The sequence below is a fragment of the Lygodium microphyllum genome, chromosome 29 (genome assembly GCF_053477565.2).
Source record: "Lygodium microphyllum isolate KBCC chromosome 29, Lygodium_microphyllum_v1.1.10, whole genome shotgun sequence".
Classification (NCBI taxonomy): domain Eukaryota; kingdom Viridiplantae; phylum Streptophyta; class Polypodiopsida; order Schizaeales; family Lygodiaceae; genus Lygodium; species Lygodium microphyllum.
The window spans coordinates 121,339,585-121,411,673 of record NC_141163.1 but is presented as its reverse complement, the minus strand read 5'-3'; the positions used below and the strand labels follow the sequence as shown (position 1 = coordinate 121,411,673).

The following is a 72,089-nucleotide window of genomic DNA, read 5'->3' as shown; positions in this document are numbered from 1 at the left end:
ATAATTATATTATCCTAAGGACCTCACACATAAACATATAAATAAATCCACATAATAATAGCACTCAAAATAATAATAATAATAATCATCATCATCATCATCATCATGTATATTAAATTACATTCCATTAATAATCACATAACTTTGTCTAAGAATCTTCTTACTAAAAATTAAAATACATTGATTCACTATCATTTATCTACCAGATACAATGTGACTAGTGCTACATGTAGCACCAAACATATAATGAATAAAAAATAAAAATCCATATATTAAATAAATTAGTAACATTTGATTTTCATAAACATAAAAAGTACCATAAAATTGTGTATGATTTAAAAAGAATTTTTTCTCAATTAATTTAAAAAAATAGCATAGTGATTAGTCATTCATTAGCACTATCCCACGTAACAAATCTACATTGAATCAACATGGTAATCTAAAATACAATATGTGGTGTCATATATCAAATGTGTACATTCTTTATGAAAATAAGATAACCATGAACATTTCAAACACTGCCTTATATAATGAATCTATACTTGTTTGAACTTAATGTGACTCTGAATGATATGTAGATATCAAGATTGTCATAGATCAAAGTAAGAAATGACTTCTAAACCCACTAAGCTTCTTTAGTAGAATGGTTTTCATACTAAACAAAGTAATTATAATATCTAATACTTGTTCATAAATGGTGATATAAGTTTGAACACTAAGATTGCTATAATATCCTTGCATAATGGAGGATCATCCAGACATCAAATAGATAACATTTGGCTAATATAAATATAAGGTAAATATTATATTTAAATATATGTAGAAAGTTATACTACTTGAAATTTGTGTTGTCTATATGGTAAGGTTGATTTAGGTGACCAATGGGACTGGTGACTTTGAGTTTCTAATTGGAGTGTCCATTAAACAAAATGGGACTGGTAAGGTTGATTTAGGTGACCAATGGGACTGGTGACTTTAAGTTTCTAATTGGAGTGTCCATTAAACAAAATTAAATATCCAAATACAAGTTAATAAAAATACTTAATAAAATTTTGATTAACTTAAAGTTTCTCCCTAAAAACTAAGATATAAGCTTGTTTAGTATATAAAACTAGATCTGTAGTAAGGATCACCTATTGAGATGGCAAGCTCAACATATGCAACCATTAATGATGGACCACTTGGTTAGGTAGGTTTGCATATCTGTACTAAGTGTGTCAATGGTCATTATGATTCTCATATTGCCATTGACTCATCACTCATTATATTTGGTTAACTACATTTATCTATAGTTGATATAGTTATATTCCCAATTGATTACTGTAATCAATTATATATTGTTTAACTTAGTAGGTCACTTTTCTTTATGTTATATCTTATCTATACTTTATATACACTATACATTGCGTAGAAGAAGAAAGAAAAAGCAAACAAAGAAATCTTTTAGCCTCCATCTCTCTTCTTGAGTGAGTTTCTCCTTGTGTGTTTTGTCTATGTTTAGCAAAGTAATTCAAGCAAGCACCCCTACTAGGTCATTCATGACATGGTATCAAAGTTGTACGAGTGATAAATGCCATTTTAGAGGTTGAAGTGAAGGAGAAGTGAGGATTTGAGTAAGCACATAATGTGTAAGAAGCTCTCCTATTCTATCTTTCTATTGGATAGTGCTTATGGAGATGCCAAAAGCTGAGCATAGCAAAAATCTCGTATTATTGTGGGATCAAATTTGTAAGTAGCAGAACTATATATATTTTAAAAAGAACCCTTTAGGACTAGTTACTATTTTTTTATCTCAAGTGCAAAAGTTATAGAATTCAAATCTATAAGTTTTGAGGTGTTTTTCAAGAAGTAAATGTAAGGTTTATTTTTAAAACAAGTTACAGATTGTACGTATTATTGAGCAACCAGTGAAAATTGATGCTTAGTTTATTATTGTGTACTTCTTATGAAAGATTATAGAAGAAATACCATATTAGAGAATTTGAGATTTTCCAAGTCCCAATTTCAAATAAGTGATAAATATTTGACCATGTGACTAAATCTTGATCCATATTTGAAAGTGGATTTGGGAAGATAGCTTATATAGCATTTAGGGTAGACTCTACCTTTAAGTAAGACGACAAAAGATTTGACCATGTGGTCAAATAATAAAGATATTAGGGGTTTCCAAAGTCCATGGAAATTCCCGAATCCCCTAATATAGTGTCGAGACTTGTTAGTTATTTGATATGTTAGGGATAAAGGTTACACTGACAGTATCTGCACCGTGTATTAGCTATCTGCACACTTGTATATTGCAAGTGGAATGCGCCCATCATTGTCACTTTATTATTTATTCTTTCAGTGACATTTGAATAAAGGAAAGGTCGATCACACATTGTGACTGTTAGAATCTCCACATCTTCTCTCTCTCTCTCTCTCTCTCTCTCTCTCTCTCTCTCTCTCTCTCTCTCTCTCTCTCTCTCTCTCTCTCTACCATAGCTCTTGTTTCTACTCCGTGCTTCCACTTCAAGGATCACTCCCTTCAACTCATATCAAAGACATTGCATTGGCATTGAGGAGCTCAACCCAACCTTGCTTCAGCTCTCTTTTGAATACCTATAGTAATTCCTTTCATGGTAGTGATAGCTCAGCTTAAAGAGATATGATTTATGACCCTTCTCTATTGCTCACTTGTTTGGCCATGCTATATGGCTTTAGTAAGCCCTCTTGAGCTTGATCTTGAGCCACATTTTAGCTAGTCATAGCAAATAGTTTGAAAAACAAGGCAGCCATACCTTCATCTTCTCATTAAAGCTTGGCTTGCTTCCCACCTTGCTTGAGCTTGCTTGAAGGCTTCTTGGACACCTCCTAATGTATCCCTTTCCTCTCCAACCAACATTATTATGCCAAACATGGAGAAGCCCTTCATCTTAGACTTGCATTGACTGCACCAATCTGGATAGGTCCTCACAACAATCATTGGCAGCCCCTCTAGCATTTGGATAGTCCTCTTTACCTTGGGAATACCCCTTGGTATTGGCCTTTACTACTTCATAAATCCATTATTGGAGTTTTATCCTTTAGATATTGGCTATGCTCATACAATTTATAGGTTGTAATTACAAGGCAACCCCCTGTCTTTAATGTCTCATGACTAGTGGCATGCTCATTTGATGTCCAAATGGCTGTATATGATGCTACCATATTCGGGGATGATATGCCTATGCTTTGAACTCATTTGGGAATTGAATTGAGAACTTTTCTTTCTTAGTTTGATAGAGATTTGATTTCTATAATAAGCATAGCTGAAAGTTATTTGGTCAGTGAAATACATGTCTATTGCTTCTTGGGTGCTAATTGACTACTTGGGTTGATATACTGATGCTTATGGTCCATGTTACATGCTTTGTCATGAATTTGGAATGCTTTTGAGAAGTATTGAAGCTCATTTTGATTGACATTGTTTGTCATTTGCTACAATAGGCATTAACTTGAGACAATTCATGCCACTTATCATTTGATGATACTTGGGCTATCCACCTAGATGTTAGATGTTTGATATGGATGCTATATGTATTGGCTATGCTTGATAGATGTTGTGGGAGCTTTCACTCAACCACCAAGACCCACGAGCCGCTTATCGCTCAAGTGTTTCAAGATGAATGCTAAAGACTACACCTCACATAGTTGTATGCTCTCTCAAACTACAAGTGTAGTGAGCTTACCTTAATGCCCAATCCAGTACCCTCCTCTCTCAAGCACACCCGTAGCTCCATGATTCGAGATGCAAGCTCAAGCACTCTCAATCCTCCACCTTCAAGCTCCATGATCCATAGCCACGCGTGCAAGAAAGAGAAGAGACGAGAAGATGGAGAGCTTCCACACCACGGTACCTCACCCTCACATACTCACTTCCTCACACTCTCACACTCCCTCTCTCAAGCACAAGCAAAAGCAAGCAAGAAAAATAAGAAGAAAAATAACAAGAAGAAGAAGAAGAAGAAAAAGAGAGCCACTTTTGCCACACACCAAGAATGAGCTTCTCTATTCACTTTTTGGCTTTTATACATGCCTTTATCCCTTCGGGCACCCATCCCCCTTTTCTTTTACATGAACATCCATCTTGCCAAGGTCCTTGCTTCCTATCCCCTTCTATTTATAGTATTCCTTCACCTATGCCCATCTACTCTTTACAACTTGCATAGGAGGGAGCCTTGCACTCTTTTATAAAAATTTGGGGGTGCCTTTACATTTTAAAATGTGCCTTTGCCTTTGTCTCAACTTTTAAGGTTTCCCTCGCTCTTTTGTCCTTTTCTCCTCTTATCCTTTTGTCGAGCCATCTTTTTCCACTTTACTTCGCATTTTTGAATTTTCTTCGCTTCCTTTTTCTCTGTCTTGCATTGTGTGGAGTGCCAATCCCATGGCACTTGTGGGACTTTGTTGATGAGGGCTGGGGTAATTGAAGGGTGGTCATGTGATCGATGATGGGGATTTTGTGGGGATTGGACATGGGAGAGAAGCATGTTGAAATGGTTGAGGTTGTGGAGACAGAGGGTATATTGAGTGGGTGACGTGGGCCTTAGAAGTCAATGGTTAGGCATAGGTTGTCGGATTCACTTGAAAAAGAAAAGAGAGTGCACTACCTGGGGGGTGTGCCTACCTCACCGTGCAGTGCATTATTCTTGCCAGTGAAACTAGGAGTTGGGTCGAACCACAAGCAAGCCGCTCGGGGCGTTGTCCCACACTTGAGGACCCAGTTCGTGCATAGGAAAAGTGCAATGTGTGTAGCTTAGGGAGATAGGTCTAACCATAGGCGTGTGACCTCCCTAGGTGTGTCCTACCCTTGATGTGTCCTAAGTGTGAAGTGGGGAGAAAAAGGGGCTAGGGGGTTAGGGACGGAGCTGGTCGACCAAGGCCACTAGATGTGCCTAACTTGAGGACCCCTAGATGCAGTGATTGTGGCACTCATCATGTGAGGTGTGCTTTCCTGCTTTCTACTTGATTATCTTTTCTTTCCTTGCTCTTGTCTTTTTTTTTCTCATTTTCTTTTTCTTGCTTCCTTTTTCTTTTCTTTTGCATTTGTTTATAAATATACACGAGGAGCTATTCCTCATTGAGAGGAAGAGGCTGAGGGCTTAAGGGACTTACTAAGGAAGTTCCTACTCTGCATATAGTCCTTTAGATTCATACGTACATTCAGATGAATTGTTGACAAAATGGATAAATATACTTGGTAAATTGGTTGTCGTTCATGTTCTCTAATAGGGCCATGCAAAAGGATGGGAGGAGGGTGGCTCTCATCATGAGCCTCACCATCACACATCTATCTATACCAGTGTTCAAGTCAAAAAACAGGGGCGGTAAGTGGTATTCATGAGAGGTAGGTTCTTGCTTAAGTAAAACTCTAAGTAGCCTAAGGTAGTTACACGTTGTAATGAAAGCAAGGTCGGGGCAAGAAGAGAATTCACTAAGGAAATGGGAGATGGAGGGCCCTAGGTTGTTTTCACAGAATGTAAGGGCTTCCTCTAGCTTAGTAGCATTTACATTGTAGATTTTAGGAAAATCGTAAGGACCATGGATGTTGGAGTTAAAGTCCACCCCTACCCTTCTTGGATATGGCATGTATGTTGAGTCGGTTCTCTCATAGGGTAGGGTGATGTAAAATGACATCCATGCATCCATTCTCCTATCCCAAATTCTCTGTCTCCACTTGGTTGTGACTCGTATCCCTTCACAATCTTGGACACCTCCATAACTTTGTCTTCCCAATAGTCATGTGCCTCCATCCCCCACAATGTTGGATTCTTCTCTCTTTTTGTGCTCCACCGATCTCTAAGCCTTCTACCCATGCTTATCATCTCCCCCACCACTTTAAGGGATAATACTAGGCTTAGTGTCGGTGGGTATCCGAAAGTAAATTCAAAGGGCCTACACATATTTTCCCACTGTTCCCACATTGCGAGTTCCATGTTCCAGCATGAAAGCATTCGTCTTTTTGTGGGATGGGAGCTTCCAAGATTGCTAGGGGTCATGCCCTTCGTCTTCTTTTTTCTTGCTCCAACATCTTCTTTCTTCCAAAAATGCAGTCAGCAAACAGGAGAGTATGCTTCCCACAGCACTCTTTTGGTTCTAACAGCCCCTACAACAGGGAAGCATTCAAGCAGCTTGGGACATCCATGAAACTCCCACCCCCTCCCTCTCCCCCTCAGACTGCCACATTGCAAAGTTGCAGTCAGCTATGTTTCCCAAGGCAGTCTGTTATAACAGCCCCTGCAACAGGTAAGAGTTCAAGCAACTCAAATCATCCATGAACTTACAATCCAGCCTATTTCAAGACTTTTCGCATAAAGGATGTCCTGGATACTAATGCCGTCATTTGTTAGCACGTCCTCCTTTCTCATCTTCAACATGGCGTACACATCCCTCTTTTGCTTCTTCTGTATTTTTGGCTCCAGTCCCAACGCCTTCTCCACCAAGGCCGGGGTTAAGCGAACCTGCACCTGTTTGGCGTTTTGTTCCCTTCCTATTGTGACGGTGCCGCACTCATTGTTGGGGTCATAAAACGTGGACTTAGGCTTGTTGCCCGATAACAAAAGCTAAGGCTCAATAACCTAGTTTTCAATGGAGGCCTGAACAGCCGCAACCGCCGCCTAGGAGTCGTCGCACACGACCTCATAAGACCCAAAGCTCTAAATCTAGGACACCAAGGCGCAGTTACAGAAATCAATGCATGATCAGGTGAAGGTGGGTCCCTAAAGCCCTCCTGCACGCGCAAGGCTACTATGAGGAGAATGCCTTGTTATGGATCCCTAAAGCCCACACGGCCAAGACCACCACTTGTATGCTACCCCCAAGCCTGATCACCCCCAACAATAGAAAGCCTAACTAAGTATAGAAGCAATAGGTCACCTTGTTCGAAGTCGCGTTGCTTGACATGCTTGTCAAATGAGCTCTTGTGTCGTGCCTTCTCACATATGAGTGTATGAGTGGCTATAGAAGACAAGTCTCCGAGAGGTGTTTGAGCTCTACTAGGCATTTTGTCCATGCCTCCTTTCCTTTCCATCGCTCTTGAAGTGCAATTCATAGGCTAGGCACGAAGAATTCAATGGGGGGAATTGCTTCAGTTCAGTAGGTCAACCTAAAGGGGGTTTGTCCGACGGCCATTCTGTAAGCTATGCGGTAAGCCCACAAGGCCGCCATCAGCTTGTTATCCCAGTCACTGCGTGAGGCCGAGACTACCTTGGTTAGGACATTGACAAGAATCTTATTTGTGGATTTTTCCTGGCCGTTTGCTTTGAGGATAGTATGGAGAGGATTTCCAATGGATAATTAGGAAGGTGGATAGGAGATGAGTTATCACTTCATTGATGAAATGTGTCCCCTGATCTCACTGACTAGTTCGATGGGGCATCTGAATCGTGAGATCACCTGCTCCCACAAGAACTTGGCAATTGTTCGAGCATCGTTCTTTCGGGTTGCTCTCGCCTCTGCCCACTTTGTTAGGTAGTTTGTGGCCACAATGATGTATTTGGCCTGAGAATACTGTGCAAGAGGGCTGATGGGTCCCATGAAGTTGATTCCCCATTTTTCGAAGGGTTGACATGCAATGATTGGGTCAACTCCATTTGATTCTTGTGAATCGGGACCTTGGTCCATTGACATTCGTCACAATGCTTAACAAATCGTGCGGCATCACGAAACGTTGGCCACCATAGTTGAGACTGCAACACCTTGTGGGCCGTTGTGTCTCCGCTAAAGTGTCCACCAGCAATTCCACTGTGTGTCTTCGAGAGCACGTCGTTCATCTCATGTTCACACACGCATCTGCGCAGCAATCCATCTTGCCCAAAGCGGTATAGCTGGCCTGCTATCAACTAGTAGGGTTGGATTTTGAGAATAAGTTACCTCAGTCTTGCCTTCTGTATTGGTCGCTCAGGTAGTCTGTGCTCAAGCACTTGGACTATGTCATCTGTCCAATATGGCATTAGATCGGCCTTGAATAAATCCCTCATGTTGGAGAGGTTAAGGAGGTGGGCATCTAGCAATTCATCGGTAATGCCTTCTCTAGCAGATTCTCCTATGGGGATGTGTGACATATGATCAGCCATGTAGTGATGTTTTTCCTTCCATACAACCACGGAGAAGTCAAACTCCAAAAGCAAAAGGAGCCACCGAGCTATGCGTCCCTGTAGCGCAAGGTTTGTTCACTAGGTATAGCAAGGCTTGATGGTCTACAAAGAAGATAAAGGGTGTAGCCAATAGATAATGCTAGAACTTCTTCACAACTAACACCATGGCCAAGCCCTCTCTTTCCATCGTCGAGTAATTCATTTCCGTCTCCGTGAGTTGTCTGCTAGCAAAGCTCACTGGATAAACTAGGTTGTGCTCGCCAAGTTGGCACAACACTGCCCCCATAGCAATTTTAGAAGCATCGATATGCACGTGGAAGGTTATTCGGGGCTCGTAGAATTGGTGCTATGGTTAGAGCCCTCTTCAACTCTTCATATGCTCGTTGGCATACTTTAGTCCATTCAAAGACAATCAGCAGCTTGTATAAAGGTCTAGCTATCAATGCGTAATTCAACACAAACCATCAATAGTATCCTGTATGGCCTAAGAAGCATTGAACTCCCTTGTGGGTGGAAGGTCAAAAATAGCCCTGACCTTTGAGAAGTCAGTGGCAATGCCATTCTTTGACACCACGTGGCCGATGATGCATCCATGCTTCACCCAAAACTAGCATTTCAAGGGTTCAAGGAGAGACGATATAGGCAACACCGGTCAAAGACTGCTTGGAGTTTGTTCAAGTGTTCCATCCAAGTCGAGTGAACGCAGAGGTCATCGACAAAGACTTCTAACTTCTTGTAAAGCATGTCTTTAAATATGGTGCACATGAGGCGTTGAAAGGTGGAAGGGGCATTAGTCAAACCGAAAGGCATGACTATGCGTACACTCGGTGGCAAAGGCAGTCTTACGCCTGTCGGCATGATGCACTTGCACCTGATTGTATCCTGAGAAGCCATCCAGAAAACTGTAGGCCTCCTTACCTTGCCACTCTTTCAAGCATGTGCTCGGTGTATGGCAATGGATAATTATCCCTTTTACTAGCAGCGTTCACCTTCTTGTAATTGACGTACACTCTAATTTTTCCGTTTTTCTTCATCACAATGACTATGGGTGATACCCAGTCTCTGTGCTCAATTTCGTAAATGAATCCTACTTTCATAAGCTTATAAATCTCTTCCTTGACAGCATGAGCATGCTTAAGATTCACTGGGTACGGTCGCTGCTTCACTGGTGTTTCGTCTGGTGTCATAGGTATATTATGAGTCGCTACACTCGAATCTACCCCTTTAAGCTCTTCTAAGGATCATGCGAATACGTCTACATACTCTTGCAAGAGAGGGACAATACTCGCTTCCTCTTCCTCAGCCAAGCCATCGGCAATGAAGACTAGTCAAGGTGTCTCCCCTTCCCGGGCTAAGTTCACCTCTTTGACCTTGACTGGTGCCTTGATTGGTTCGCTCATTTGCCCTTGCCGTTTGGCACCCATGAAGATCACTACCCTATCTCCTTTCTTGAATTTCGTAAATCATTTAGGAAGGTCCCATGGTTTTCGTTGTTCTTCTGTTCGGGTGTTCCTGGGTTGGTTCGCCCTTGCTTCAATCGTCTACGCCTCAGGTGGACAGGTAAGTCCCCGGTTGTGCGTCAGGTCTTGATGGGCGGCCTAGGTATTTCTTGGTCACTATCCGAGCTCACCACCGACTCAGAGTCGAACTCGCCGTCTTCGCTAGAAGAGGGGGTCTCCCCTGGTGGTCGCAGTTCAGATGGTGATTCTGCCCTAAGCACTGGTGTCGCTCTTGGTTGAGCTAGACCTACTTGCTCAAGGTCTATGGCTCCTACGTGTCCTAACCATGCGTGATTACAATTTATGTGCATGAGTTCTCGCTCTATCTTGTAGGCACTTCTTTTTTGTGGCTTGGAATCTACTCGTATTTGTTCTATTTCATGTCCCTTCGTGTCGTATTCTACCGAATCTATCTCACCCTCACTTCCATCACTGAAGGGTTGGCAGTCTTCGTACTCGTCGTCAGAGTCCTCTGCGCCAGACTGTTCATCGTCTCATAGGGCTTGGTACATCTCTTGTCGTCGATCCGGGACTAAGGCCCAGTTGTTCATAAGGTTCAAGTCATGCACCCTGGTCCATTGCCACTTGGATTCGCCTAAGAGATCCTGGAGTGGTTTGAAGTTTGCTCTACTGAATTGTCAACCAGCTTGTCCGTTAAGTATTCTAGGGCCTCCTGGAGTTCTGTCTTGTTGCATGGCACTTGGAAGGTGACGCGCTTAGGTCTCCCAAGAAGGGTTCCTTCCATCATGCACACTGGTATAGAGAGCATGCCGTCGGTCGTGCCCATCATCTTGATGGCTTACTCATGCGCCTCTTGATCCAAGAATGGCAGGTCGACTGTAGAAAGGACATGCATCCAATCCCGCTCATCCTTTCTAGGAATGGGATATACTTGGTCAAGGGCCCATAAGACTTCTTGACCTGACTGTCACCCTTGAGCATCGAGGAGATGGCATTCCCGTTGATTGGTGAGGTCTTCCAAGTGTCCATCTCTACCCTCACAGCTTCCGTTCTATTACCTAAGAATATCAAGCTGCTATTCCACTCTTCAATAACTCTGGCATTGTGTATCCAGGGCCGGCCTAACAGGACATCGTAGTCCACCCCCTTCATGACTATAAAGTCGACAGAGAACTGGACACGTGCGATTTTCACTGGCCAGTTTTTAAGTACCTCGAATGGCCTCACCCTCATGTCGTTTGCTTATGTGACATTAAACAGAGTGGTCTCAATAGGTGGGTTTCCCCAGGTTTGCAGTACTGTGTGGCTTAGCACAGTAACCCCGGCTCTCATGTCTACGATCCCCTTTCCTGTTGTGTCTCCTAAGGCTAGGACTGGTAACACTGCATGCATCTCGGTGCCTTCCTAGAAAGCATTAACGTGCAAGGATTTTGGCACAAAGTGTAGCATTAGACTCGATATTTGTGTTTCTGCGTTCTCAACCTGCAGATCCACCGCCTGTTCTCGTGATTCCTCTACACACTGCTTGAGGTTTTGCCATAGGGTGGGGTACTGCTTAAGCATGTCTCCTAGGCTTAACATTACTGGGGTAGTCACTAGTGTGGTAAGGAGGCTGTCGGCTGCTCATCCCTCTCCTACGTTGGATTGACTGATTTGTGGGCCTGCAGCATCAAGGCTTGCCCTAAGGGATACTGTCTGCAGTGCAGTTGCATCTCCTGACTTTGGTCGAGGGGGTGAGATTGCCGTGCTCATGCTGATGAGATCCTCGCTCTCGTCCTCTAGGATGGGCTCAGCATCCCTTAAGTGCTCTTGGGCCTCTTTTACCTAGTCCTTCACTTTCTCTATGGCCTGGAGTTGGCGCTTCAGATGCGGGTACTCCCCTGCCTTGGCACTTTCCTTTTCAGTCGTATTCGGGGCTGAAGTTTTCATCTCTGCGTCCTCCACTTTCTTTCCAACAGGCATAGTTGTAGCACTCTCAGCTCTTTTTTCCCGTCGAGGTTGCATCAAGGTTGCTGGGTCCCGGTAGTGATATGCCGGCCTGCTTTGTTTGGGCATGAGTCATGACCCACAACGGGATGGGTGTGGCCTCCCCATCAAGATTCTTGACACCAAACAACCCTAATGGGACAGATGGTACTTTGGTTGAATTTGCAGAAGGTTTTCGCTTTGGGCAATCGACGAAGAGATGGGTGATTCCACACTCAACACACCTTAGGTCAGCTTTGTCTCTGTTCTGCTGCTCCTTCTCGGGGCAACGTGATGAGACATGGCCCAGGTGACCACAAGTCCAACAGATAATTGGATTCTGTGTCTGCCCTTCTAGGCCTCTACCTCGTCCTCTCCCTAATGCCATCCGAATATCAAATTTGGCCAGTCCGAGTCTGGTTGTTCGAGGGCCGAGTGGCCGAGGACCGAGTCGAGAGGGCCGAGTCAAGTGGTCCGAGTGGTAGTGGGCCGAGTCGGCATGGCCGAGGGTCAACACACCTTAGGTCAGCTTTGTCTCTGTTCTGCTGCTCCTTCTCGGGGCAACGTGATGAGACATGGCCCAGGTGACCACAAGTCCAACAGATAATTGGATTCTGTGTCTGCCCTTCTAGGCCTCTACCTCGTCCTCTCCCTAATGCCATCCGAATATCAAATTTGGCCAGTCCGAGTCTGGTTGTTCGAGGGCCGAGTGGCCGAGGACCGAGTCGAGAGGGCCGAGTCAAGTGGTCCGAGTGGTAGTGGGCCGAGTCGGCATGGCCGAGGGTCAAATTTTTGAGCGGTCCAAGGGCCGATTCTGGGACTCGGCCCAAAATCGCCGTTACTCAAACATGCCAAGCGTGGCACGTTTTTTCATCGAACTTCACAAAATTCACCGCGCCAAGCATTGGAGGCCTTCCCACTGGTCGAGCAGCTCCAAATCCAATCTACTCATGTAGGGGAAGGTGTAGAATTACTTGGGATGGGCAAATAACTCTCAGATGGCTAGATCGAAGCGGATCCACTCAACAAAGCTTTCTTCCTCTCTCCTGCTCTTCTGAAACCCTGCAATGCACAATGTGGCCTTTCTTGCCACTCTTGGACCCTTATCACCTTGTCCAGGCCTGCACTCCCCTTAATCTTGCTTCCCTTACTAACATTTAACCCAAAATTTCATTTCTTACCATTCTTTTCTTTGTTTCAGCCTGTTAAATAGCAACAGAAAACCCTACTGTTTGCTTCAACGTTTTTCTCCTATCCTTTCCAAATGCAAGAAAAAACTATAAGTAAAATACCTACACTACTTCATCATGCTTTCCCAAGTCCAAAACAAAAAAAACCTACTTGCTAAGGAGATCGAATACCTCTTTAAACTCCTTCTCTTCCTACCTATCTACCTCAAGAACCGGTTTGGGAAAAACCCTACTTCAATGCTCGATTTGAAGCGCGCAAGCGCTCAAGGCTTGAATCCATTGGTCCCAACAACGGAACCAAAATGTGGGGGCTTTCGTTCAACCACCAAGACCCACGGATCGCTTATTGTTTCAAACATTTCAAGCAAGCTCTAATGGCTACTTCTCACATAGTCGACGCGCCATTGATCCTACGAGTGTAGTGAGCTTACCTTGATGCCAATATGAGTTGCATTCTCTCTCGTGCACTCCGGTAGCTCCATGATCCTAGATGCTAGCTCAAGCATCCTCAAGCCTCCTCCATCTCCACCATAGCCGTGTGTGCAAGAGAAGAAAAGAGGAGAGGAGAAGAGAAGAGAAGAGGAGATTGACAGCAACCCTCCCATGGCAGGAAATAAACATGAAACCAAGGTAGAAACATGCAAAATCTATGCACATGGCTGAGCCATTAATCTCAAAACTGAAAAAGAAACCATAAATCTTCCACTTAATAATGGATTGATTCGTTATCTTCATCATCTTCATCCATAGCTTCAACCATTATACAAGAACAAAAGGGAAAAGAAGAATTTCTGCACAAAAGACAGAGGAGAGAGAAGAGAGAACAACTTTTTGCATCACCAAAAATGAGAATATGCAATCGGACAAGAGAGGGAAGGGAAAGAGGAACATAACCACTCGTGCACTCCACCCCACCTCTTCCCCAAAAAGCACACCCCTTCGTATTTTTATTATTTCTTTGAAACTTTGATACATTTGATATTATAAGACCTTTGGCCTTTAATTTTGAGTATTTCTACCCTTTACAAATACATGCACGTAACACTTTTGTGTATATCATTTATTTATCATGGATGTGGATGTGGATGTGGCCCCCTCATGTAAGTGTGTATTTTAGTGATTTTGAAACAATGTAAATGTTATTCTTTTGACAAAAAAAGAAAATATGATGCATGCTTGGATTCTTTTGTGCCTTGTTTTTATGCTTCTTTGGGTGTCATCATTCTCCCACACTGAAATGTGAAGCATCCTTGCGAACCTTGTCAAAGAAGAACCACTGTCTAACACAAACAACTTCCAAAATTGTTAGTAAAACAACTTCAATCATAAGGATGAGGCCTAGCCATGGTAGGGTATGGGACTCCAAATCATGACCACTAGAGTAAGGGAACTCCTACCTCAAATACTCCCACACTGAAAATATTTACTAGTCTTCAAAGGATAGGGTTTTGTCTTCAACAAGGGATCACAAGCACAACTTTTCCATCCCAATAGGGGAAATAAGGATGACTCCCTATTTATGTAGCTCAAAGAGTGAGGGAAGGAAGAGACTATTGTTGATAAATGAGTCTTCTTAGGTCCTCTCAAATTAGACCTTTGTCTCATATTTTGAAGGCTAAGGGAAGCCATCAATAAGATAAGCAAGGGCATGGGAATATGTAGTGATGAAAATGATGTATTTTTAAAGGACAAATTTTTATTATTATGTGTCTTTCTTTAAAGGCTCACCTATGTTTTATTTTTGTGTGTGTTGGGATGCTTGGAGGACTATGAGTATGTCCAATTGAGGAGGAGGTAAGGAGTTAGGTAGATGTACATAGGAGAGCAAGGGACATGCTTTTTAATTTCATAATATAACTACTTCGTTTAACCTAGACTATTTTAAGGGTTTAAGTGTGTCCATTGCTTTGTGGAGAATGAGAGAAATCGAGGGGATGTAAAGGGATAATGAAAAATGAGATTGGAAGAGGAAGGGAGGGAACGTTGAAAGGTAGGTAAGGGTGGATGACAAAAGGGGAGAGGAAGACCAGGGAGGAAACGAAGTTAAGAGAAGAAGAAGGCCATTGTTGATGAAGGACGAAGAGGGAGGGCTATCTCAACGAGGAAGAAGAGGCCGCCTTGATGTCGTTGGGGTTGTACAGCACCCCTGTCTACATCTTCTTTTCTTGTCCTTTAAAATATCCCTCCTCCTTGGAATTCTCCTCTTCATCTTCCTCATTATGGTAACTGAAGGTCTTGAAGGGAGCTTCAAGCTTGATGAATTGATCTCTGCTGTTGCTCTACCTCAAAATGCAGCTATTGGCTACTGTCACACTGCTCATCCATCTTTTCTACAGCCATATGTTAGCTTTGTGCATTTCATAGGTTTCCATGTTGTATCTATGGAGTACCCTATTAAGAAGCTAGGTGGCCATGTTGGCCAGCATGGGCAGCACATGTCTCTCAGTGGGCAGACTGTTTTAGACTGGCTGACCTGCCACTTTTAGGCACTTTTATCTCTCTTTTGCCTGCATATAGAGTCCTCATTCTCCTCCTCTATTTTATCATCTTCTGTATGCCAGCAACCTGTTGGAGAGAGGGAGACTGGGAGCACTCTGGTGGTCATCCACTGTCCATGTGCTTTGTGTTAGCATTTCATGTGATTTATGCTGGTCATCTCCTAGTTGTGAGGTCCATCAAAGTCAGCCCTTGCATTTCATTTTCCAGCCTGTAACTTTTTTTTCAAGTATATTCACACTGTATAGCTAGCTATCTTCACTGCATTTTAGTTTTTTAGCCTGCTGGGGTGGCAATTTCACCAAGTCAGCCAGTTTTGGGGCTGTTCTACTATTTATAGCAACCCCTATTGTTGTTGTCTGCAATTCAGTCATTGTTGCTAGCACTCTCCCTCCTCAGCCTGCTTCATTCTCTTCCATCGCCCTGATCTGGTGCCCTCACTAATGCATATCAGCTACATGTAGGGACTGATCGGTCCAGCCTTGTATTCAACATCCATTTTCAGATCAATTCAATATATTCCTTCTATTCTCTGCGTTCATTTCAATATCTCTCCCTGTGTTCATGTATCTCTTCCATTGCATAGTCTCATACGGTATCATCACCAAGAAAGAGGACCCGGAGCTTCTTCAAAGAGGAGACCACACCCTGTTTGTTGTGTTATTTACCAGAAACTTGTGTTTGTAGCCCTTGAAGGCTGTATGACTATTCAGATGGCCAGGAGACTGCTACCACCAGCAGCTGGGCGAAATCAAAACACACTCTCGTAACAAATCCATTGCTCTTGGCTGAGACAAGCCATCTACAGGTTGTATACTACAAAGCACAGCCTTTGTAGCTGCGAAGCGCATTCAATAGCATCCTGCTGCATGTCCTCGGTCATGTCCGCATTCTTGATGATAGCCTTTGTTTCAAGAGCACCTGTCCATTCCACCACTTTCTCTACCATGTTTTCTGATTTTGAGAGAGAGAGAGAGAGAGAAAGGGAGAGGGAGAGGGAGAGGGAGAGAGAGAGAGCAACAGCCTGTTGCTCGGATGCTTGGCTTTTCATTTGCGAGGCATGAACATAAGGACGCAGACGCTGACAATGGAGATGGTGGCACCGATCCAATCCCAGAGGTCGAGCCGGTCGCCGTCGAGGGCCCAGCTCCAAAAGAGGAAGAGTAGGATGAAGAAGCTGTCGTAGGCTGTGTAGGTGCACCCGAAGTTCTACTTCTGGAAGGTGGGGATGATGCCGTAGGCGACCAACACCAGCACCCCCAGCACGAAGAACACCCAGATGCCGTTCTCCCTCCACCATTTCCAAATCATCCAACCCCTCGCGATCTCGTAGACGCGGAGTCTCTGTAGGAAGGCCGAATACGACTGCCTGAGAAAAGTCTCTTGCTTGAGGTCGATGCCATCCTTCCGAGAGGGGAAGCGATGGCCAATGAACTTTGTGAGAAGTACTAATTGGAGCAATAATCAGTGATGGATTATGGGGCAATGCCTTCTACTGCATCAGCACACCTGGTGTGTTGAGCCTCAACCAATGGCGGCAAGGAAGAGAGAGGGACGGCCATTTCCCACGAATGCGAAGCACCATCGCCAGGGTCAATAAAATCGAGCCATGGGGCAGGCTCAGCAGCATCGGCGGCTGCTACCAAGTAGGGCTCCAGGAACTCGGAGCCCGTGGTTGCTGTGCTAAAGGATGGGGTGTTAGGTAAGGGGAGGGGGAAGGGGAAGGGGAAGGGGATGGTAGACTGCCAAGGGGAGGGACAAGGAGCAGTAGGCCATGGCTAGGGTTGGGGAGGGAAACACACAGAGAAACAGAGGAAGGGCGATGGAGCAGAGCTTGACGAATGTGCAGCACGAGGGCCTAGATCCTTCGACTTTTTCTTTCTCTCTCTCACTCCCTCTCTCTCTCATTTGAACAATCTTCCTCCTCCTCCTCCTCTTCCTCTGGACGTTTGCATTTTCTTACCGCAGAAATTCATCATTCATTAAAATCAATATTGGTCATGTTTCCCTTTGCATCTGTCTGCTGGTGCCGCTGTGGACGAGGATGATGATGATGTTCTTGCTCTGAGTCTATTTTGAGTGTTCGCTTATTATTTGAATGGGAACTTCGTAGAGAAGCAAGGTTTAAGCTTCTGCCTTACTGAGATTTTATGACAGTGCGAGCATAGCGTCATCATATTCACGTTCTTCTTCTTCTTCTTCTTCTTCAGAAAAACTGTGCCTCCTCCTGCTCCAAAAAGCTCGAATTTTGTTTTCTTCTTCTTCTGCTTTCTCTTCCTGTTTGTTGTCTCTGATCGCCCTACTCTGAAACCCCTTGCTTGATATCACCATCTTTGTCTATTTTCCTTATTCTTTCTAATGTTGCTTCTTCTTGTTCTTCGTGCTACTATCCATAGAATCTCTCGGCAATTGTAGTTGTTGAGATCAGCTTCTTCCCCGGCGGCTGAGCACCAAAAAATGACAGCAACCCTCCCACGGCAGGAAATAAACATGAAACCAAGGTAGAAGCATGAAAAATCTATGCACATGGCTGAGCCATTAATCTCAAAACTGAAAAGAAACCATAAATCTTCCACTTAATAATGAACTGATTCGTTATCTTCATCATCTTCATCCATAGCTTCAACCATTATACAAGAACAAAAGGGAAAAGAAGAATTTCTGCACAAAAGACAGAGGAGAGAGAAGAGAGAACAACTTTTTGCATCACCAAAAATGAGAATATGCAATCGGACAAGAGAGGGAAGGGAAAGAGGCACATAACCACTCGTACACTCCACCCCACCTCTTCCCCAAAAAGCACACCCCTTCGTATTTTTATTATTTCTTTGAAACTTTGATACATTTGATATTATAAAACCTTTGGCCTTTAATTTTGAGTATTTCTACCCTTTACAAATACATGCACGTAACACTTTTGTGTATATCATTTATTTATGATGGATGTGGATGTGGATGTGGCCCCCTCATGTAAGTGTGTATTTTAGTGATTTTGAAACAAGTAAATGTTATTCTTTTGACAAAAAATGAAAATATGATGCATGCTTGGATTCTTTTGTGCCTTGTTTTTATGCTTCTTTGGGTGTCATCAGAGATGGTGAAGAGCTTCACCCTCTTGATCTCTCACTCTCACTCACTCACTCCCTCACACTCTCACACTCCCTCTCTCAAGAGCACACACAAGCAAGAAGAGGAAAAGAAGAGAAGAAGAGAATAGCTCTTATTGGGCACACACCAAAGAATGAGCTTCCATTCACTTTTTAAACTTTATATATACAAACCCTAAAATCCCATGGGCACCCATTCTTTTTTACATGATCGGCCATTGTGGCAAGGTCCCTTTTTCTAGTTCCCTCTTTTTGCTTTATGCCCTAGGCCTATATTCGACTATTCTTTTACAAGTGGCACAGGAGGGAGCTTGGCACTCTTTTATAAGAGTTTTTGAAGTTTTTGAGGCACCTTTTATTTAAAACTACGCTTTTGGTCTCGGCTTAGCTTTAGAGGCCGCCTGCATGTCTTTGCTCCTTTTCCGTCTTCTTTCCGCTTTTTCATTCATCCTTTTGCCTTCTCGGCTTGGGGTTAACACTCATCATCTAAAGATGATGCTTCATCCTCCTTAAGGATAGGGACAGCTCTCGGGACAGGTTCATAGTGGACTACTTCGCTTGATGATAAAGTGGAAGAACTTGCCTTCTCCTCCTGCACTGCACCATATCATGGCTCGTGATGATCTTCTTTGCCTCTTGGTCATATAATTTGTAAGCCTTCTGCTCATCACTATAACCTAAGAAGATACATTTTCTGCTTTTTGGTTGTAACTTGTTTCTCTTCTCATCTGGAATATGTGCATAACATTCATATCCAAAAATTCTGAAGTGTGAGACGGATGGTTTCTTACTAGTGTAAGCCTCATGAGGTGTTTTTCCCTTGAGAGCCTTTGTGTAGCTCCGATTTAAAATGTAGACTGTAGTATTAATAGCTTCGGCCCAAAAATGGTTAGGTAATCCCTTGCCCTTTAGCATGCATCTTGCCATCTCCACAATGGTGTGATTCGTACGTTCCACAACACTATTCTACTAAGGTGTGTGAGGCATCGTCAATTGACGCTTGATTCCTTTGCTCTTGCAAAAGTCCTCAAACTCCTTTGAGTTGGACTCACAATCACCATCTGTTCTAAATTTCTTTACACTTTTCCCTGTTTCATTCTCAACAAGTTTTAGCCATTCTTTAAACTTACCAAAAGCTTGAGCCTTATCACGAAGGAAGTACACCCACATCTTACTGTAGTCATCGACAATCAACATAAAATAAAAAGATCCCCCTAAGGCTTGTGTAGGCATCTTTCCACACAAGTCAGCATGCACAAACTCTAGAGAAGCATGTGCTCTATTATTGCTTTCTTGTGGAAATTCCTTTCTCTGTTGCTTGCCCATCATACAAGCTTCACACGGTTTCTTCAATTCAGTCATTTCAGGTAGGTGAGCAACCATACCTTGCTTGTGCATCTCCTTCAACACTGCAAATCCGATGTGTCCAAACCTTTCATGCCAAAGCTTACTTATTTCCACTCCAACGGTGTGTGTAAGAGCATGTAGCTCATATAGGTTGTTTCTTCTTTCTCATTTGCCAAAAACTTTGCCATCACTGTCAATAATTTTTGCACATGTGTTCTTGAACCTCACTTCATGACCAAGATTAGTTATGGCAGCTTATAACTGATTTCTCCTAATTTCAGGAACATATAATACATTTGAAAGCTTTTTTACATCACCATTTGCAGCAACAAATGAAATAATACATGTGCTCGCAGCAAGGCATTTTGCATCATTTCCAACCATCATAGTGATGGATTCTTATAGAGGCTGCATAGAACTGTATAGACCTTTCTTGTTGATCATGTGACGGGAGACCCCACTATCCAATACCCATGAGTTAGTGGTATATTCTTCTTGCGCTGAGGAGCACACCTCCTCAATGGTCGCCATGAATAACTCCAACTCTGCTTCAACCGTATTAGCTGTCTCTTTCCCTTTACTTTTACAGGTACCATTCTTTTCATCTGCCTTCTTGATACGACAATCTGCGATTGTATGTTCTTTCTTCTTGCAATAGAAGCATCTCCTTGAAACTTCTTCTTACCGCCCTTCTTCTTTTTGTCACCATCAATTTTGGTGGAGGAACCACATTTGCCTTTTGCATTCGCAGAGAATACAGCATCTCCATTGTTGCTTCCTTCTCAGTGAGCTTTCAGCCTCAACTCCTCCTCTAGCAATAATGCACAAAAATCCTCAAAACTCAAAGCTTGAGGTCTCACCTGAGTATTAAGGGCAGTTACTAGTCCATCAAACTTTTGTGAAAAAATCCGAAGACACCTCCTCGCTAGCTCCTTGCTAGTCTTTTGTATCCCAACATCAGCCATCTGGTCGTGTAGATTCTTAATCCGAGTGATGAATGCTTCAACTGTCTCTCCTTCAATAAACTTCTCCGTTGCTAGTTAATTCTCCAAGTTTTGAATCCTTGTTTGGTTTCATGTTTCATACTAACTCCTCAGTACATTCCAAGCCTCTGATACTTTGGTTGCATGCTGAATCAAAGTCAAAACACTGTCAAAATAGCTTGAAACTAAGGCACACAATGCATTTGCATTCCTTCGTTTCCAAGCTCGTAGAAGATCTGCATTCGAAGGAATCATCACACTAGGATTTGATCGATCAGGGGTAGGCTGTGGTTCTATGTCAGTCTCCAACACAGTCTCCAAAAGCTCATAAGAATCAAGGATAGTTGTAATATTGAACTTCCACAAGGTATAGTTTGTACCATCTAACTTGCCTTTGCTGAAGGTTGGTGGACGAATCCTCAGTGTTTGAATAGCTGGTACAACAGCACCACCTCCTGCACCGCTTCATGATGTCCCAGAACCGCTTTCGAAATATGACATTGTTCCTCTTTGCTGTTGAAGCCTTTACCTCTTGCGCACTCTTCAATCCCTAGAGCCCCCTAGGCTCTAATACCATGTAAAAATTACATGGCGCAGCGAACATAATCTGAGAAGAGATAGAGAGTACACAACAGATAAGAGGAGAATTAGAAATTTTCTTTAGCTCCAAATAACTGATACAGAGATGGCTCTGTCCACCCGTGCGCTTCCACTATGAAGCTTAGATGGCGATCTAGGCAGAAGATAGGTAAAGAGCTTAAGGCTAGCTAGAACAACTCTGATTGGGTGAAAGATAGATGATTGATGGCTCTGAAGGGGTTTAGCTTTTATAGCCCGCGAAGGCGGTTAGGTTGACGTGACCGACCTACCATATAAGCCTCCACTAGTTAGCTAGGGAATATTCCCTTTACCGTCGGGTAGAGAGCGCTACCCCACGACCCCCGCCATTGGAACTCGCCCAGCCAAGGGCCGCGGAAGTGGCCCTTGGACCCCAAAATAGGGGCCCCTTTTAACTCCCTTACCCCGCAACTCGACGCAATGTGTCTTGAGTTGCTATCAGCTTAAGTACTCAGCCCAACCCAAAGATAAGACCCACAATGGTCACCTTTTTGCCATCCAGTCACATAGACCTCATCTGATATACAAGTTAGGACTCAACCAATATCCGGGCTCACATTTGGCTTCTCCTCATAATGGGGGCCTTACAACTTTGAGCACCATGGATCATTGGTCGCACCTTATGAGGGTGGGGCATTGAGCATATCTAACATTGATCATTGGAGGGTTTTTCCCAAATCAATGCTTGAGGTAAATAAGTAGGAAGAAAGGGCATATGATCTTCATTGCAAGTAAGTGTTTTGGATTTTTGAATTTTGAATAAGTTAGTTGGATTAGCATTAGCGTTTTCTTGTGATTTTTAGGCATTTAGGTAGGAAAAATAGGGGAAGAGAAAGAAAACCACAGTAGGGTTTTGTGCAACAACAAGCCTAAATTGAAGGAAAAACGGGGTTGAAGTCTAGAAAAGAAGAGGAAAAGGTATCCAAGGAGTGTTGGAGAGGGAATCTAAAACCCTAAGAAAGGGGGAAGAGACATCATTTTCAATTTCAGGGCTTTGAGAGAGAGAGAGAGAGAGAGAGTTGGAGCTCCAAGGCAAAGACAAGATTGAGCGCATCGATTTGAAGGTTTTCAACTATTCCAAGTACACACAAACCTTCCTTAGCACTTGATTAGTGATTTTGGAAGTGTCCAAGGCTTAATGTCACCTACATGGACCGAACAAATTGAAAATTTGCCTCTAATGTATGTTTGCACTGCCGAAATTGGACGCATGTTGTGGAGCCCAATTCCCAGAATTGGACGACTTGGACTCAAAGAGTTTGATTTGGCCACTCAGACGCCTATAGTTCACCATCCCAATCGGATGTTGTTAGCCAATCCAAGTCGAATAGACTCAGATTTGAACAACCAAGCTCGGTTACTTGGCTAGACTTAGACTACCCGATTTAGACAATCAACTCAGACACCAAACTCTGACTCGGACCATCCGATTTTCTCACTCAGACAAGCCTAGAATCAGACCTTTGATAATTGAATACAGTAATAACCAAAATTTGAAATTTGACCAATCTAGCACATCCCATGCTAGGTAGAGCTCAACTCGGAGCAAAGCAAGGCCCTTGTAGGCATCCAAACACATCAGACAGCTCATAGAGGCTCCATACTTCAAGATCACAACTCAGCCACCTAGGAAATTACCTCAAATAAGCCTCTCGGACCACCCATCCGAAACATCGTAGAGGACCCAATTGAATTTGTTAGAGTGACCACCACCACACGAGGGTGTGGACTAGAAAAGTGCATTGCATCACATTGTTTTCATCACAATCACACCCTACCTAAACAATCACGTGAAGTGCACTCAGAAACCAAAAAGCTAGATTTTGCACGGCTCATGAAAAGAAGCACCCCATGAATACTTGAGCGCACTTAAATTTGAAAACTGGTTGAAGTAATAGGGAACTCACATGCAAGATAAGCGGCCTAAATGAACCCACTAATAAGAGAAGACCCTCAAATTTCAAATGCACGGCCAAGGCTACCAAGTATCAAAAGCAAGCCTCTTGGAGGGCGAGGAGACCGACACGATTAGGGACTCAACCTTACTTGAGTTTATCAGCTCGATCAATAACCTAGTGGACCAAGAGACTGACCAGATGTTAGGATCAAGCTCTAATCATGAAAACAACCAGCTTGACTTGGGAGAGTGTCAAGTTGATATCCAGTAGATGATAAATCAATATGGTTTACAAACCAAGATGGAGCATCGTGGTAAGCTGGCCAAGAACATCATAGATGACCTTGAGGAAGAGTGGAGATTGGCCAAGAAGGTACTACATGGCATAACTACTTACAACCAGGAAACAACGAGCTCAAAGGGGCTAAGGTAGGAGATAGAAATGTGAGAGGTCCAATGAGTCTTAGCACTTGCCAATCGGAATAGGAGAGGGCCCAATGTGGAGAGGGAACAAGTGCTAGAAGTTGATCTCACATTGATTGAGCTTCTCACGAAGAGACTTATAGACAACACAGTAGCTGAGCGGAGCGTCCCTAGAAACTTCATTTCTAGAAGGACTAGGAATCACTCCAAGTTCGAGGAGCTAACCAAAGATACCCATAGTTGCTAAGCAACTTGATAAGTACGAGCTCGATAATGACCCATATAGCTTAGAGCAGTTCAAGCAGGTGTGCAAGGTGAATGACCTAAGACACCCTACTCAATGTGCATTATTTTGGTCGCTGTCTCGGAGATAAAGGACGAACGTGGTACACTAGTCTAGATGACATCGAACGCAACAGCTTCAATTAATATCAAGAGTCTGTTCATCAAGAGGTACTTTGAGGTGGGATACTTGGATAACCTTATGGTTCGATTGATGAATGTTAATCAAAAGTACAAGGAGGACATTACAGATTACGTCACCCACATGCGGAGTCTCTTTAAGAGAATCCCAACTGCTGTTGCAGAATGACCTAGTCAGCGAGCGGTCTCCACCATATTCATAAACGGAATTAGGAGTGAAGAGCTCTACAAAGCCTTGGTAGGCAACTCAAACCTGCAAAGGGACATGCTAGCTAGGGTCTTTGAAGAAGCCATACATGTAGATGACCTGCTCAAGGAGAGAAGCTTGAGAACCAAGAGCCAAGATAGTGTAGCCTCTAGAGCCTAAGAGAGAGGGCTACCACCACTAGTGAGTTATCTAGTTAGAGTAACCAAGAGAAAGGGAAGAGTGTTGACCCGAGCCAAGAATTGGTAGACGTAAAGCTAGAGCTGGCCAAGCTCCAAGAAATGATTAGAAGACTTGCGTGACCTTGCATGCAATGTGTCCATTGTGGAGGGAACTCCCTCATTGCAGAGTGCATGGATCTGTGCATGGATCCTAGATCTAGACCTTGTGCCAACTGTGGTAGGTTCGGTCACAATGCTATGCATTGCGGATTACCAAGGCAATTGCCATATCCACAGCCTTACAACCAGCCTTACTACTTGGGGAATAGACCATAGCAATTTGGAAGGGGAGCTCCATTAGCTCTCCCAATGTCTTAATGATGCAAAGCTAGCTGTCCCCAAAATGGACATCAACCCTACAACCATCCCTAGACCACCTAGACCCTTCGTGACCCATCCATTGAGTGATGCTCCAATACATTGCGTAGAGGAGCTAAATGAGGATGAGACATACGTAAATCCTTATGCCTCATATGACAATGAGGGCAATCCCATCTTAATGGGCTTTAGACCAGTACCTGCCAGTGTGATGCCATTGGGATGGGGAAAGGGTAGAGGTCTAGGAGGGCAAAGCCAAGACCCAATCTCATGTTGGACTACCCAAGGCATATATAATCTCGTTGCCCCAAACAAGAATAAGCTAATTGAGAAAAGGCCGACTTGAGATGCCTCAAGTGTGGAATCACTCACTTATATATCGAATATCCCAGGCGAAAACTGTCTACTAGCTTAGCCATCGTACCTTTTGTACTTTTGGGACTGTTTGGAGTTGAAAAACTTGATGGTGGGGCCACTCCCATCTCGTTGAACGTCATGACTAAAGCATAAATGAAGCAGGTCGGCATTTCATTGTCAGTAATAGCCAAACCCAAGAAAACTTATAAGTCTTTATCTTCACGCAACAAAGATGAATTTTTTGTTTATAGGGTCCCTAGTAACCTAGAAGCAGTCTTGATAGGAAACGAGACTCGCCGAATGAAGTAAAAGAGGGCAAACATCAAAGTGACACTAAAAACGGATAGTGTGACCACACTAACGAGAGGGAAGCAAGTGGCGGATATAGAGGCTGAAACTTCAACACCTAAAACCACAGAGAAGGGAAGTGCTAAGGTTTGGGGAATATCCTGATCCAAAGTGCCAATTAGAAATAGTTGACAAGGCTAAGGAGTGGGTGAGAGAAACCCAAGAGCATATAAAGGATGCTGAGCCCATCCTAGAAGACTAGATCAATGAGTTCTCCATTGTAAGCATGTCGGTCTCATGGACATGCATAAACTCAAAAGATGCATCCACGCCTCACGTAGAACCACAAAGACAAGGCTTAGACGCCATTGGTAGGCAAGCTCCTGAAGATTAGTGGCAAAAGAGTGTAGGGCAAGACAAAAGGCAAGCAACTAATGGCCTACTTACGAAATTGCTATTGGCTCGTGTAACATTGTCAATGGGGGATTTGCTTAGGCAAAGCCCTTCATTATGGCGAGAATTTAAGCAATGGGTAGAGGGATCTAATGAGCTAGGAGTAGTTAAGTTGCACGAGAATGACATAGCCATGCAAATACCGAGCCTCACATTGAACTCAATGCCTAAGTCACATGTGAATGCTTTCTAGGAAGACATGGAGATGCATGCAGTCCTTCCAGTGGTAGCACTTGGAGATGTCATGAGAAAGGAGGTTGTAGACACGGGAGCAGGAGAGCCACTGTACTTAGCCATGTAGTTGGTAACCCACCGGTGGAGATCGCAAGGTCTAATGTCATGCTAGCTAATGGAATGAAAGTCAAGCCATTTGGAGTATTGAAGAATTGACCCTTGAAGATAGCAAGTGCCCAATTCTCAGTGAACTTTATCATTATGAAGGGAGTATATTACGATATCTTTCTAGGCAAACCATGGCTGAGGAACGCATGGGCAATCGAAGACTTGGGTTACTGCCTCATATTCCTAGGTAACAGATCGAAGGCAGTAAGAGTTGAGATGGATACTTAGAAGACTATGTGGGTCGACTTAGATGCCATCTCCTCTATCTGGAAACGAGACACCCAAGCCAAGAATTCATGCGGTAGGGCCAAAAATGCTTCAAAAAAGGCACTTGTAAGAAAATGATTAAGTTGCTAATTAGTTGAGATTTTGGAAGAATGAAAATACCAAAATTGGTTGCTCAGATGTGATTAATGAGAGAATATTGAATTCATTAAAGAGCTTATCCATTAATTGTCCCTCATCTTTCATTTATGTTAGGGTCACCTTTTCGACTGTTTTTTGTCTTGGAACTTGGGAGAATTTGTATTTTCGAGAAATGTCACATCTATATTACAGTTTGTCTACTCTCGTGTCTTCTTTTCACATGCTCTTTCTCCATTCTCTTTCGCCATTCTCTTCTTTGTGCTCACTTTCTTATCATTGTGATCATTGATCTACTAAAATGTTTAGCAATACCTCTGCAACTAATACAGATGCAAGCACATGCAAGTACAAACTTACCATCCAACTAGATCCAATTTATTCATCTTGGAGAAGTGTACATAGTCGAGTACTAACAGATGAGATGGATGCCAACAAATTGCAAACTTAAGGAAAAAAACATATAGATTTTTGGGTGGATGGAAATATTTATCCCAAGGATCCTTCAACAGGTAAACCTCCTAATTTTTTAAATATTCACGGCTACGTGAGATATGTTAGGGAATGTTATAATGGGATACTTGGCTATTGTAAAAGGTTATACTCTACATCTTACATATACATGGCTCAGATGAATGAAATGAGAAAAGTATTATTTATTGCACAAACAAGCATTTCTAAGCTTACAAATAAGATTGACGTTCTGAAAATTGCTAATAAGTCATTTCAAGACAAGCTAGTACACTTAAAGAAAACTCCAATAAGATTTAGAGAGAGAAAGAGACCATTAAAAAATATAACTAGCTTGTGTGAGAGTAAAGAAAAGAAGATTGAATCTTGCAAAGAAATATGTCTCTAACATGTCAGGTATTAATATTCGAGAGAGTGAGGAGAGAATCAATCTTTTAAAAGAGACCATGAATAAGAATTATAGTTTGAGGATTCTTAGGTCACCTTAGAATATGGATTTGAGAGGCCCAACTCTCAAAGAATTGGTCAAGGACTTAAACGACACAGTAAAACCAAACGAAATTGTAGAGACATGTGATACTGTGGGCATTAGTTGAAAAGGTTATCGGGCTATCTCAAGATTATGGTTTAAAAATTCGGGTAAATGCAAAATATCCTTGTATTTATTGCATGGAAAGTGTTGGGTCTAAATATTGGAGCAACTTGCACCCTGTAAGAAGAGCCCCAACTAGAGACTCTATAGATCTAAGTTTAAAAAAAAACAAGGAAGATATACAAGATCCAATTCTTTCAATTCCTCTTACAAATGTTGATATATGTACTTTGCATGCAGAGATTAGAATTATTGATAAACTTCTCAGGTTGCATCTTGACTATGCATACTCAATTAAGCCTTTGTCTTTATCGGATGAGTATTGACAAATGTGAGGCATTACTCTCCAAAATGGGTTTTCATGGAGGTCAAGTTCACTAAAGAAAAGATCCAACACTTTCAAGGAAAACAAGAGATGTCTTGGCTAATGTCTCAATGGGAGGCTCAAAAACTAGACATTTCTTAGGAAACCATACAAGAAAACATGTGAGCATTACTTTGGAGCATTGGAGAGAGCTATGTGGGATAACGACAAATGTTACAAGCATACCACGACTTGCATTTCTAAGGATGGAGGTTTGGAGACACATTGATGTCTTCCTAAAGCTCCCCAAGTAACAAACGAAATCCTACACATATCCAAAAGAGTTCAAATGTTTGATTACAAATCTTATTTAAGAAATAAAGGAGGCATGAGGAGAAAAAAATCTCACATTTTATTTGGTAAGAGAATATTTAATCCAAGCTTTCTTTGATAAAATTTCCATTGGCATAAAATGATCGTTACTCTTATGAATTTGCAGCATATCCTTCATATTCATGGGCCTTACTTTGTGGAGGAGCAAGGCCCCCTGGCAATTTATAGCGGCCAAGGCATGGAAAAATCTCACTATCAAGCACGCACAAGTTTTTTTTCGAAGCACGAGACATGGAGGAGGAGCTACAGAAGCAATACTCTTGAGGAGCTATTCAATTGGTTTTTTCGACGATAGCTTCAAAGAATGAATACTTTAACTTGAGATTTCATAGTATTTTTCAAGAAAGAAAAGCACAAAGCTAGCTCTCAGGAGCTTTTACATCATCCTCCCCCTTCGGGATATTTCCTCTATAATGCAGAAATTTTCTTCTCTTTTAGCTAACTATTGATTTTATATCAGTTCGGTTTGCTATGAGAGGGCTAGAAAGTATCCTGCTCTAGAAGTAGAGAAACCAGGACTATAACCAAAAATCCTAATCGCCACAGTCTTGTATGCATTGTGTGCATTGTATTGTAACCTAGAGAAACTAAGTAGCCTTGTAAGTGCCTCGATACATAGTATAGGCCATGTTGCTTCCTCTGAGAAGATGTTATGAAATACCAAGAAAACATGTGGGTCAATCCTTGCTAAGTAATGGCCAAGTGTAATATCTTTCAGTGAACTAATACCAACTCTTGTCCCTTTACCCCATCCCAAGAAGTTATTGAAATCTTGAATCTCCAACTGTAAAAAAAGATAAATTTCAAATGAATGTTGAAATCAAACATATTAATGCATATCTTACACAATTCGAGATAATAGTACCAATTTATTTTCATCATTCTCTAGCTTAGTTGGATTCCATATGTTAATTGATGATTGTGCCTGATTGGTATCTTCCAATTCTTTAACATATTGCGACTCTTCTCTTCCAAAATGAGAAATTCCAAGTCGGTCTCGAAGGTCGTGAAACTCCTCTTCAATAATCCCATACTCTTTCTCAGCATTCTTTGCCTTATAAAAACAAAGAGAAAGGGCATCCTGTGCTTCAATAAACTTTTCGTCCATTATTTTGGTGTCAAGTTTAAGTAACTCTTCTTTTGATTCATTTTTTATGTCAACAATGTCATTTGCAGTATCAGAAGCCTCTACAATGATTGGTAAACAATAATCCTTCCTAAGATTGAAAAGCCTTTGGATGTTTGCTAGCAGTATGTATTCCTTGTCCTTAATAAGGAAAGTTGGAAGTGAAACAAAAGTATAAAAAGAAGAGTCACATACAAGATCTGCATTTGCATGGTTTTCTTTAATAATGGTCTTAGCTTCAAATTGGGCAACATCTAGTTTGCCAACAATATATGCTTCTTGCTCAGGGTCCAAACATTCCTCTGCATCCTTGTCATTTGCTACCTCATCCAAAAGGTAGAAGCTCGAACATTTTAGACCCTCTAATTGTTGTTCATCAAATTTAACAGGATATTTAACAAGAGTATATGCAATGAATGCAATTGTTTTTGACATTAGGCTGCATTTTCTAGAATGAGCAAAACAAAGAAAATATGACGTACAAAACCTATCAAGAGAATGATATGTACACTTTTTTGAAAATAAAGCCTTCTTTGAAGGTGAGCTCCCAATAGGTATGTGAACATATTCCTTTGCATCCTTTTCAACTACCGAAAATGCAAGACTTTCAAACTCAGCAAACTCCTCCAGGAAAAACTTCTTGCATGAGTTCAATACATGGTCAATATCCCAGTCAAGGTTGAAAATATCCTTTACACTTCCGCAATAAGATAACTCCATGCCATTTTGAAGAAGAAAGTCTAGGAGCCTTTCAGATGGAGAAACCTCTGTGATCTGAGACAATCCAGAAACCCTCAATGGTGACTTGCCTTTAACTGGAGACTTCCTAGTCATTCCCACACTTGCTACTTAACAAGGGGAGGAAGTTGTAGGAAATTTCAGGGAAGAAGGCAACACAATCAGAAGCCCTTGACCCTAATGATAATCTTCTTCTTTTCTTATTAGGGGTGACCTACTCTTGGGAGCCTGCAACATCCTTAGGTTTAGACATGAGTGAAAGCACAATATATTGCGAAAGTGTGTGCCCGACTTCACAAACAATGCCTCCTCACTTCGTATTTTGGGGATCTATGATACCGCACGAAAGTGCGTAAGCAACCTCAAGAACAATGCCTCCTCGCTTCGTAACAAGGCCTGCATGAAATTGCGCAAATTGACATATGAAAAACTAAAAGTGGACCTCAACTCTAGCTAGGCTTAAAGATTTGCCAAAGAAATCATAAATGTCTAATTACTTATATATATAGACAAGGACAACTATTTGCCACATGGAAAGCCACGTGGATGGCCCACACAAACCCTAGCCAATAAAATAGTGCCACGTCGCCTATCCCACAAGTATAAAAGATTGATGCCAACTTATGTAGCTCACTTTTCGAATCCACGAGTGCGAAAGACAATACCTTCTAAGTGACGTTCGATCTGCACATACGATGCAAATACACAACGTCGAGTTCAATGCTTGTTGCATCGCCACATATCGGTAATTTCAACGAGCCTCAAGTGGGCAACAGATATGGAGCAAGTATGTTAATTTTAACCTGCACTTCACTGCATTCGCCACGTATCGGTCATCCACAAATACGGCACGAGTAGGTTAATTTTGAATTTGTGCTTCACTCCTTTCACTTTATATCGGTCATCCGCAATTACGGTGTGAGTATGCTAGCTTGCGCTTCAGTCTTGTCACGTCGTATTTGTTGTTTCTAATTGGGGTTTAAGGTTTTTTATTTGCTTAAGGTTTCTTATTAATGGTTTTAGTTTCTAATTTGTGTTTAAGGTTTTAAAATGTTCTAACTTGTCTCATTTTCCAGCAGGTCATGGCTAGGACAAAGCAAACTGCAATGAAGGTGTATATAGACAACAAAGATAGTGAGGAAGAGACAAGGCCATCAATGGTTCCTCAATCTTTCCCTCTTGAGATCCCTCTGACCCCTAGTTGCCCTCAATTTCCTACCATGCAATCTAAGCAATCTAGTGCTGCAGAGATAGTGTCTTCTCATGCCCATAGTAAGCTTCATCATGTATAGTCCTCCCCTATAACTATCAACTTCCAAGTCCAAGAGAAAGAGAAAGTCTAGATTTTATTATGCTCAAAAATGTTTTAGTGAGATAAGGAAGGCACAAAGAGCTACACATGTGATTCCAAAGACAACATTTATCAAAGTTGTCAAAGATATTTCTTGTAGATTATCAAGGGTGTCCACTGAAGTTGGCATGTTAAAAAAATGGTAGCTTGCAGCCATTATTTACCTTCAAGAGTGTTGAAGACTTTGTTATTGATTTTATGAACGATGCTTACATTGCTGCTACCCACGCTCATAGAGTGACTTTGATGAACAAAGTCTTTAGTATGGTAAGCAGAATTAGGTATAGGTTTGACAAGGTATTGAGGCCCTTGCCCACTACTGATAAAAAAGCATTTGAGATCCTTAACGTTCCTTCAAAATTATCTAGGAGAGCGAAATGGCTAGTGATCGAGGAGGTGACACTTTAATACCCTACAAAGACCACCTCCCCAATAAGTGTCTACCCAACAAGAATGACCACAATAGATTATAGAGATTATAGAGTCAGAGGATGAAGTTTGCAAGAGGAAAATCATTGTCCTTGGTCTTGTCAATCTGAAGAGAATGGGGGAGGTATACGCGCAATTGGTTGTGAATGTCTCTTGCACTTTTTCAGAAGAGGATTATCTTAGTATTTTCCTTGAGGAAAAATCCATGCTTGTTAAGAAAGATATTCAATTGTCAGATTATGTAGTCTTTTGTTGCATAAGGTAATGCATTTTGACTCAAAATTTTTACTTTATGGAATGATAGTGTTGTTCATTGCAACTGGCATTCCTTTGTTTTTGCTATTGGTTTTAGGGCGTTGATTGCTTCTCTCAGCCAAGAAATCTCTAAAACTATATTTATCGTTGATCCACAGTTATCAATGGAATTGTTTTCAAGATCTCGTTCAAACATAGAAATATTTTTCAAAACGTTCAATTCAATCACAAACTACCTTTTTTTTTTTTCTTATGTCGAAAAGTATGCAATTTTGCAAAGGGCTTACTGTATACTTCTTTATAGTATGCATTTCTTACTAATATTTTACTTTGCAGAGGACATTGGAGCTTAATATATATTGATATTCTCACTAGATAAATTATCCTTATGAACTCTCTCATTGGTATCCACGGTCAAGCCAAAATGTGTGTTGAATATAATAATCCTCACTTTTTGGTTTATTATTTATTTTATTTGATTGCTTTTTTTATTAACACGCTTCCATTTATAGTGCTGGCAGGTTGGTGGTTACCTTTTTGGACACCATATATGAGGATATTGGTGATCCTCAAAAACCATATAGCTTTCTCTTACAAGAAGTGCCCTTGCAAAATGATGTGCATTCTTGTGGATGGAGAGTGATTTCAAATGTTTGTAGGACAATAGGTTCAAAGATTCTCAAGATAGATGGGTGTTAATGTAGATATCTTTCAAATTATTTTTTGAGCAACATGTATTTGAGTTTTCATAACAATTGCTGCATTATCATCAAATTTTATAATCATTCCATTTTTTTCATTTTAACTCCCTACAAGTACGAACTATCATTGCCCTAACAACTTCTGCTTTTTAAGATACATATTGGGTACAATTTCCAACTTATTACAATTTTCCTCGCAGTGCCAAGATTACCCTGATTCATACACATGGTGGATAAGAGAGAGATGTATTGAGTTGATTTTAGACAGGGCAATCATGCCAGTCGAACCCGACTCTCCTCCACCTAAATCCTTAACTAAGAGTAATAGTAAGGCAAAAGGCAAGTCATTTGGAAAGACAAGAAATGTGAGCTCCAAAAAGATAGAAATGCCAACACTTTCTCATCCATCTTCTCATCAATCCCCTGACGAGAAGCCGCTCCCTATCCAAGTAAAATTCTTCAATCAACCAAAGAAAAAAGCCACTGTAAGGAGATTAGATATCTTTTCAGAAAGCGATGAAGAAGTTACAAGGCTAAAAGAAGACAAATAGATGAAAATGAAGCAAGATCCTTGTATATTTACACTTCAATTTTGTAATTCTTCATTCAATAAAAAGCTTTTTGTCAAATGTAAATGTCATCAATATTTTGATATTTATGGTTCGAAGCTTACAATTGTGGGAGACAAGTAACTCATACGAGATAAAGAGTGTTCAACTATTTTCCCAACTATTTTACTGTTTACTTTAAACTTATATTTTGGGGATGTACAGTCTAACATCTTCAAGGTATCCCTTACATCTTTAAGATTCCAATTGGAAGTGATATTTACCTTCTTTTCTATAACTTGCACCTTAAGTTTAAAGGGCGTGCAATCTGTATTAGAATCCAAGGGAATCTAGATGCCTAGTTTAAGTTTGTATCTCTTATAATCAAAGCCCAAAGCAAGAGTTTGTTGTGCTATATTATAACACAAAGACAAAGATTGGGGGCATACAATATACCTCATGGTGTCGCCCTTATGGTCAACCTATCTAGATTTCCAAAGCCTTCCTATAATGTTATCTAGTTCTGCTTCTGCAAAATTTCTACTTAGCCAAGATACTTTTGTTCTCTGTAAGTTTGCTATTTTGAAGCAACCCACAAAGATATGTAAGAGGATAAACCATGACAAACGTATTCTTCTTGAGATCCTTCCAATTGTCATGGACTTTTGAATATCTTGACATATTTTGAATTTAAAACTATGCATCATTGCCTTATCATCAGGAACCTCCCAAAATAGAGATGAGAGACTTGGCAATGGAAAATCCTCAATATGTTCATTTGTACCCTCTTTAGAAGAAACCACATATTGTGCATAATATATAAAGATTATTCTCTCACTAAAAGAACCGACGGTCTCATCAGCATATATAATGTCTGCAAATGCCTTATGAATCGCATTGAAAGTTCCACTCAAACTCTCCACGGGTTGCTATTCAGTACTTGATGGAAATATATCTACAACCAAGAATTCAATATTAATACTTACTTAAATGGAAAAAAAAATCACATATGCCATCAACTTAAGACTTACAATGTGTCTGCTAGCAAAAATGTTCATTAGGAGACAAGTACATATCCTTGGCCATGTAAACATGTTGCACTTTGACTAACCACCCTTCATGTGTAATTTTGAAAGCAATGATACGCCCTTTTCAGTGATGTTTTATATCCTTTCTTTTTCTTCTTTTCACCTTGTGAGAGCCTTTGCAAGAGGGAAACATGGTAACCCAATCGTTTATGCAAAAGGTTTTGGGCTCCCAATTTCCGTCTACTCCTTGGCTATAGAAAGTGTAGGAGTTTATTAAATGAGAAGGGTGACTTTTGGATGCCATACTTAGATCAAATTCACAGAGAAAAGCACTCACTAAGAAAGACAAATGAGCAAAGAAAGAAGCTCATCGTAAAAGATAAATGAACTAAAAAGACTAATGAAAATATATTGGGGGTGCTAAAAGATCCTGACTTTCAAAAAAGTCATTATTAACATCACAACATCTTTATCATAACCGATTTTGTCAAATTTTATAAGTAAATAAGGAATTCGGGACTACCAAAACATGTCACGCTTTGGATATTTTGGCTAAAGAGAGGATAGAATCATGAAGTGGACTCTGCTATCTCCAAAAAGGAGGAGACAAGAATACCATATTCTTGCACACGTGGCAAACTCTCTTTGGCCCTTTCCTTAATCCCATGATTAACAAAAGTGCATTTTTGAAGCATTTTTGGCCCTAATGAGTACATTCCCTACCCCAAAGACGAGCAGGATTGGATGCACATGCTAGCCACAATCGACGTGCTATTTTTGGATAAGGAAGAATATTATAAACAAGCTGCAAGGATAGCTGGTGACTCTCATAAAGCCACCATACCTTAGATTCCAAGGGGTAAGACCCTACCATCAATGTCACTCTGTATGATGGCCAAAAACCCTAGCAGGCAACAAATGCCCACTCCTTTCCATGTCTTGTTTAACATACTTGAACTCTAGGGGATTCTTGAGTATCTAACAAGGGAGTTAGCTGGTCACCTAACTGCTAACCTTAAGCCGCTCCAAGATCTTATGGATGAACCAAGATGGAGATGAACCAAAGTGCACAATTAAACCTTATGTACAATTGGGCACTGATCACGGATTAAAAGAGAATCGAGAATAGAAACCTAGATGACGGCAAGTAGTCAGATGGCAGCAACTTAGATGACGAGTATGAGGACTACTATTCCTCAAATGAAAGCAATAAAGAAGAGCCTGAGACTCCTGAGACAATAGAGTACGGCACTGACGACCCAATGAATAAAAAATTAAGACCAAAATTCGAGCCATGGAGAGCCAACACATTCAAAATTGAAAGAGGAATCTTCAGAACCGAATGCAATCGCACTTGGCCGGATCACTTAGGTGTAATCGACTATGAGCAAGCAAGGCTAGTCTAGCCAAGTGTCACGTCTCTCCTTAGGATGGATTCGATCTCAAAGTTGCAACCACCAAGGGAAACTCCATCCTCTAGCAAGGATTGAGTTCAACTCAGAATCAAAAGTAAGCTCTAAGATCAATCCAAAGATACCCTGATCGCCTAAAACTAGATGCACCAAAGGGGACATGTGGGTCCACCTAAGGTGTAGCCAATTGAAGGAGAAAAAGAGAGGTCAACCAAAAAGGTAAAAATTCAAAGAGCAAAAGAAACCCCAAGACCTACTAAAGCACTTCACTAAACTCAAGAAAGGGGATAGAGTAGTGATCTTGTTGGGCGCAAAGAGACAAGGATAGACAAGTGAACCAATAGAAGAACCTACCAAAGTCAAGGAAGTTGACTTAGCAGGGGAAGGGAAGAGGCCTTGACCCGCTATAGCTAATGACCTGATTGAGCAAGAAGAGGCTGATCTTATTGCTCTCTTTTGTGAGAATACATAGATGTGTTTGCTTGGAACTCAAAAGAGTCGATCCAAGGGTCGTGACACATAACATCCTAATTACCCTTGATACAAGACTAGTAAAAAAACGACCTTACCCAATGAATCCAAAGCATGCTCAATCCGAGTGTGCATGAACTACAAGAAAGTCAATGCCACGACTAAGAGAGATAATCATTGTTGAGATTCAAGATCATGAACCTTTGGTTTGGTTTGGTTATCTTAGTTGAATAAGGTTTGGGTCACACTAACTTAACCACGGTTACATCTAGGTCACTTTACTTGTGTATGGTTGGTTGTATGTACATAGTTAGTGGGTGGAAGATAATGGAAGTTAGATAAGCAGCATGGCTGCTCTCCTTCTTGCCTGACCTTTGTCCCTCTATCTCTCTCTCTCTCTCTCTCTCTCTCTCTATTTTGTTACATGGTATCAGAGCTCTCAAGCTATCATACCATCCCATATGTTTGTTCATAGTAATTCCTCCAATAGGAACACAGAGTCTTCTGCCCACCCACATCCCAAATATTGAGGTATATTGCATTGTTTTGATATTGAAGCCAAGAGTGGGACGATTGATGCTGCTTGTATCCTCGCCATTGATCCATTTGACAATAGTGGTATTCCCAGCATTATCAAGGCCCACCATTAGGATCCGCATTTCCTTCTCCTCACAGATTCAAAAGATTGAATCATTTGAATTTGATAATGTCAGGGTTCTACAACTGAGTCCAATAGGCTAAGCATGAGTGTAGCCTGGTTATGGCAGCCTATTTTTGTGTGTGTGCGTGTAGACTATGGCGCCCTCTTTTGATGAAGATGAAAAACGAAGACGAAGACAAGCTTGAAGGATTATTCCTGGTGTTTTGTTCTGTCACCACACATAAAGTCCCTACATCCACTATCGTTTTTTCTTCAACATGTGTTTCGACATCAATTCCAACATTCAGAAGGGATGATGATGCTATTGTACAAACGGAATTGCCTAGAGTTATTTGCCTGGTGCTAATAATCATTATGGGATCGCACCTGCATTAAAAGCTGTAGCTTCCTCTGAGAACCTATTTGCAAGCGGCCCTAACTTCACAAACCTCCTTGATGTCGCAAGAGGTCAGAAATGAGCAGCTAATGGAGTTCCTAGATGTTAGAAGATGCGGATCTAGAGCATGACACAATCTATGGTGGATAGAAGATGAAGACCAAACTCATAATGACATGGACAAGTAGAGACAAACTGTTACACAAGTGAATTAGGTTCCAAGATGGAAGCTTGGATTCATAAACACAATCTTGTGTAGGATCGACAATGACAAGACACTTAACTGAAAGTACAAAGCATCATGACATTGTATTCATTCCATATAAAAGTGATAGTCTACTACAATGCTTTATAGAATTTGGGTTGTTCCACTCTCCTCACTATGCATATGGGATTCAGAACAACTCATTCTAGAGCATACATCATTTGTCTATTTCTCAACACTGGAAAGGTCAGTGGCTCCAATGCAAGCCAGCCGTGAGGATGCAGCCATTGAAGGACAAGTCACTTAGTAGCAGTATGTGTCCTTTTCTGATATGGTGAGGCACTAGATCTAAACTCATCAAATGTATGCTAAATTTGCTGCAAAATAAAGTAAAAATTTGCTGGCTGTTGTTGGAGCTATCTGAGCTATGTATGTCTCATACACATACTTGGGAACAAAGCACATGTATTGGCTGAGAATGCAATAGTGTTTATTGCTGCAAGTTTTCAGTAAAAATTGGTTGCACTGCAGGTCATTAAAGTGCATTGCCTGCTGCTGGCATTTTGGGGTAAATAACCAAAATTTGCTTGGGACTTGTTGATGAAGAATTATGGCCATGTCTCTCATGCAAGAAAGACACAATTGAAGCAAAAATTTAGCCACATATCTAGGAATGGAAGGTCTATTGAAGACTATGTGAGTGATATTAGAACTATTGCAGAGCAACTAGGACCAATTGGAGCTGAAGTTGAGGATGATGATTTGGTGGCCACTACCCTCCATGGTCTTGCAGAATGCTTAGGAGCAACCTAACTTTGATGAACTTTTGGCACTTCTTTTTCATGAAGAAGTGAAGCCTGGACTCAATACAAGTTCCAGTGGGTCTAAGAAAAACAGGGACAATGTCTTCTACTCAAATCAAAGGGGTAGAGGTGGAAGAGGAAGGCCAAAATTTAGAGGAAGAGGGGTTGGAAATGCATATGCAGCATATGGATAGCAAGGTAGTGGATGACAAAATAGGCATCCTCAAGCAAATAGAGGTGCCTCTAATGCTCATGGAAGAGGGGATTACTCATCTAGAGGAAGAGGTACTTGGTAGCAGCCCCAAATGAGCCATGGACAACAATCAAATGTAGATAAGGATTGTCATTATTGTGGAAAATATGGGCATGTAGCTAAAGATTGCTACAAGAAGCAGAACTATTAGAGAGCAAGAGGAAGGAGACAATGGTAATTATGCCTCTTCTAGTGGTATGCAGGTTGTTTGCTATGCAATATGTGAAGAAGGGGTTGCCTACACAAGGTAAAGCAAACGATGTATGGTACATAGGGTAAGAGGCATCTAACCACATGAATTCTCATGGAGAGTGGTTTGACACATTGGTAGAAGGTGCTCATGGATATGTTTGCACAGGGGGTGATACACAACATGGCATTAAGCATACAGGTACTGTTCCCTTGATGATACATGGTGACAAGAAAAAGAGTCTATATGATGTGTTACATCTACCATTCTCTATTACTAAAAACTTGCTTTCTTAGGGACAAATGGCTAAACAGAATCTACAAGTTAGATTCAATAAAGATGGATGCTACATTGAAGAGTATAGTCAAGGATGTAGACTCATTGTTAAAGGCAAAGAAATGGCAAGATATTTACATTGGATACAAAAATTCCAACCTTGAATGCTGCTATGTATTCACATGACAATGTTGCAATAAGGGACATTGAGATATGGCATAAAAGGATTGGTCATGTAAATGTTCAAAAGCTGAAAAATATGTAGCATAAGCAAGTTGTACTTGGACTCCCTAAGTTCAAGCATGTGGAATTGGGACGTGTATGTCAATCATGTCAATTTGGGAAGAAATCAAGGCTTCCATTTATGAGGCATGTAAGCACCACTACTAGAGCATTACAGATTGTACATTTTGATGTATGGGGACCCTCACAAAATACATCTTTTGGGGGATCACGATGCTATGTGTCATTCATAGATTACTATAGTAGGTACACATGGTTGCATGTGCTGAAGCACAAGAGTGGTGTCATGGATGCTTTTCAAGAATTCAAGAGACATGTGGAGAAAGAATTGGCTTGTTACATCTCATACTTGAGATCTCATAGGGGTGGAGAATGTGTCTCTAAAGACATTGATCACTTCTTGGATAGCCCATGGGATAAAGAGGTAATTGACATGCACGTACACACCACAAAAAAATGGTGTGGTAGAAAGGAAAAACAAGGTGATCATGGAATCGGCTAGAGCCATGTTGAATGAGAAGAGCCTACCAAATGCATATTGGGCAGAGATTTTAATGACTGCTATGTATGTCATGAATCATACACCAACAGCAGGGGTACATGAGGTGACTCCTCATGAGAGGCTTTATGGGATAAAGCCTGACATTAGCCATTTTAAGGTCTTTGGATGTTTGGCATATGTACATGTTCTAGATGAAAAGAGGAAGAAGCTTGATCCAAAGGCATAAAAGGCCATCTTTATTGGGTATACACAAGATAGGAAGGCTTACAAATGCTACAATCCTTCTACTCGTGAGACATTGGTCTCAAGAGATGTAGTATTTGATGAGCTAAATTCATGACATGAGAAGAAGACCACCATCTTGATGGATGATGATGATGTTTGTCAAGAGACTTATGCACATGCAGGTACAAATGAGAGTGCATAAATTTCTAGGCCTTCTAAAGATACTACTACATTAGTTAGTCCTTGGACATCTAGATTGAGGAGTTCAGCATCTTTATCCCTATTGACACGGATATGTCAGTGGGGAGAAATGTGGATAAAGGCAAAGGAAAACTTGATGATGTTATAGGGCCACTCACTTTTGGTTATGATTCACGTGGCAATGATAGCTTGGATAGTGAGTTTGGCATTCCATCAGTTGTTACTCCTAGTGTGAGACATAGATATGTACCACCTCATGAGAGAGGAGAGTCTCATACTACACTTCAATTGAGGAGATTAGAAAGAGTCAGAAAGCTTGTGGATATGCTTAATACAATGGCTACATAGTGAGACACTATGCATATATGGAAAAAGTCACTAGCTTCAAGGAACCCACAAAGTTTTCTAAAGATATTTTGGATTATCATTGGTATAAGGCAATGAATGAGGAATATTTAGCATTGACTGAAGATGACACTTGGGATTTGGTTGATTTACTTGAAGGCAAAATGCCTATTGATTATAAATGGGTATACAAGGTGAAGTGCAAATCAAATGGCACATTGGAAAGATACAAGGCAAGACTTGTGGCAAAAGGATATGCACAATAATATGGTCTTGATTATGAGGAGACATTCAATCCCAGTGCTAAAATGGCAACTGTGAGAATAGTGATTGCATTGGCAGTATCTAGAGGATGTAGTATGTATCAGATGGATGTGAAGAATGCTTTTCTCAATGGTGATTTGGTTGAGGAAGTATACATGGATCAGTCCGAGGGCTATGTACATCCTAATTTTTCTACACGTGTGTAGATTTGAACAGCACCCTGCCACGGCACAAATCGAACCACGAACTGGCCAAGAGAGGCTACAAATACATTTGCTGGCCATGAAAACCTGCAAGAAAACTCTCCTTCTCATGGTTTGGAGAAACCTATGGGCATGTTGCCCAGGTGCCACCTTTTTAGTATTCAAAAATGGGAATTGGGAGATTCCCAAACTCACTAATATTGTGTTTGGAGGTAATGGAGCATAGGATACTAATGGAGTTGGAAGAGCAAGGAAGGGTAGAAATGGAAATTGAGCACTTGGGGAAGGAGAAAGAAGAAGCAATCCAGAGGTGGAAAGAGTTGGAGCTGAGGATGGTGGCCTTAGCACAAAGGCAACATGAAATCCAAGAGGAAATCATGTGAAAAGCCGAGGAATGGATAGCCAAAAGCGAGGGCAAAGTGAAAGAATTGGAAAGCCATCTAGCCCATGCTGAAGACAATAGAGTGTTAGCAGAAAGCAGGGTGGCAGAGGCTATAAAGACGAGCATGGAAGCCCAATAATGTGACTTCCTCAATACCATTTTAGATATCACACATCCAGAAGAGGAGGAGGCTATTGAAGCCTTAAAGAAGAAGCTGGAGATTACCTGTGTAGAGCCATAAGGCATGGCTTGTGTGTCCAAGCACACGAAGCAAAAACTAGCATAAGCCAATGAGAGCAAAGGGAGTACCAACTAAGGGAAGAACAACTAACAATTCAAGAGATGGAATTGCTAGGGCATACACAGGAACAGGGGCCACAAGAGCTAGTAAGAGAAGAAGAAGAACACATACCACTTCCTAAAGTAGGGTAGGACTTTGAGGTGGGACAACGAGATGAAGAACAAGTCCCCCAACCACCCTCTCCAAGACCAGAGGCTCAACAAGAAGAGCCACAAAAGGATACAACTACAAAAAGAAAAGTAGAATTGTAGGCAAAACTAGTATACGCGCTCTTCTCTAGCCAATGCTACAATGCCTTGATGCACCGAATCAGTGTGTCTGTGCTGGAGAACGTAGCGGCTTATACCCTGCATGAAGTCGACTGGAATGGCTATGTGCGCAAAACTATCGACCAGGCGGCTGCACTGGCTTTAGGAAGCACACCTCCAAGAGGAGAGTCTCTAGCTTCTAGGGCCACGGAAAGAAAGAAGGCCTCGTCCAAGGCCTCGTTCATTGCCTATGGAAGCATTTTGACTGCGTTAATCCAGGAGGCAGTGAAAGAGACGCAGGATGCAGAAGAAGGGGAAGGAGAAACGCCCAAAAGGTCACCCCCTCCTTAGGACCCAAGAGAGGTCCAGCGCCGACAGGACCGAGACTGATAAGGAAGGGCAGGGGCAAGAAGAGCAATCAAGCAAAGAGTAGGTCAAGGAACCCAAGAAGAAGACACCGCAAAAGAAACCGGATGAAGGCCACAGGAAGGAGAAAGAGGATTTGGAAAAGGCAAAAAGACAATCCCTCAAGGAGGCGGAGGAGAGGGAGAAGAAGAAGAGACAGGAAGAAGAAGAAACAAAAGAACAAGTCAAGAGGGCTAAAAAGGCGTCAAAACTAGAGGCTGAGAAAAGAAAAATAGAACAGCAGGAAGAAAATGAGAAACTGGAGGAAGAGTATAGGAAAGCTGAAAAAGAAAGGCAAAGAAGAGCTATGGAGGAAGAAGAGGAACTAAGAAGGAGGAGGAGGACTTGGCCAAAGCCACACTCCGATCCATTGAGCAGCAGTGCAAGGCTGATGATCCGGGAGCCTGGAGCCAGCTGAGGGAAGAAGGGCCTAGCTCTAGCATGAAGGTACCAGAAGTCGCACCGCTCGCTGTCCTGGAAGGCAAAGGCAAGGCCCTCCTCCATCCTATCCCCACCCTCATGGCACCCTCCACCGAACCAACCATTCTCACCCCTAGTATCCTCACCAGCATGGAGGTTTCCAACTTCGTGGCTTGGATGCAATATTTTATCAGTAAAGAAATGGCCCAGGGAAAGAGCACAGAAACCACAGCCACGGGGCAAAAGAGACCAGCCGTAGATGCTGAGTCGAGACAGGACTAGAAGCATCCAAGAGTGAAAGCCTAGACCACCCCAACCCACACAACAATGATGACACCAGCCAGTTACGACGAGTACGTTGCCGAGTTGCTCTCCCAATTAGAGAGGGTGAAGGAGGAAAAGAGGATGGCTATGGCTGAGTTGGTGGCAGAAAAGGAGTTAATAACCGCCTTCCATCTTGAGAAAACCCACACAATAGCCATGCAACAACGCAGATCTTTGACCTCAAGTAGGAATTAAAGGCCAAGGAAGGCATGAAAGAAAGCTACAAATAGCAACTCGAGGATGAAAATCAAGAACTGGTGCAAATGCAGCGGGAATACAAGCTCCTCTTGATGCACATGGGGAATTGGAGGCAAAAACCGCCAACATCGAGCAAATGATGGAGAAACTAAATGCCAAAGAGAAGGAGAGAAAGCAAGAGAGGGAGCAGCAGCAAAACGAGATTGAGTCTATGAGCGATCAACTGCACCTAGGAAGGAAAGAGCACGAGAATATGAGCAGAGAACTCAAAGCCCAGAAGCAGAAGCTCGTAACCCTAGCACAGAAGCAGGAGGAGAGCATGGAAGAAATGAACAAAAGAGCAGAGGAATGGGCCGTGCAGAACGAGAAACGGTTGAAGACACTCGCATGGCGCCTCGCTTTGGTGGAGAAAGAAAAAATCCTTGTAGAAAGTAAAACAGACGTCGCCCAAATAGCCTTCAGTGCCCAGCAACAAGCCTTCCTCAACACATTACTAGACACGACCCGGCCAGAGGGAAAGGAGTCGTTGGAGGTGGTGCAGAAAAGACTGAGCATCTCACGCAGGGCCCTACATGCGGGGCTACAGATGCAACCCCAATCTGCAGAGGTTAGGCTGAGCTTAGAAGAGCAATGGAAGTACCTACTACTAGCCGATCTAACCCCCCAGGAGTTGGACGCATTGGGCTTTGAGGAAGAAGCCCAACTAGAAGACCTGCAGGGGGAGGAGACTGACCTTGAATTCGTCATGAGGAGAACCAGTGAAGAGATAATCCCACAACCCCCCTCGCCGCATGTTCAAGAACAGCAACAGATTGATCCGCTCTTGGAAAAACAAACAGCGCTAAGGGAGAGGCGGATAAAATTAGCTGAAGAAACCAGGAGGTAGTTAAGAGCCAAACTAGTCGTGCAGTCGTCTGCACCCCTCCCACCATGCCCCGATGAGCTCCCTGTTGGATTCCACGCGGAGCTGGTGATTTGGAAACGGCAAGAAAACAAAAAGGACATTTTCACCTTCAGCTTCCTCGTGCCTAACAGCCTATGGAGGGTCCTACCAATCAAGGTAATGGAGAAGGTGATTGCGACTGGCGGTTGACTAGGACAAAAATGGCTGAAAGAAAGAGAGAAGACCCCCACTCTGTGAGGCATGGAGGAAGCTGAGTTTTGGCAAGACAAGGTGTTCGAAATACCACATACTGTACAGGGCTACAACTGCCAACCCCTATGGAGGAGGCGAGTGTACAATATTAGCATGCTCGCCTGGATGGCGTTTTGCAACACCCTACCCTATGAGAGGAACGACCCTACATTCATGGCGTATCCTCGTAGGGTAGGTGTGGATTTTGTTGCCACCCTCCATGGGCGTCATGATTTTCCCATCATCTACAAATCCAATGCTGCCTCCTTCGAGCATGCCCTCCTTTTTGACTCGGGAAGCCTAAACGATTCCATGACGTGCTTTCTCGCGGACTTCTCTTCATGCCCCGATCCAGCCTTTATAACTACCTGTAATTATCTTAGGCTACTTAAGCTACTACTCAAGCAGGACTCGACCCCACAAGAGCGTGGCTTGCCTCCCCTCTTTTTCGACCCCAACGCCATTGATAGCTGCGCCATGGTGGGTTTAATGATGAGAGCTATCCTTCTTCCCTCCTTTTACCTAGCTCTCCTAGAGGATATAAACGACGGCCAGTTTACTAGGTGCAACCATCCCTTCCTCTCCACCACCTCCCTCTAGGCCTACATGGCTAAGCATACTATATACACGCTCCCGAATGGTTCTATTCATCCACTCAGTCAAACCATTCTAGGATGGGGTATAGGGAGCTGTCAAAACTGATGCTTAATACCCTCTCATCACATAGCTGCTCAAAGGCACGTGACACATATTCTCACCCATTGTCAGTCCTAAGGCATTTCAGCCTATGCCCAATCTAGTTCTCAACCAATGCAAGCCATCTCTGAAACACAACCAAGACATCTAACTTAAGCTTAATGGGATAATCCCAGACTTTACATGAAAAATCGTCAATAAACATCACAAAATACTTTGCACCACCCATAGAATGATAGGGCATGGGCCCACAGACATCTGAATGTACCAAGCCAGGGGCTTACTCATGCGTGTTCTACTAGACTTCTTATGCATATTCCTAGTCTATCTGTCGTAAAGATAATGGTCACATGAATAAAAAACATGCATAGTCAAGGGGCGGTAAGTACTGCACACCAAAAAGCATTTTCATTCCCTTCAAGGACATATGGCCCAAATGGGCATGCCAAAGAGATACATATGGGATGGAACCCACAGACAAAACATGATCAACAGAGGATCCATCAACTACAAGAGGATAGAGGCTGCCAACCTTGGCACCTCGAACAAGCACAAGTCTGCCACATGTGATCTTCCAAGCAGAATCCCCAAAAGAGACATGAAACCCAGCATCATCAAGCTGCCCTACAGACATAAGACTGTGTGTAAGCGCAGATACATGACATACATCCTGTAACAGAAAAGTACTGCTAGTAGAGAACTATAGTCATATATCCCCAATGCCAACAATAGCAAGTGACCTGTCATCACCCAAGTGAATTGAATCAGAGACAGTGTGGTAGGAGTGGAACCACTCACAGCATGGTGTAACATGAAATGAAGCACCAAAATCCAAAAGCCAGCACTGCACATACATAGAGTGAACCTCAATCAACAGTGTAGCATCACAAGAACTAGCTATAAGTATGTACTCCCCATTGGAGTCCTCAGTTTGCATGACATTTATCTCCTTGATTTTCACACTGGATCTTGTAGGCACAATGCTGTGATCAGAGAAATTTTCTTGTACTTTGTCTTTGCCCTTCTCTTTGCACTTGTCATTGCGCAACTCATGACATTGTGGGTGTATATGACCCTTTTTCCCACAATGGTCACATGCCACATTAGCATTTCTCCCAGGGACTTACTGCATGACTTGCCATGTGATTTAGACCTAGACTTTTGTAAGTCTTTGCCATAGCCATTTCCATAGTCATTCTTTCCATTATCATCTCTGCCTCTAACAATCAAAGCATGTGACACACAAGAGGCATCCAAGTTCTTACAGTTGATCTCTTCATGCAGAAGAGAACTCTCCACATTAGGCAAGTTCAAAGTAGTAGCAAAAGCACATAAGGCAGTGCAGAATACATCCCATGACACTCAACGTCTAGAGCAAAAATAATGGAGTAACCTCATCATTGAAAGTAATGCCCTGTAAAGTCAAGTTCTTGTGAATAGCATGGAACTGGCTCAAATGAGCAGACATCATCACATTCTCCTTCATGCGCTAGTCCATAAGCTGCTTCAGTCAATACATCTAGCTTGCTTGACCTTTCTTATCATAGAGGTTCTTGATCTTATCCCAAAGCTGCCAAGCACTCTGTGCTTCCTCAACCACATTGTAATGCACTTGTTCAGTGAGAGACAAGATGAGGGTGGACTTGCATAACTCATCAAAGTTCTATCCATTCATCATCAGTCATAGTTTCAAGCTGCTCTCCATTCAACCTTAGTGGCTTTATCTATGATTTCTGCACCAATACCTACCAAACTTGGCTCTTCTAATAGGTATAATTTGTACCATCAAGCTTAGTGATGTTGAAGATAGCACTGTCAGTGGAAGAAGATGCCATATTGCAAGCTAAAATAGTATTATTGTCAACATCCAAAATACCACCAAAACCAAGGCAAAATGACCATGAACTGATAGCTAATGATGCTGCCCGCCAAGTATCATCAAAAGTACATAAAATCAAGATGATTCAACATGAAAAATACATCACAGTCCATGCATAACTGCTTGTTATAATAAATTAAAACCAGGTACAATGAGAGAAAATTGTAGGAAAAATGAATGCTCTGAGCGTCAAAGCATAAGCAGCATCAAGTGGGCATAAATCAACATGTGACAGTCATACAGACATCAAGCAAACACCTAAGCATGTCAAATGAATCCGTTAGTAAGCCGGCACACCCCCTTATGTAATAGGGCAAAGTGTACACAACACTAGCAAGACCTGACACAAATAGGTGTATGCTCAGGGAGTGGAAAGCCTAAATTAGCCCAAGTACATCTGTGAGGACAATGGTATATCAACCTGCAACATCCAAGTGAAGATCCCAGTCTCAAGTATCCAAATGCTCAAGTAGCATAAACCCAACTGCTCTATGTCTATCAACCATATCAAGACACTCCCACTAGCACAAAATCCATAAATGCCAAGCAAGAAAGCTTGAACAAAGCATGTAAGAGTACACCAGTGATAATGTGTCCAAGATCAAGCATCAATGAGACATCTCGAGCATGTAGGTCATGTAGCATCCATACATAGCATACATAGACATCTAGTACATCCAAAGTGTAACTCTGGTAAGCCAAGAAATAGCCAAAGTAAGTTCCAGATTATCAAATGCCAAGCCAAAGCAAGGCTCAATAGCATCCAACTCCAGACAATGTAACGAGCATGTAGTAGTGGCATAGGCCAAGCATGTCAAGACTGGTCAGACATAAGAAAAGTACATGCCATAAGTACATCAAAGATGGAGATCCAAATGCTATGCGAAGTGAGCTTTAGCTCAACCAATGATTTGAGAGCAAATCCAAGCTATATGTCGATCCCTGAGAGTCACTACATCAATGTATACATCCAAGACATAGCTCGAATCCAATAGGCATTAAATATCCACTGAGAAGTACGATCAGCCTTACTGTAAATAGCATGAAATCACTATCCAAAAGTGAACTAAATAGCGCTCAATCCAATCTCGAATCAATATCCCAAGATATAGGCAACATGTGGCATACTCCACATACATGGGTACATCATGAAGCTCCCAAACCATAGCTGTAGGCATAAACTCCCCTGTAAATGATTGTAGTCCAGAACTGTATACAGCCATAAACCCTATGAAAAATGAGCTATCAAGGCTCAAAGCATCCCACAAATTCTCCAAAGCATCAACATAATGTCCATGCACAATAATAGCATCCCTGTAGCATAATACAAGCTATAGACATAACAAAACATGTTGTCTTGGAAGTATAACAACAATCTGCCCTGTTCTCACAGTCAAGGCCTGAAGCTCAACATGTCAAAACAGAGCTCAAATCCAAAGGATGAATGTCAGGGTGGTTAGCAATCATTACCAAGGTGCCAAGGACCATTGGCAAGCTATAGAGAAGCTTGAGAGTGAGGATATCTGACAGGGGGAGGCAACAACCCAAATAGGTGCAATCACACCTGCTGCTATTGGGTTTGCTACTTACTGCCTTTGCTAAGGATTATGGGGCATATGGGGGGCACCAATGGTGCTCAAGGAAGCCCACACAAGTGGCAGAGACCAAGCCTATTCAAGGCTAGTGCAAGCAAAGAAGTAATGGAAGAATACGAACATACCTAAGTGGAAGAAGCCATGGCTGCCAGGAAGGAGACCCAATGAATGTAGAGATTCAATAGGAAGCTAAAGACACCACGAACCAAGCTCGAGTAGTCATGAATCCATGCTCTAATACCAGTTGAAAGGTGAGAAGGATCAAAGCTTGCACTTGGAGAGCTATGGTGGGAGAGCAAGAGCAAGAAATAGAGAGACACAAAATGGGAACTCCAACAGTCACAATGTGTGACTGTGCCTTCCTTTATTCAAACTGCCACCAAAAGAATAAAGAATAGAGTGACAGTAATGGCGCCCGCCACTTGTAGTGTGCAATGGCGGGTACTGCCAGTGTAGTAATACATGAGCGACTAGGCGGAGGCACCTTTACCCCCAACAAGAGTGGCTCGTTAGGATGCTGAGGAGGACCATCGTTATAAAAGGGGATAGGCCTAGCCCTCAGAGCTACAACCACTAAAACTGACAAGACATTAGAGGCATAGAGGACTGCAAGGTGGCTATGATTAGGACAACCAATGACAACTTTAATAGCACCCATGATGATGGCGCATTGTTATTTTGAAAAAAATCAAATAGCCATAGCATTGACACTCATTGCATCAAACATTCTATATTCATATCACATATATCCACTATGGACATTGTATATTTATGTTTTATATATTCATGATAATCAATTTTTTCATCTTATATGAAATTAATTTATATATAGGTACTTATCATATATTTGTCTTCAAAAATACACAAGTAGATTTTCATTAACTGTAATCCATGATGGTGAACCTCAAAGGGTACATGCAAAGCCATCAATTTTTTAGCAAATCCATCTGACCCCCTTCTCTGCCTCAATCAGACCAGGAAGATTAGGCACAGGCTGTAGTTTTACTAGTATAATACAAAAAAAAAAAAAAAGGAAGAGCAAGCGGAACATTACACATGGAATAACCAAAACAACTCACTTACACAAGCACTTAGCACCACATAAAGCACAATCACTGCACCTAGGGGTCCTCAAGTTAGGCGTGCCCAATGGCTTTAATCGGCCAGCTCCGCTCCTAAACTCCTAGCCCTTTTTGCTCCCCCACTTCACGCTTAGGGCCCATCAAGGGCAAGACATACCTAGGGAGGTCCACTCGCCTATGGTTAGACCTGTCACCCTAAGCTACTCGCATTGCACCTCTGGCGGCACGAATGGGGCCCCCAAGCGTGGGATATCACCCAGGCTACCCTGTGGTTAGACCCCACTCCCCATTCCACCAGCACGAGCACAATGCACTACACAATAAGATAAACACCCCCTCCTTAGATGGAGCACCGCACCCTGTTCTTCCAAGCATCACCAAGGCAACCAACCACCAACTTCGGAGGCCCCCGTCAACCACTTGCTATCCATTTGACTTCTCCAACCAACCTTACTACCATGCTTCCACGAGCACCGGAGTTTACACGTTGCCCTGCCCTCACACAACTGCTTTGCCAACTGCCTCTTAAACACCAACAGTCGACAAGAGTGCCATGGGACTGGCACCCGTTTCGGAGGGGGGTAATATTAACCCCAAGCTGAGAAGGTGAAAGGATGAATGAAAAAGTGGAAAGAAGACAGAAAAGAAGCAAAGATACGCAGGCGGCCTCTAAAGCTAAGCTGGGGCCAAAAGTGTAGTTTTAAATAAAAGGCGACTCAAAAACTCCAAAAACTCTTGTAAAAGAGCACCAGGATCCCTCCTGTGCCACTTGTAAAAGAATAGTCGAATATAGGCCTGGGGCATGAAGCAAAAAGAGGGAATTAGAAAAATGGACCTTGCCACAATGGCTAGTCATGTAAAAAGGGATGGGTGCCCATGGGATTTTAGGGTTTGTATATATAAAGTTCAAAAAGTGAATGGAAGCTCATTCTTTAGTGTGTGAACAACAAGAGCTCTTCTCTTCTCCCCTTCTTGCTTGTGTGTGCTCTTGAGAGAGGGAGTGTGAGAGTGTGAGGGAGTGAGTGAGTGGGAGTAAGGGATCAAGAGGGTGAAGCTCTTCACCATCTCCTCTTCTCTTCTCTTTTCTTCTCTTCTCTTGCACGTGCGGCTATGGTGGATGGAGCTTGGAGATGGAGGAGGCTTGAGGATGCTTGAGCTAGCATCTAGGATTGTGGAGCTACCGGAGTGCGTGAAAGAGAAGGCAACTCATATCGGCATCAAGGTAAGCTCACTACACTCATAGGATCGATGGCACGTTAGCTATGTGAGAGGTAGCCATTAGAGCTCTTGTAATGCTTGAAACAACTGGCGGTCGAGCGAAAGCCCCCATAATGAGGAAAAAGTTCACCAACCTGACATCACCCCACCGGAAAAGCCATTGCCGCATTGGGTGAAGCAGCTCTATGACCACAATAATCCTATGCCTACATTCTTTGAGGAGAAGGTAGTAGAACCAAGGAGGTCTCAGAGAATAGAGGAGCAAAGGAGGGCTTTTGCTCACATAGTTAATATGGCCTTGATGGTTGAGATTATGAGAGAAGTAAAGGAGCCAACTAACTTAGAAGAAGCACTTACAGATCCAGCATGGAAGTCAGCTATACAAGCCTAGTATGACAGCATAATGAAGAATGACACTTGGGAGCTAGTGGATCGACCAACAAAGCGGAAGGTTATTGGCACCAAGTGGATCTCGAAGATAAAGTACAAGGCTGATGGTACCTTAGAAAAGTACAAAGCTAGACTGGTTGCACATGGTTTTTCACAGGTTAAAGGGTTTGATTTTCAAGAGTTATTTGCTCCAACTGCTAGAATGACCACTATTCGCACAGTACTTGCAGTCACAAGCAGTGGCCTGTTTACCAAAAGGATGTTAACTTAGCGTTCTTAAATCGTGACCTCAAGGAGGAGGTGTACGTGGCTCAGCCACCAAGGTTTGAGGCCCCCCATTCTGAGAACAAAGTGTGTAAGCCGAAGAAGGCATTGTATGGGCTGAAACAAGCCCCCAGAGCATGGTACTAGCGGATAGATAAGTTTTTTTTTAGCTTAAACTTCAAAAGATGTGCCTCAGATGCTAACTTGTATGTTTACAGGGATGGTGAAAAGTCTGTAATGATTATTTTATATGTGGACGACCTTCTTATTACATGTGACTATGAAGATATGATCAACCAAACTCGAAAGGCTTCGAGTTTTGAAATGACACACTTGGGCTTGCTACACTACTGTTTGGGAATTGAAGTCTGGTAAGAGCCAGGAAAGATCTTCATCTCTCAGAAAAGTATACATGGGAGATCTTGAAGGCATTTAGCATGACCGAGTGCAAGGAGATAGCTACACCTATGGAGGTGAATGCAAAGTTATCTGTTGAGTATACATCATCACTGGAAGACATTGGGAGGTATAGGAGGATGGTTGGCAATCTAATCTACTTGTGTAACACCAGACCCGATATCAATTTTGATATTGGTATTTTGAGCAAGTTCTCAAACGAACCTCATGAAAGTCACATACAGTTCCGAAACTTCTCTTGTGGGGAATTGTGACTCAGATTGGGCAGGAGACAATGATTCCAAGAAGTGAGTTTCTGCTTATTGTTTCTCTTCGGGTTTACGAATTTTCTCTTGGATTAGTAAGAAGCAACCAACAGTGGCATTGTCTTCTACCGAAGCAGAGTACAAGGCAGCTTCTTTTGCTGCATATAAAGTAGTATGGTTGAGAAGGATCTTATGGCATATGGGAGTGCAAGATAAAGAACCAATTGTGTTGAGATATAACAATCAAAGTTGCATCGCCATTCCCAAAAATCCAATGTTTCATGCACGCACCAAACATATAGAGACCCAGTATCACTATGTGCGTGATTTGATGGAGGATGGGATAGTGGAACTGGTCTACTGTCCAACAAAGGAGAATGGAGCGGATGTCTTCACCAAGGCACGAACGAAGGATCTGCTTCAAGTTCATCTTCAGAGACTCAGCATTGGGCCGAGGAGATAGTTCAACTATGGGTGGACATTGAGGGGGGGTGTTAGATATGCTCAATGCCCCACCCTGATAAGGTGTGACCAATGATCCATGGTGCTCAAAGTTGTAAGATCCCCCATTATGAGGAGAATCCAAATGTGAGCCCAGATATTGATTGAGTCCTGACTTGTATATCATATGAGGTCTATGTGACCGAATGGCAAAAAGGTAACCATTGTGGGTCTAATCTTTGGGTTGGACTGAGTAGTTAAGCTAGTAGCAACTCGAGGCACATTGCATCGAGTTGTGGGGTAAGAAAGTTAAAAGGAGCCCCTATTTTGGGGTCTGGGGGCCACTTCCACAGCCCTTGGCGGGGCTGGGGGGTCCTAAGGGGGCCAGCGGCTCCTTGGCGGGGGTCCGGGGGCAGCAGCCCCAGCCCGACAGTAAAGGGAATATTCCTTGGAATATTTCCTCGCCGACTAGTGGAGGTTCATATGGTAGGTTGGTCATGCTAACCTAACCGCCTTTGCAGGCTATAAAAGCTAAACCCCTTCATAGCCATTGATCGTCTATCTTTCACCCAATCAGAGTTGTTCCAGCTAGCCTTAAGCTCTTCACCTATCTTCTGTCTAGATCACTATCTAAGCTTCACAGTGGAAGCGCATGAGTGGACAGAGCCATCTCTGTATCAGTTGTTTGGAGCTAAATAAATTTTCTAATTCTCCTCTTATCTATTATGTACTCTCTATCTCTATCTCTTTCTCAAATTCTGTTCATTATGCCATGTAATTTTTACAGTCAATTCGAAGTGTGCAAGCATTGGTCTTGGCAATGGAACCAAAATGGAACCAAAATGGAACCAAAATGGCTCAAATCCATTGGTCTTGGCAATGGAACCAAAATGTGGCAGCTTTTGCTCGGCCGCCAAGACCCACAAACCACTTATTGCTCAAGCATTTCAAGTTGAATGCTAAAGGATACCTCTCACATAGCCATACGCACTCTCAAGCCTACGAATGTAGTGAGCTTACCTCGATGACCAATTGAGTACCCTCCTCTCTCAAGCACACAAGCTACATGATCCAAGATGCAATATCAAGTAACCTCAATCCTCCACCTTCAAGCTCCATGCTCCATAGCTGCATGTGCGAGACGAGAAGAGAGGAGAAGATTGAGAGCTTCTCCACAACGATCCCTCACCCTCACGCACTCACTCTCTCACACTCTCACATACACTCTCTCAATCACAAGCACATGCAAGCAAGAAGAAAAAGTAAAAGAAGAGAGCCACTTTTGCTACACACCAAGAATGAGCTTCTCTATTCACTTTTTTGGCTTTTATACATGCCATTATCCCTTTGGACACCCATCCCCTTTTTTTTAACACGACTGACCATCTTGCCAAGGTCCTCTTTTCATATCCCCTTGGATTTACACTATGCCTTCACCTATGCATGTCTACTCTTTATAACTTGCATAGGAGGGACCCTAGCACTCTTTTACAAAAATTTGGGGATGCCTTTACATTTTAAAATATGCCATTAACTTTGCCTCAAATTTTAAGGTTACCCTTTCTCTTTTGGTCTTTTCTCCTTGTATCCTTTTGTTGGGCTGCCTTTTTCCGCTTTGCTTCACATTTTTGAATTTTCTCAAATTTTCTTGGCTTCCTTTTTCTTTGTCTTGCACTGGGGTTAACAGATGCTAGGCTTTGCCGTTGACTTGCATTTGAGTTATTCTAGAGCTTTGGACATTGACGTTGGTTATTAGTTATCTATTCAGATGTTACAGTGAATGGTTTGCCGACTACTTTAACTTGGATACTCCATATGTATACACTTGGATCTTGGATGTCTGATGCTATGTACACGATGTATTTAAGGTTTGCTTGCTCATTCTGCATCTAACTTTGTTCCAGTGGGAGCCACTTCATTGACTTTGATATTACATAGAGCTTGTGGTTCTATAGTTGAGCTTGATTATTGATATAGGGGGATATTCACTTTATGTACATGCTATATGTCTAAAGTTTATGTCTTGAGGGTTGATCTGAGTTGGCACTTGTCTTGAACTAGCACCAACCTCTGTGAGGTCATTGTCAATCTTCCTTTCATGTGACCCCTCATAAAGAGTGGTTCCACTCTCTCTAAGGGGTTTGATTGGATCTTTCCATTTGGGTAATGACCTGACACTAGAGATAGTTGGTATTGGTGATGTCCAGTTGTAGTTTTGTTCAGGTTATATATTTACTCTTCATGATGTACATCATGTACCGGCTTTCATGAAGAGCCTTATCTCTATTGGCACTTTGGGTGATGTAGGTTATGTAGTTTCTTTTGGTGATTCCTCATGGAAGATTATATGTGGGAATCTTGTCATTGCACATGATACTAAGTCCATTACTCTCTACCCCTTACTTGTGTCTAGGTTAGTTGACCATGTTTTGGCAATGGATGTAGTTCCACATGTATCTCTTTGGCATCATCACCTTGGGTATATATTCTTAAAAGGTATGAAAATGCTTACCCACTTGCAATATCTTTCGCCCCTTGACTATCAGTACTTTGAGTCTTGTGATCATTGTTTATATGGCACATAGACATGTTACGCACAAAAATTCTGGTATGACACACATGGGTGTGCCATTGGCTCTTGTTCATTCGGATGTATGTGGTCCCATACCCTACAAGTCATTAGGTGGCATAAAGTATTTCATTACCTTCATTGATGACTATATGCATAAGGTTTGGGCATATCCTATTAAGTAGAAATTAGAAGTCTTGGTTACATTTTAGCACCAGCTTGCTGTAATTGAGAACTAGGTTAGGTATAGGCTCAAATGCCTACGATTGGATAATACGGGTGAGTATGTCTCTAAATCCTTTGAGCAGTTTTGTGACGAGAGAGATATTAAGTGTCAATTAACTGCCATGTACACCTCACCCTAGAATAGTATGGCTAAGTGCACGAATATGACAATTTAGGAGAGAGTTTGCAATATGCTTAGCCAAGTAGACTTACCACAATATTTCTAAGCTCAGGCAATCATTACTACTATTGTACACTTGATAAATTGATCCCCATGTACTACTCTTAACTATTGGATTGCACAGGAGGTATGGTGTGGAAAACCTCCCTTGTATGCTAATTTGTGTATCTTTGGTTGTAAGACTTTCTGCCATGTTTTCGAGGACAAGTGTAATAAGCTAGATCCTAAGTCTAGGAAATGCATCTTTCTTGGTTATGGAGATGCAAGGTAAGATGGGCTGTCACCTATGGGATTTGCAAGCTTGAAAGGTTATTCATAGCCATGATGTTTTTTTCCATGAGGAGAAAATGCATAAGCAACCTAAGCATGTTGTTGAGGTATATAGGGTGACATTTCAAGAGGAGCCTCTTGCTACTGTATGGCTAGCTAGATAGCATGCCATAGAAGTAGTGTCAGAGGGGTTTTAGTTGAAAGGACATATTCACTGGGAATAAAAAATAGAAGGAAGTAGAGAATAGGAGATGGAAGAGAAGAAAAATAATAGATAAGAGGTAAAAACGATAAAGAAAAAGCACAATGAATCGAATCACTGTGTATTGATAAAACTTGAAATCTCTTGTCTGGCACTACTCAGAAGAAATGTTCAAGAATTACATCCCGTGGAGCTCCCTCGTAGACAAAAAACGTGCATACAACATTAACTTCTTATATGCTACTCAGAATCCAAATTTAATGGCTCTGTTTTCTTCAAAAGGGGGATAAGTCCCTAGAACACCTGATCAGGAATCTCCTAGATCACTTCTCTTTCTCTCCTAGTTCAAGCTATTGTTTGCTGCTTGTCAATTGTGATCACGACCCGCGCAATTTCACCCATCTTTCTTTTTCATAAAAAATCCAAAATTGACTGAAAAAGCAACTTGCTTTTTGCATGCTACCCTATTCTAGAAGTTTTCATAGCTTTTTAAAATATTTACAAAAAAATAACATCAAAAATATCAAAAATAGACTAAACTTGTCCAAAAATCTAGTATGTTTAAACCACCCATAATATAGACACTAGCACTAATGACTATGATGGCATTGACTCAATAAGAAAGTCGGATGACGATACACTCTAGAGTTTTTCACAGTGTCCACGTAGTGGCACGACATCCATCCCCTTTGAACATGTACATCCTCCAATATGTGCCACCAATGCACCACCCGAGTCAAACACCCATAGCATCAACTTGTCGCTTATCATGCATATAAGAAGGTATCCCCATGGATCATAGATCAAAATACTTAGCATTTGCATAACTCTTGAGCCATACCTAGTACCCCCTCTAGGGTCATAAGGCCTTAGGTGTGTATCATACACTAGAGATTGTTGAATCTCCATATACATGTTATCAATGCACCCATCAATAAATACATAGTAGCATGCCTGCTCTTTCAAAGTCGAGCGTATAAAAGTCTGCTTATATTGGCAATTCTGTACCACATCAAGCATAAACTGAGCCTCACTTGCATCCAACATATTTTCACCATTACCAAAAATAGTGAAGCAGTCCATATCTTGAAGCATCTTAGAATTGCCTATCAAGGCCTCTAACAAAGCATTCGAAACATTTTCCTTGTGGAGCATTACATCTAATGTCCTCTAAAGGCATATCCTCCAGCTCATGAATTGTCTCAAAAATGATAACTGAATCCTGTAAATCATGTGCATCCAACACTTCATCAATCTCACTTTAAGTCCCTACATCAAGTAAAACATGATCTTCACAAATCTCTTTAGATGCATTAAGAAAATCTATAGATGCAATGGCTTACTATTCCAATACATGATCTTCCAAGGTATCTCTAGTTGTCTCAATATCAGACTGTAGCTTCTATCCCAAGTGTTTTCCCTCTTGCTTGCTATCATATTTTTGCTCTTGTCCAATCTCTTCCATAACATGCTCGGGAGGTGGATGATTTGTAGCTTTAGGCTGATCCACACTTCTTGTAATTCTCATAGATATCCTTGCATTATCTTCATCTCTCTTCTATTTATCTTCCACAAGTGCATGTGTTTTGTCCTTTTTCTAAACATGCATCTACCGTAATGATTCCCAGCTAGTTATGTCACGAATGTCTTGCCCTGCATGAGACGTTTCACTATCAATAGCTTTCTCTTTTCAATTGCATGCAAAGCATGTATCCATATTACAGCCTTCGGATCAACCATTAGTTGGCCATGCATTCTATCCAACTGTAGACCAAAAGTAGAATCATGTACAACTCCATAAGCATTTCAGACAGCCAAGTCTTTTAACAACTTCGGCATATCTTCCTTTCCAAAATTCAAAGCAAGAGACAATCTCATTTCTTGTGCATGGATCTTGCCATCTTTCCAAAAGATGAGATGTCGTGCCAAGACCTCCAGATAAGCAGTACAATCCTTTCTCTCATACTACGAATTGTCACACCACATGCATATTTTCCCTGGTTTAGGGGCTGTTGCCCGTCCTCTTTTCTCTTGTCCTTTCTCATCCAATTTTGCGACCTTCAACTGAAGATCCCACATGCCTTTGACCAATTCATCTAATACATCTTCCCTAACATTGGGAGCAGTAGATACATCCATAGATTTAGCCACAGAAATGGGTGGCTTACTAGATACATCAACTATTTTGCTCGTAACAGTGAGCGCAAGCATAGTAACAGCTTCCTTGACATGCCTTCGACTTGCCTCCACTCTATTTTAAGACCTGTCCCTATAGTCTGATCCTCTAGCAAATCATCAAGCTTCTCTTGAAGCTCAAGATCTGCTACTTATAAAAACAATTCAATTTTTTAACTTACAAGAGCTTGTTGTTCTGCAAGATCTAATTGCTCAAATCAACTTTCAAATTCGCTTAATAATTATGTAAGCCAAAAGACCCTTATTGGGTAGTAAAACCCACTCCTAAAAAGTCTTGCGTGTAATCAAACTGGTGTGTCTTCAATGTAAAATTCTTCCCTAAGTGTCTTCTTGAAAGCTACCAGTCAATATCCTACATGTACAATTCAGTAATTCACACTTTTAATCCATGTATAGTAATTCGTACAAAATACCAGCTCCATGCAAGTTGAGTCACTCCAAAGAATTCCATCTTTTGAGCATATGTATCTACATATGCAAATTCATTTCTGCCATTGAACAACTTCATCTCACACTCAACTACTTGCAGAGCATTCATCACAACAGCTTCTCCTTGAGTACGAGCCTGCATCACCTATTGTTGTTGTTGTAACTACATAAGCATGTTCATATTCTGCACTAACTGCTGCAAAGCATCACTAGAAATTGTGCTCCATCTTATCTTTCCTTCTAATGACCTTTGACATCGGATTCACCAATGTCAAAGGGGTTTTAGTTGAAAGGTCGTATCCACCGGGGATTAGAGATAGAAGGAAGTAGAGAATAGGAGATGGAAGAGAAGAAAAAGAATAGACAAGAGATAAACACAATAGAGACAAAGCACAATGAATTGAATCACTATGTATTGATAGAACTTGAAATCTCTTGTCTAGCACTACTTAAAAGAAATGTCAAAGCATTAGATCTCTTAGAACTCCCTTGTAGACTAAAAACGTACATCCAACATTAACTTATTGTATGTTGCTCGAAACCCAAATCTGATGGTTCCGTTGGCTCTGAAAGGGAGATAAAACTCCAAGACACTTGCTCAAGAATCTCTCAGATCACTCCTTTCTCTCTCCCAATTCAGAGTGTTATTTGTTGCTTGTCAAATTCTATAATCGACCCGTGCCATGTCACCCATCTTTCTTTTTTATGAAAAATCCAAAACTCTCTGAAAAAGCAACTTGCTTTTTGCATGCCGTCCTATTCTAGAAGTTTTCATAGCTTTTTAGAATATTTACAAAAATTAATATCAAAAATATCAAAAATAGACTAAACTTGTCCAAAAAATCTAGTACTTTTGAACCATCCATACTATGGACACTAGCACTAATGACTATGATGTCGGATGATGCACTCTAGAGTTTTTCATAGTGTCTCCATGTAGTGGCACGATAGTGGATGCTTTAGTACCCCAAATCGCTATTACTTCACAAGATGTCTAGGCCCCCCAACCTATTTTGAGGTGGTCCATTAGAGATAGATAATAGTCTACACAATTTGAACCCTCTATGGATTATTTTATGGTGACAGATACTAGTGAGTCTCTTACTTATGATGAGGCCATGCATAGAGGTTATAGTCATTTTTGGAAGAGGGCCATGCAGTTAGAGTATGACTCACTGTAAAAAGATCATATGTGGGATTTGGTTCCCTTACATAGTGGAAAGTGTTCTCTTTGCTATACAAGTGGGTGTATAAGTTGAAAAGTACCCCCAGATATCCTAGGCTGGTATACATGGCTGGATTGATTGATAAGGATTTCAAGTAGAAAAATGGTGTGGACTTTGATAAAGTCTTTTCTCTTGTTGTGAATATGACTACCCTACATTTGGTACGTGGGCTTTGGTTATTTATCTTGACTTGGATTCTTATCATATGGATATCAAGATGACTTTTCTTCATGGGGACTTGCATGATGAGATTTAAATGGAGCAACCTAAGGGCTTTACCACCAGAACCCCTGGTAAGCACTACCTAGTGTGTAGATTGAGGAAGAGCCTTTATGGCCTTAGGCAAGCACCTAGGAAATGGTACCATAAGCTTGATGCTTTTATGTATTCACATGGATATTCCGTAGTGATATGGATCCATGTTTATACACGAAGAAGGCCCATGATGGCCACCTTATGATTTTGAACCTCTATGTGGATAATATATTAATTGTTGGGAGTACTCATGATGAGTTGAATGCCTTGCAAGGTCAGCTCAAGAAGAGCTTTGAGATGAAGGACATGGGATATACCTCACATATTCTTGGGATGCGCATTACATGATCGCTCTAAGAGCCTCCTCAATTCTGTATGGTAATCCATATAAGGATTTTCTAAAAGACTTTGCCTTTTTCTAACCCCTACAAGTCAATCAAAATTGTTCTATTAGTAAAGTTTCTTGAATGTGAGACTAAATATATCTAAGTAAAAAATGTATCATATTACCATTCTTCTATAAGCAAATCATTGCAAAGAGGCTACAACAAATATATTACAAATAGATTTGTAAAAACAATCGGGCATCTTAAATATGTGCATATTTTTTGGGCCACTTTTTTCAATCTTATGTGTTGAATCTATAAATATTCATGCTTAAGAGGTACGGTCTCACTCACATTGCCCACCTTCTACTTATTGTCTATATTTCTACTAGCTATGTACTATCATATTGTGCTCTACATACATGTTATGTTGAACTTTTTGTTATCATATTTTGCTTTGAATATATGTGACATTATTCACGTAAGTGTGTATTAGCTTTGATTTATAAGTAAAGCCAAGCCTTAGATTCACATTTTCCAAATAAAAAATATTCTCCTCCCTAAAAACATCGCTCATGTCCATCGCCAATAGATTACTTTAACCATTTATGATAATCCTATTTTACTATATAAGACTAGTAAATAAAAAATTTTACCAACTTTGTATATGACTAGTTAGCCTTAATGCCAACTAGATGAGCAACTTTTGAATTCACCTAAAACTTGAACCAATTAGCAAGCTTTTAAGATCACATTTAGCTAGAATTGAAATTAGCAACCTTCCAACCTGATTAACTTTGATAATCTCACAAATATAAGCTCCATAAAGCATTTGATCCAAAAACTGACAAATAAAGCTCCCACCTAAGATTCGATAGGAAAGCATGGGAGAGCATAATTGTGAGTACTTAAGCCTCCATCCACATTGAAGATACTACCACTGACATAAGAAGAGCATGGCATACATAAAAACACAACCACATAAGCAACTTCCTTAGGCTCTCCAAGCCTACGTAGTGGGCATCGTTGTTTAATTAAGTTATGGGTCTCTGGATGATTTGGCTGCAAGTATTTTTAGGATTAATAAAAGGGCCTCTTGTGAATGATGAGACAAAATAAGCATGTACAAATATTAAACTGAATACACACCTCCAACATATCTGTTGCAATGTAACCTGGAGCAACACAGTTGACACGAATGTGATCTTTGGCCCACTCAAAGGCAAAATTTCTTGTAAGTTGGTTCAATGCACCTAATAGTTAGTTGAAAAAATTCAAGTGTAAGAATTTGGAGGCATTTTTATATTTTTGATGAACTAATATGATTGTGCAAACTTACCTTGAAACTAATAGTTTCATTATGAGGATAGTTGAACTCATAATTGCTATTGGATTTGACAATAGGATTGCCCAAATGCATTGATTGTAAAGAATTTAGGTAAGATTCTTTACCCTAAAAAGGAATACATTTTGTATGCATGCACAAGAGTAAACTTACTTTTAGTTGAGCAATATAAGCCGGCATTTTGATGGAATGCTAAAGAGCCTGCAATGGATGAGATGAGAACGATACTTCCATCTTTCGAGGCTTTTAAGAGCGGATGTGCAAGCTGACTTAGGTGAAAGGCAGAGGCAAAATTTGTGTTGAAGAGAGTGGAGAGCTCATCCATGGGCGCTTCTAAAGTTGGAGTGCCTTTAAATATACCCGCATTATTGATCTCACACAAACACAAAAACAAAAAGAATCTGATCAATAAATATATACTAACTTTTTGCTTAGCAAAGGTTGCACTCGTGCATGTCTCATGTAGTTGAAAATGAATGATCCAATACTTGCAATGTTGTCTCTCCCATCTATCGATCACTTGAAGCTATAATTCAATGCTCATGGTCCATATGAACCTATAATTCAATGGTCATAATGACCATATGAAAACTCAAATAGTAACATCACGTGCCACACCTCCGTAGCTCAATTGAAAGTCAAAAGACTTACCCCCAAAACACACACGCATGCCATACCCTCCCTCGCTGTCCATTTTCTGTAATCCCATGCCTACCCCCCTCCGACTTGTGCTGTGTCTGTGTGTGACTCTGGAAGACGTGCTGCGTGAGATAAAAACACTCACCAGGATGTTCAGTTTGCCGGAGAAATGCTGTGAGACCTGGGAGATGAGGTTGTGGCGGGAGTCGGGAAGGGAGACATCGCAGACGCAGCCATGGATCCTGTGCCCGAAATCATTATTATCAGCGCCACCAGCATCATCATCGTCGCCTGAGTTTTTCTTGTTCCAGGCCTGCAGCCGCTCTCGAAGTCCCTCCGCCGACCGCCCGCACACGAACACGCGCGCCCCGAGCCGTGCCAGCTCCTCTGCAATGGCTCGCCTGCGGGCGCACACACACACACACAACCACAGCCCCCTCCTCTCAAGAAAGATCTCCATAAACCAAAAGCAATAATCTGTGGCTGTATGTCATATCAATTCCTGTTGTAACAGGAACTTTACGAGATATTACCCGATGCCTCGCGTGCCGCCGGTCACGAGAGCCGTCTTGCCCGCCAGGTTCCAGGGAGACACAGGCAGCAGAGTATCATTATTGCCAGTGTTGCGGGTGCTAGCCATCGTAGGTATTAGCACTAAACCAGAGGCTCTTCGACTTCTGACCAGTAAGTATATTGAGCGGCGAGAGGCTCTTCGACGTCTGACCAGTAAGTATATTGAGCGGCGCTCTCTCTCACCCCCCGAGTCCCCAGACCCTTGTCTATGGTAAGGGGGGGGTCTTTAACGAGTGGTGGTCGATGGCCCCCTTTTTGCCCCCATCACATCTGATTATCTCGGCCGCCGATTACCGTTGACTGCAAAATTCGTTCATGAGAATGTCTTGGGCTCCACGTGTGCCCTGCTCCGAATGTGCCCGGCCCAAAATGTGCCCGGCCCCGAGCGTGCCCGATCTCAAAAGTGCCCGGATCCTAGGGTGCCCGGCCCCGGGCGTGCCCGGTCTCGGAAGTGCCCGGATCTTGGGGTGCTTGGCCCTGCTTTTTTATTTTTTTTAAAAAGGGAACTGAGTTTAAATTCGAATGAAAAAACCGGGCTTGCACCACCTTTGAAGCAACCCAGTACGTGCGCGATATGCATGGAGAATTCGTGCCAAGCTTGATCCAGCTGGATTCGTGCTTGATCTGCAGAGATGGAGAATGCAGTTAACTGAATTCGTACTTGATCCAGCTCGATGCACTGAATGAATGGATAAGGTACATTTGAATGCTCGCACCACCTTCGAAGCACCCAACATGCATGGAGAATTCGTGCCTTGATCTGGATGCACTGAATGAATGGATAAGGTACATTTGAACGCTCGCACCACCTTCGAAGCACCCAACATGCATGGAGAATTCGTGCCTTGATCTGGATGCACTGAATGAATGGATAAGGTACATTTGAACGCTTGCACCACCTTCGAAGCACCCAACATGCATGGAGAATTCGTGCCTTGATCCGGATGCACTGATGAATGGACAAGGTACATTTGAATGCCTGCACCACCTTCGAAGCACCCAATATGCGACATGCACGGAGAATTCATGCCTTGATTTGGATTCGTGTGTGATCTGGATGGAGAATGCAACTAAAATCGTGCTTGTTCTGGATGCACTGAAGGGATAATGTATATTTGAATACAAAATGCAACTGAATTCGTGCTTGATTTGGATGCACTGACTGGATAAGGTACTTTTGAATGTTTGCATGGCAATGGATTCGTGCAACGGAATTCGTGCTTGATCTGGATGCATAGAATGGATAAGGTATGATCGGCGATGCATAGAATCAAGCGTTCTGCAAAGAAGGCAACCCCCCTGCTAAGTAAACACATTGTAATCCTTGCAAATGGTAGGCTCCATGGCATATGCTTCTGGAGAGGATCAAATTCCAACAGACATCATTGACAGCAGTGGAGAAGATTGCATGTCTTTATATGTATACTCTTCAGATGCTGATTCTGTTTCTGTTTCTGAAAACAGCGAGGAATCCAATACAGGGAACAACTCCTTCACAAATGACCATTATGCTTCAAGTGATAACTGCAAATGGCCATACACAAATGTGCCTAACGCGCAAGATTTCCTGTCATCCAAATATTTAGCCTTTACAAGGTCGCTGTATGAGACAATGACTCAGGATATTACTGGCACAAATCATGCAACCATCGAGAGCTTGAGGCATGCATGTCCGTACAAGAGCATTGATATACGAAGATGGCGAAAAATAAAAGAGAATGTATGCATTGCTGCAAACGGTTGTTTGTGCTTGAAGTCAAAAGACAAGCTTTACATTGCATGGGTCAAAGAATGGTCTGATATCGTTTGGGATGCTCCCCTCGATAGAGATCACGGATGTCACAGGAGCTTGGCTGAAACTCTCAACTTTCTGAAAAGGCATTGGTGTACAGATATCTTGCATCATGGGATTCCAACAAGCTCTGTGACTGCCCTGGTGCTTGCTTGTGCTTGTCAAAAAGTGCGCCGTGTATCTGCTGAAGAGTTTAAACATACTTTGCTGGCCCAAGAGAATGAGACTGAGACATTTCAGTGTTGGATAGACGAGGTGCAAGAAGTGTTGGGCAGAAATTCAGATCAAGCACAATAGTCGGCTAAGAAAGGGCAGGCCATGGAAGAGAAGCTGCTCGGATGTCATGTATGAACGGTACGATTGCCATCGTAACGGTAAGCCCAACAGAAGAGGCACAACTGTGCGAAGACCTAAACAATCCAAGCGATGTGGCTGTCCCTTTCGCGTGAATGTGGTTTACAAAACAACGCTTGACAGGGCTACAATATTTCTATACGCATATCACAAAGGGCATCAGCCAGGTACTCGTAGTGACAGATACAATCTGCCCGTGCACGAGAATGTAATGCGTTGTTGTGTGGATGATTTGTTTGATGTGGGTTCAGTTAAACACGTAGCAAAAATGAGCTCAAAGAAAGAAACATGGCAGATGTCCAGAGTTCCTCTTTTGGATAGGGCAAGACATAGATTCTTTACGATACCAAAAGAGGTTGCTCAACTGGCATACAAGTTGCGGATGGGAAGTCAAGTGTCTGACAATGATTGGGTTTCAATGATGCACGAGGCATATAAGTTGAAGGAGGCTGGCAAGGTGTTGTATGTGCAGCCATATGATCCAACTGCTGAAAATGTGGCAAAGCAACCATTTATTTTGATACCACAAGACGAGTGGATGTTGGAAATGTGCAAGCGTCTGTCTCCTAACAATGCATGGGCTATAGATAGCACTTTCAAAACCAATATGTTCGGTCTTCCGTTGTACGTAGCCGTCGCACCAAACCATATTGGGCATGGGATTCCTCTATGGCTCATGATGTGTTCGGCTGATCCAGGGACTGCACAAGAGATTGTTGCACTAACAGTAACCATCAAAGCTGTATTCGCAAGAATGGATCACGTGAGACCAGCGGCTATTGTTATTGACAAGTCTCCTACAGAGTACTCTGCCCTTCTTAATGTCATTGCTAAAGATCCACACTGCTGGCAGTCCCATGATGATGAAAGACAGCTGGTAGCATGCAGAATTTTACTATGCTAGTTTCATGTCAAGAAAGCTTGGGTAGAAAACTTGTTGCCAAAGGTTGGAAGCACTGATAGAAACTGCCTGTACCAGAGAATGAGTCAATTAATGCATTGCACAAGTGAGAAAGACTTTGACACATTGTTTGATGCAACTATGCGCGAGTACTCACAGTTTCCAGATGTCACAAGCTACATTTCTCATGGTTGGTGTGGTAGAAGCTCCCAATGGTTATATATGTGGCCCAAATTTGGGCGATTGTTTTACCATGGAAACATTGACACGACAAACTTGGTAGAGCGATTGTGGCAGTACATTAAGTACACCTTGCTAGATGGAAGGATCAATCGATCCATAACTGAGATTGTGTATGCATTGGTTGGTGATAGTCAGACGGGCACAAGGATGGGTGGAACCACTCTTGAATGGTTCAAGATGAAGCAGGGGATCGCAGAGTTGGGCAGATATGCACACAGAGGGGCATCCAAAGACCATGCAAAGCGCTTGCAAGGGGGATACCATATATGTAAGCGCTTCGAACTTGACCCATCTACTGTCCTGGTGGTTAGTGAGGAGTCCATGCTGTTCAAGGTTTTAAGCGAGTCAAACTCGGACATTTGGTACAATGTTTCTGTGCAAGCAAGTTACTGTGACTGCCTTGACTAGACCACAGAATGCAAGCACTTACTTGGGTGAAGACAAATTTTACATACCAAATTCTCACATCTTCGCGATGCTCTTCCTGTGGTTGACCATGTTATGTCCATGTGAGGAGCATTGCCAACAGTTGGGGTGCATGAAGATGTTGATGCTGACGTGGAGCCGCAGAAAGATGCATGTCTGCAGGCTGAAATCAGCAAGCTACGTCGGAGTTTGGAAAGACTTGAGGACGTAGCAACCTCTTTGTCTGCTGATGTTAGGGGCTGTATTGAAAACATGAAAGCATTGCAGAGCCATATAGCTGGATTGCTTGCCCCTGGAACCATTGAGACCATCCGGGGGAAGTATTCGGCAGATCCAAGCAAATGTGACAGAGACAAGACTCAGGCATGGTGCAAAGAAGAGTGATGTTGATCCGAAAATTGGAATCTCACCTAAGCACCCAAGGAATCAGACAGGCCAACTGCCAAAAAAACATCAACGAGGCCATAAACGAATCAGGTTTCCTCAGCAAGATCGTATTCAATGTCCACATTGTTGTAGCAAAACATTAATCACTGACTATCGGTCCACATTTGCTTGCAAAACATGTGATGCAATGCTGCCTTTAGGTGCTAGAGATTGCAATGCAGAGATTGCTCGTAGCACATTGACTGGTCTTACAATCACTGCATTCCATGGTGATGCAATGTTGTGGAATGGAACAATTGCAGACATTGCGTATCCAACCGAATGGGGGGAAAGGAGCTTTCTTATTCAAATGTCAGGTGCTAGCTCAGTGGAGGCAATTAGGGCCTCCAGATGTAGGTTGGTCCCCTGCTATGGCCTCTAAGTAGAGAGCATGGCTCCTTGGGCCACACATTGCTTGCTGTGTCCCAACTTTTGTCTGAGGACGAACATGTCAGTTTGTTTCTTTGTGGCAGACTATATGGACTCTGTGGACACAGATCTCTAAGCGGCAGGGATGTCCATTGAGTCCATAGCTTTTTGTCATATCCTTTGTTGATGTTTTTACGGCATGCATTTCAGCTGGCTACAAGTGCCAGGTCTAGTATGCCTTTCTGGCCTATGGTTGTCTGATTCTAAAAACTCTGCAATCATTTGCATTTGGTGGGGAACTTTGCTGAGAGATGATAATGATGATGATACGCGGGTCTTCTGATCGTCACACCCCCAAGCTACTGAATAGTTGATTGCTCTTCACCAACTGTTTGCTTGTGGGTCTAATCGCAGTTCAAAATGTGCATTTGTCTATATGTGGGTGCTCACTGTTGCAAAGTTGATACTGGGGCTATCTGTGGCCAAGTCTTCTCTTAGCTGCATGGCTACCTCTGGTATACAACAGTTGATTATTCTGATATCTAATGAAAAGCAGAAAGGCAACTATGCAGACCCCAAGGCTATTGTATGCATATTTTTTAGGGAAAACAAGACTGAGAAACGAGATAATCAACTGCATATTGTATGCATATTCTCTTTGGCATTGCGTGATAATCATGTCAGCGTGACACAATCTACAGCAGTTGATTATTTTGATATCTAATGAAAAGCAGAAAGGCAACTATGCAGACCCCAAGGCTATTGTATGCATATTTTTTAGGGAAAACAAGATTGAGAAACGAGATAAAATGTACTGAGTGTGGGGGAGGGAGACAGTTAGAGGTGGGAAGGGACTCTTTGACATAGAAACTTTGCAGATAAATCTTTGGGTGTGTGGATGGCCATTGGGCTGTTCATATATTGAACTTGCAAAGGATTGTGATGACTTTGTCTGGTTTTTGTGTGATCAAAGATGTGGCTTTGTTTGATCAGATTGCGAGGCACCATCGTTAGGTTTCTGTGAGGGTGGTGCTGACGGTTCTCAGCATAAGAGATGGCAGCATAGCTCATTTGATTATTAGTCTTGTTCTCGCAGAACTCTCTTGGATCCAGATTGATGTGGTCTTCTTCTAATGGAGCTTATTAAGAGGTGATAAGCAGCCTTCCAATGGACATGGAATGCTATACTCACACTCTGGAGTCTGTGTGCAATGCTTGCAGTACTCTCCAAGCAGGACCATGGTGCTTGGCAAACATCGCAGAAATGGAGGGAATGGCTGTCTTTGATGCTGCAAAGGAAAACATGAAACCATTCACCTCAAATGGAGGCCTTGTTGGTCTCAGAGATCTTGACTGGTCTGTGCATATTCTTGGTGACAGGATTTGGTGCTTCCAAGGTTTGTTGGAAAGTATTTACAAAAGCATTCGGCTTTCCTTAGTCCAATTTCCATCTTGTGGAGAGAGATGCCTAGGCTCTCCTGATTTCGTTACCTTGCATGGCATTGATTGCCCACACGTCCTCGTTGATTGCCCACATGTCCTTATTGGTTTCTTTGCCTTGGGTGACATTGATGTCCCACATCTCCTTACAGAGGATGCTGTTCTATCATTCAGTACCATGGTCAGAACACACAGCTTTGCAGAAAATGATGGGTCAGCTGTGTTTCCTAGTATCGCTATAGTACATTGGCCATCTCAGTTCTAGTCTTTTGGATTGTTGTTACAAGAGTTTATGCAATGCAAGTTTCTCAATGCTCGGCAATGGAATTTGATACTGAGAATTTGCATATTTGAGGGAAATTGTACAGTGTCTAGCTTTTAGCTTACTTGGTAAAAGGTTTCCGATCTCCGTCTCTTCCTAGCACCCATGCTTAAATGAATGTAGTGCAACCCATTCTTTGTTGTTGTGGTTTCTATTTAGAGCGGCTCTCTTTGTTGTGGTCTGTATTTGCTCTCTGGAGGGGTGGATGTGGCTGGGATTGGCTCTAATCCCATACTGAAAAGGTCTGTAATTGCTCTCCGGCTCCCATCCACAAAGTTGGCACATCCTCTCGTTTGCTGCAACAGCAATCACATAATCTTCTGATACACTTGAGCCAATAGTAGCAAGTTGATCAGCTATGGTCTTAATCTCCGTGGTATACACCTGGATGCTCCTGCCATTTCTAGACATATTATTAAACTGTTGTTTCAACTGGATCTTCCGTGCATGTGTCATGGTTCCATAATTTCTCATCAGTATATCCCAAGCATCCTTCGGAGACTCACAGCCAGTGATTTGAATAGCCATAACATCGGATATACATAGTGAAAACCAATGCAGTACCTTACATGCTCTTTCAGTCCATAACCTGTGAGCTTTCTTTTGTTCATTTGTTGCATTTGCTTCAGGCAATTCAGGAGCTGCTTCATCTCCTGTGCATAAGTCCCAGTATCCTCTGCCAACCAGAAAAATTTTCTTTATGAATTTCCATAATGCAAAGTTTTTGTTGTCTAGCTTTTCTCCAACTATTTGCGTGATATTATCAGTCCCATGTGCATTAGCCATGATGCAACAGACTGTATGTCAAATGCCTGACTCCCTGCAAGTCAATAAGTTCGACTAACTAAGTTCAGTCCACTACAGTTGATGACAATTTTTTGCAATTAAATGCTGTAAAAAACCAGTAAATTTCAGTCCAGTATCAGCCCAAAATAGTCCACAATCAAGTTGTCCAGCTCGTAGAAATAACTGTCAATACATATGCTGTGTACTTGCTTTAGATTGAACTCCTGCAAATCCACTACTAGGGTCCAAAAACATGCAGTCTAAACCGGTAAACTGTGATTAACAGCAACACTTTCAATGCCAAAAACAACATGCACACATGCCATATATGTCCCAAGTATTCTCAGATGATTGCAAGTACATATGTCACTCCAGACATGAGTATAGAAGCCCAAAACAATGCATAATCAGCAAGTACAAGTGTCAACAGTTTTGTTTGTAGGTTGCAGTCAACCAAACACCAGCATAACCAGCTTCAAACCACTTCAAAGTGTCTTCAAACCAAACCATACATTTGCTCCAGTATGACAAGGTCAATGCATGACTATGTAGTGACCATAGATTGTCTGTCTCTAATGAGCAAAGTCATACATTGCTTCTGCAATTTGTATTTAGCCAAAAGACGAGATTGCATTTGCTTCAGCTCCAAAAATTTCAGCATTCAGTGGCACTTAATGCTTTTCTCAACCCATGAACATTCTGACATACATATGTCAGTACATACATCTCATAGATGTCACCAAATGTCACACTATGCTTCAGTAAAGAACAAATGCATAGGCTTCCATGTTAAATGATAGTTTTCAGCCAGTCTGAACTGCTCCACATCTGAGTATTTCAGTTACCAAAATCAGCTTGCAGTGGATCACAACAGGTACATATGACCTCCAGCATATACCTATGCTCCAAGAGTACTTCTGGGCTTGTCAAAGAGCTTCCAAAGCTCTTCAATGTGTTGCATATACCATGTATGCTGTGTATACAGCCGTGCTGGCCTTTTTTTTTAGATCTGCCCACTCTGATTTGTCCTCTGCTCCAGCAACTGATCTGTTCTTTTTTTCAGATGTGTTGCATTTGATGAAGTGCAGCCCAACAACTGATAGCAGTAAACAAGCGCAGTTCACGCAGATCTGTCCTCTACTCCAGCAGCTCGATGTGCTGAGGTTGATGCTGATGGAGCACACACTAGTGCTTAATACCTCCTTCACAAGGCTCTAAACAAGCCACAACCTGCAGCTTGACCCATAGAGTAGACAATCACTCAATGCATACCTTCAGTTTACAATGGCATTCACCATGTTTGAAAAAATGACACAAGTCTTCAACTGCAGATCATCTTCACTCCCTCCTGCTCCAAGAGGTCTACCAAGTAAGGCTCTGATACCATGTTCAAAGTTGAGAGAGAGAGAGGCAGGGAACCTCCATTGTCATGAGCCTTCAGGCTCTCAAAGTCATTCCTTCATGTTCCACACTCTTACTGAAAAAACACACACAATACAAAGATAAAGTGACCTAGTGTAAGTGTAGACTAGATAGACTAACTCTAGTCAGGTCACTAATTGACTACTAACCTGACTTATTTAATGTAGTCACATGTAGACAGCTGCACACTCTAGCTGTCATAGATGTCGGTCATAGATAAAGACACACTGATGGTGAGCTTGATTCCGAACAGTAGAGCTTAGTGATTGAATGGGAATGCATCTGTGAGCTACTGTATGTAACACCTTTGCTAGAGATTTAGTGACATCCACAAGAGGTTCAAGCTGGTCTAGCTATCTTAAGCCATCTTGTACTGCATCACCATGGATATGCGAAGTT

At 42.1% G+C, this 72,089-nt stretch overlaps 1 protein-coding gene across 3 annotated transcripts; it reads right to left on the bottom strand.

Annotated features, from left to right (window-relative positions):
• Positions 1-33,327: 33,327 nt before the first annotated feature.
• On the bottom strand, positions 33,328-63,420 carry LOC148011092 (tropinone reductase homolog At5g06060-like). Of its 3 annotated transcripts, none has more exons than XM_087671527.1 (5): positions 63,170-63,420; positions 62,782-63,037; positions 62,151-62,370; positions 61,802-61,905; positions 33,328-33,384 (listed from the first exon to the last, which is right to left on the bottom strand). In XM_087671527.1, exons 1-5 carry the CDS (start codon positions 63,274-63,276, stop codon positions 33,343-33,345), a joined length of 729 nt encoding a protein of 242 aa, XP_087527653.1. In that variant the 5' UTR covers positions 63,277-63,420; the 3' UTR covers positions 33,328-33,342. The 3 variants fall into 3 exon arrangements, with proteins under 3 accessions (XP_087527653.1, XP_087527654.1, XP_087527652.1); XM_087671528.1 differs by lacking the exon at positions 33,328-33,384 and adding an exon at positions 60,710-60,751; XM_087671526.1 differs by lacking the exon at positions 33,328-33,384 and adding an exon at positions 61,418-61,714.
• Positions 63,421-72,089: the final 8,669 nt, after the last annotated feature.

Bases quoted from the DNA above. Each gene is read 5' to 3' on its own strand.
- LOC148011092 (XM_087671526.1), bottom strand. From the start codon at position 63,276: ATGGCTAGCACCCGCAACACTGGCAATAATGATACTCTGCTGCCTGTG. The intron at 63,038-63,169 runs GTAATATCTCGT...GTGCGCCCGCAG, and splicing joins GGCGGCACGCGAGGCATCGG to GCGAGCCATTGCAGAGGAGC. The intron at 61,715-61,801 runs GTGTGTATTCAG...AAATACTTGCAG, and splicing joins TTGCAACAGATATGTTGGAG to CCAAATCATCCAGAGACCCA.